Source organism: Pinus tabuliformis, chromosome 1_1 (assembly GCF_031772625.1).
Source record: "Pinus tabuliformis cultivar Carrire ecotype Pingquan chromosome 1_1, CPIR1, whole genome shotgun sequence".
Taxonomy (NCBI): Eukaryota; Viridiplantae; Streptophyta; class Pinopsida; order Pinales; family Pinaceae; genus Pinus; species Pinus tabuliformis.
The window spans coordinates 564,059,118-564,131,206 of record NC_142297.1 but is presented as its reverse complement, the minus strand read 5'-3'; the positions used below and the strand labels follow the sequence as shown (position 1 = coordinate 564,131,206).

The following is a 72,089-nucleotide window of genomic DNA, read 5'->3' as shown; positions in this document are numbered from 1 at the left end:
AGTTTCCTTCTTTGTTGTCTTTACTACCTCTTGTTGAATGAGGGGAGGGACCTAAGTTTTTCTTTAACACTTTTGAAAAGGACAGAGAGGAGGAAGCACTATAATCTTCAATCTTTTGTGACATTGCAATATCACCTTCCTTAATTTTGTCTTTTTAGCAGGTGTTGCTTCTTTTTCCAACCTCGAGTCCTTGTTTTGGGTTTGTTGATAGATTGTCTAAAAGGCCTCTTCCAATGACATTTGAGAGCCTAAATCTTTATCATTTTATGCATGTGCACTTCTAACATAGTTACCAATCAAACGAGAAAATGAACTGGTACCCGTTTTTTTGAGGTAGCAAAAAATCACCCAATTTTGAAAAGTGGTGATGCCAGAATACACTTTTTTTTTAGCATATTTTTAGCACTTTAAATTTTCTTATGTACCAAGTATGAACATTTTTTTTTAAACGTTATTGATTTTCATCTTGATTTTGAAAAGTGTTGAAGCATCATCAACACATTTTTTTAAATAGTTTATTTTTGACACTATAATTTTTTTTTTTTTTTTTTTTTTTTTTTTTTTTTTTTTTTTTTTTTTTTTTTATGTATCAAGTATGAACACCTTTTTTAAATGTTAGTGATTTTCATCTTGATTTTGAAAAGGGTTGATGCAGCATCAACCCTTTTTGTTTAGAGGGCTTATTTTTTACACTTTAAATTTTCTAATGTATTAAGTGTGGATATATTTTTTAAATGTTTGTGATTTTCATGTTGGTAATAAAACATTAAAAAAAAATAAAAAACATGACAAAAAAACTCAAATAATAAAAAAATATATAAAAAAACACAAAAAAATGTAAAAATAAAACAAAATTAAATTTTAAAATTAAAAAAATTAAACGAAAAATAAATAAATAAAAATATTAAAAACTAAATAAGAAAAAGGAAAATATTTCAAAAAAGCATAAAATGTAAAGAAAAAAATTGAATATTAAACAACAAAAAATAAAATACATCCTCAACGATTTTTTAAGTTAAAAAAAGAAAAAAATTAAAATTATAAAATTAAAAAAAAAAAAAAAAAAAAAAAAAATCAAAACAAAAAAATGAAAAATACAAAATACAAAAAATTAAAAAAAAAATAAAAAAAAAAATATTTAAGTTAAAAAAAAAAAAAACAAATCAAAACCAAACAATTAAAAAAAAAAAAATTAAAACAATTTTTTGTTTAAAACAAAAGTTAAAAAATAAAAAATAATAAAAAAAAATTTCCCTGCAACCTGCCTCCTGCTCGCACCTGCAGCCATCCCCCGTCGATGGGTGGCGTGAATTTTTTGATTTTTGATTTTGATTTTCTATTTTATTTTATTTTTAATTTTTTAATTTTATTTGAATTTTAATTGTTTTGTTTTGATTTTTTTATTTTGATTTTTTATTTATTTTTAAATTCAATTTATTTTTTAGTTATGTATTTTTTAAAATGTTTTTTATTGAAAAAAAACTATTTTTATTTTGTTAAATTATGTTTTTTTTTACTTATTTTATGATATTTAAAAAAAAAAATCAACTTTTAAATTTTTATTCTTTTTGTCTAATTTTTTATATGTATAAGTTAATTTTATGTATTTTTTTACATTTTTTAAGGTTTTTTTGTCCTTTTTTTATAGTTGATTTTTTTGTCATGTTTTTAAGTTTTTTTATGCTTTATTTCTTGTTATTATGTAATTTTTTTTTTTGGTTTTTTTTTTTTAACTGTTTTTAATTTTTTATAATATTATAGTTTCTTTTTTCTTATTTTTTTATTGATTTTTTTTTAATATTTAAAATTTGCTTTCTTTTTATTATTTTTGTGTTTTTTTCATTGTTTTTTCTTTTTATTAATATTAAAAAAAAATTCTTTTGTATTATTTTTTGTGTTTTTTTTTGTATATTGTTTTTTTTTTTCAATATTTGAATTTTTGTTTTCTTTTGTATTTTCATTTTTATTTCTTTATACATTTATTTTTTTATTTTGGTTTTTATTTTCATTTTTTTTCTACAGGGTCTGTGTCGATGCTCGTCTAACAACTCGATCCTATTATGGCCATTTTGATAGTTGATTTTAAAATTTTCGTTATAATGAATCGTGTCTGCCTGCACAATGTATCAATTTCATGGTTGGTCTTTAAGTTTTCATTACAACGGGTCGAGTTCACCTACATCGCGTGTCAATTTGATGGTTGATTTATAAATTTTTGTTGCAATATATCAAGTTGTCTTAGGCTAAGATTTTAAAATCGATATAGATTTAGCATTTAAAATTTAAATTACTCTTGGGTGTTCATTTTTTAAGTTTTTTGTCATAATTTTTTTTCATAATGTCATGCTTGAAATATTTTGAAAACTTGAGATTTTTTTGTAGTCATAATCTTTGGTTTTAATTGCATGGTTGAAAAATTGTCAAAATTTTAATGTTTTTCTATGTCATGATATTTTATCTTTAATGCTATGGTCGAAAACAATTACAATTTCAAGGTTTTTTAGAGTCAAGATATTTTATCTTTAACAACATGAATGGAAATAGTTGGAATTATCAGGATTCGAGACATGATATTTTATCTTTAACATCATGTCCGAGAATTGTTGGAATTTTACAGTTTTTCAAAGTCTGGGTATTTTCTCTTTAACTCCATTGCTAAAAAGTGTCAAAATTGTAACCTGTTTTTTTTTTGTTATTCGAGAAATAATAATTTTTTTAAGGGTGTTTTTTCATCCATTTAAAAAAAATGGTTTTTACTTCCGTTTAAAAAAAATGTTGAAAATTTACCCTAAAAAAAAACATGAAAAAACAATCCAAAAATAAAAATTGTTTATTGGGGTTTTTGGGCTCGAGTACCCGTTTCGAGGTAATAGTCTGTTTCATCGGTAACTATGTTTTCTAACATCTCTATTAGTGTGGTGGCTAGATTTCTTATATGGTTTTTCATGGATTACCTTTTCACCCTCTGATTTTTCATCTGTAAATCCATAAACTGAAGATCCCTGGTGGTTCTTGGTGTTTCTAGGGGAATGAAATACTTCTTCGTCTTCTAATGCAACCTCTTCCTCCAGGACTAAATTTTATTGAGTTGGAATATATATGAGGGGAGGCATGTCATTTTGATACTCATAACTCGCACGTTGGAAGTTGACTAGTTAGATCTCTTGGAGCAGTGGATCGGGGATTACCCCTTCTTCATCTGCCTGATTATGGGCATCAAATTGTTTCCCTATCAAACCTTTTTTCTTGCTAGAGGATACTTCTTCAACTTTGGCAGTCGATTTCCTTGGAGGGGGAGGGCCTGTAGGTCCCAATCCTTTTCGTTCTTGTTTTATTATGGTTTGATTTTTCTTGACGCACTCTTTCTTCTTTTTGGTTGCTGCCATTGTTCTCTTCCTCATTATTTTTCTTTATTTCTTTAGCCTTTTTACATCTTTGGGAAAAATTCCCATATTCATAACAATTATTACATTTAAATGGTAGTTGACCATAATCCATTTCCTGATAATGAGTCCAATTATCTAGTTTGAGATTTATTGCCATTGGTAGTCCCTTATCAAGATTCACTTCTACAAACATACTAGAATAATATTGCATACCTTCTCGTGTGGTTTTACCTAATTGATATGACGGCCTATAGCATTTCCAATGTTCCTAAAGGTTTCTACATTCCAATTGTGAAGGGGAAGACATGTCAATTTTACCCAAATAGGAACAGTTGATGGAAAATCATTTTCTAGGTTGACATCTCGACTCCATCAATTTAGATACAAACCCTGAACCCCCATAAAATATAGCTCACTTCAAAAAATTACATCTTGATTTGCTTTCTTTTCAAAGAGGAATGAGAAAACCCCCTTCCCACAAAAGTAAACAAAAAGTTGCCCTTCAATCATGGGCCTCCAGTTTTTATCCACCCATAGATTCAAAGTGTACGGTGAGGGCCATAAGCCCATAAAATATCCAAATAGGCCTCTCTTCACTAGCCCAAGGGCCATTACACAGTATTTATTGGCATGAACCATAAAATTTAGGACATCATCCAATTCCATCACAAATCGGGGCTAGATTGGAGCATTGGAACCTCATACCACCAACAATCAATGCATTGAAAGCATTAATATTGAGATAAGCTGGAGGAGGTAGAGGGTCAGGCCCTCTAGAACCTGAAACTGTCAATGAAGCTACTAGGGTTTCTTCAGTTCTTTCCTTGATGGCTTGTCAAGTATTTTTTTTCAATTAAGAAAAAAAGGAGGACATGGGGGTGGGATTTGATCCACTTATGTATGCACAGGCCATGAAACCATTTAATATGGCCTCTCTCGATGCAACTACAAATTAAAACACTAGCTCAAGGTTCCCCCATGGCTCTAAGGAAGTGCTCATGGGAATCAAACCTTACCCAATGGTGAAAAACTCCTCACTTTCCACCATTGGATCCAACTCCTTTGGGCTTAATTTTAAAAAGGAGGACATGGGGGTGGACTTTGATACTCTTATGTGTGCATGGATTATGAAACCATTTAATACGGTATTTATGGGTGAAACCACACGTTTGACCACTACCTTAAGGTTCCCCTATGGCTCCAGGGAAGCCCTCATGGGAACTGAACCTTACCCAATGGTGAAATTTAAAAAGGAGGATGTGGGGTTGAGATTTGATCCACTTATGTGTGCACGGGTCATGAAACCATTTAATATGGTATTTGTGGTTGTAATCACATGTTTTAACACTACCTCAAGGTGACCCCATGGCTCCAGAGAATCCCTCATAGGAATTGAACCTTTCCCAATGGTGAAATTAAAAATGAGGCCATGGGGGTGGGATTTCATCCACTTATGTGTGCATGGGTCATGAAACCATTTAATATAGTCTCATTGGGTGAAATTACATGTTTTTCCACTACCTCAAGATTCCCCCATGGCTCCATGGAAGCCCTTAAGAGAATTGACATTTTCCAATGGTGAAAAACTCCCCACTTTCCACCACTGGATCCAACCCCTTTGGAAAAATTATGAAAGGAGGACATGGGGTGGGATTTGATCCACTTATGTGTGCACATGTCATAAAACCATTTAATATGGTCTCTTTGGGTGCAATCACAAGTTCAACCACTTCTTCAAGGTGTTGCCATGGCTAGAGGGAAGCCCTCATGGGAAATGAACCTTGCCCAATAGTGAAATAAAAAAAGGAGGATATGGGGGTGAGCTTTGATCCACTTATGTGTACATGTCTCATGAAACAATTTAATGTGGTCTCTCTGGGTGCAACCACACATTTTACCACTACCTCAAGATTCCCCTATGGCTCCAAGGAATTCCTCATGGGAATTGAACCTTGCCCAATGGTGAAATTAAAAAGGAGGATGTGGGGGTGGGCTTTGATCCACTCATGTGTGCATGGGTCACGATACCTTTTAATATGGTCTCTTTGGGTGCAACCACGTGTTCGACCAATACCTCAGGGTGTCCCCATGGCTCCAAGGAATCCCTCATGGGAATTGAACCTTGTCCAATGGTGAAAAAATCTCCACTTTCCACCATTGGATCCAAACCCTTTGGGAAAAATTTGAAAGGATGGGGATGGGTTTTGATCCACTTATGTGTGCATGGGTCATAAAATTGTTTAATATGGTATCTCTGCATGCAACCACACATTCTACCACTACCTCAAGCTACCACCATGGCTGCAGGGAATCCCTCATGGGAATTGAACCTTTCCCAATGGTGAAAAACTCCTCTCTTTCCACCATTGGATCCAACTCCTTTGGGTTTAGTAAAATAAAGGAGGACATGGGGTTTGGATTTGATCCACTTATGTATGCATGAGTCATGAAACCATTTAATATGGTCTCTCTAGATGGAATCAAATGCTCGACCACTATCTCAAGGTGACACCGTGGCTACAGGGATAAATCTCTCTCTCTCTCTCTCACACACGTTAACTTTTTGAATTTTGTTTTATAAATAATTTTTTAATTTCGTATTGTTACTTTAAACATTACAATTATAAAACCAAATATATTACTAGCATGGATAAATTTATACATTAATATATAATTGATGAAATGGAATATGAAAAATAGAAAGTTTTTGTTTTATAACGAAGTTAAGTGATGTGCTTAGATTTAATATATTAATATGTAATTGATGAAATGGAATATGAAAAACGAAGGGTTTTTATTTTAGGTTGATGTTATGTGATGTGCTCGAGTGATTTTGGGAAAATGTATTTCATCTTTCGTGTAGTCTAACTAATAGGTGAAATGGCCTTTCTGGGTATTTTTCTAGTTAATTTTAACCAAAATCCCATGGATAATTTTAAAAGCTTGAGTTTAAATTGTTTAATATGTAGAATTCAAGTTCACTAAGGTTTTTTAGGCTGCTAACTCCATTTATGCATTTAAAAATGTATTTTAAATAATAAAAAATCACAATTTTGTTTGAAATTGTATTGTTAAACTCCGGCGAAAAATGACATTTCTTCATAAGTTAGATTGTGCCTTTCATATTTTAAAATTGATTAATATTGTTATAAATAAATGATTATAAGATTAATAAAATATTTTATTTTTATAGATTTGTTTTTATTTGACATATTATTTATTCACATTTAAATTTTATATTATGTTTATTATTTAAATATAAAATTAAAATTCTAAATTTAATTAAAAAAATTAATACTTATCGTAAAATTCTATGTTAATTGATATTAATTTTATTTTTAAATTAAATGTATATATAGTCAAATTGTTTAGTACCTAAAATATCATAATATAACCATATTCATATTGTTTTAAAAACTAAAAGATGAAATAATATACATTTATATGTTAAAAAACATAAATACATTAATAACTACTATACAAATCATGTCAAAGGACAATAACTCGAGTGGTAGCGAGAGATTTAATTCACCTTCCACGTAAGTTCTATTCTTCAAAGACATGTTAGCTTGTGTGGCAAAAATTTGAACATGTTGAAAATTGTGACAAGTAATTCTTATAAGCTCAAAGGGGCAGGAAAATTTGAATATCTTGATATTGAGGTGAATAGTGGCATACGTTGTGATTTGATCCTAGGTCTTGCCCGAAACAATCCTTCGAAGTTACCGATTCACTAGTTACTATTAAAAAAAACAACTATACTAATTAAAGAATAAATACATTAATCAATTATCTTAATTAAAGTATAAGCACATGTATTTAATTTGTGTCCTTTGATTTTTAAGAATTAAGTAAGATTAAGCCTACATAGTCAATTGAAATAAACAATTTTAATTTTGATCTTCTTTTGAAAATGAAAGAAAAGATATCACATAATATATTTTAGTTGGGTTTATCACTATGCAGATATTGAGATACTTATGCATAAAGATCGAACAACTTTACCCATTAAGTATAGAAGAAGTAAGTGGTTTTTAAGCTTTAAAAAAATTACCATTAAGTACCATTAAAGAACAACGTGTTAGACCAAAGATTACACTGTGGATTGGCAAGGGTGGGGGGGTTGAATCAATGCAACAACAAGCTTATGATTTTAACACTTTTAATCAATAATTAACCATGTATTAATGTACATAACGATTAGCATCACATTCATGAAGAAGCCATCATCATATCATCACAAGGGCACACAAGCTTTTGTGTGGAGACCCTTACGATAGGAAACAACAAATTCTTCTTCTTCTTCTTCTTCTTTAATACATTACATAGATTTGCAGGCACCTATCTGCTAGAGGCAACCACCCCTAAGATATGAAAGAAACTACTTGTGGTAGGCTACAACCTAATTGAGGTACCAACCTCAAAAATGTGCAAGAAACCACTTGCAATAGGCTACAACCTAATTGAGGCACAAACCTCAAAAATGTGCAAGCAACCACTTGCAATAGGCTACAACCTAATTGAGGCACCAACCTCAAAAATGTGCAAACAACCACTTTCAATAGGCTACAACCTGATTGAGGCACCAACCTCATAAATGAGCAAGCTTTGAGTTGTTGTAGGTTTCAATCTGATTGAGGCACCAAACTTAGTGGAGGTACCCACCTCCCTCATCAACTCCGTGTGGACCACTGTTCATAACATTTCAAACTAGATCCACCTGCTCTTCAATCAATAAAAGTCTTAAAATTGATCATATTGTTGTTGTTATAATGTTTTCATATCCTATCTGTAACCTATTACCACCTACACATCAACTTCGTTACATAAAACCATTCTTGGAACTTGTTATGGCCATATACACAATATTCAATACAACTTGCTCATGAATCCCAAAACACATAATTATTGGTTCTGAACATCAAAAATGCATCATCAATATTTTTCATGCCTATATGATTGTTAAAAACTGAACCCTGATCATCGCGCCTCTTCTAGAATCCAATTTAGCCTTAAAAGGAGCCCAAAAACCCTAAAAAAAATATAGACCCATATAAAATTGTACAAAACTATACAAAGATTAATCATTCGATAGAATGGCATAATCCAGGCTCATTCTACAAAAAACATTTTACAAACTCTACAAAATGTCTAATTGTTCGATGGAATGATCAAATCAAGTTTGCCAATAACCACATATATATATAAAAAAAAATTGATCGAGTTTGACTAAACTCGAACCCATAACCTTCAACAAACAAACCAAGCCATATGGCCAACTAAACTACGTGGTGAGTTGTTACCTATATATATATACACACACACACACACATACACACACATGGTGTCCAAAACCATAGCTCACTCATGCATCAATCTGTCGTGGCTCACCCAAATTCGAATCAATAACCATACATTCTATGTAGAAACACAACCACATGAGGGCTTGTCCCTTCCACCAATAACATTGAAACAACTTTGCAAATATATCAGCGTCACAACACTTGACCCTAGAACCTATGATTAAAGTTGTATATGTGTTGAATTTAATGTGTCTCATATTGAACCTGGGTCATATATATTTATATGAGGGTGTGGTCCTGAGCTCATGAGAGTCAACCAATGATTTCACTTGTAGACCAAGGCTTTTATCATACAAGGTTGACATGCAACATAGCCTCGTTCTTAACCTTTGCACCTTGGTCATTTGGGCCTTGCCCTTAGGTGACCATATGACCATGTTCGATGTGACCTTGTTATTAACCATTGTTCCTCAATCCTTTGGGCCTTTCCCTTAGGTGACCATATGACCATGCCATATGACTGTGTCTTTAGGGGTCCATGGTCGACCACATGATGATGTTGACATGATGTCATCATTCTACATGGTAGCTTGTGAGGGGTGCCATGCGTCACCCATTTTCGACTGTTTGACCAACTAAAAACTTCCATTTGTCCTTACCACATGGAAGTCCCTAGAGATTCCATGCCATGTTTCTATCACCATCCTGATGATATGTTAAGCCCTATCAACACCACATCATCCTCATTTCCATGCCATTTCCTCTATCTAATTGATCTCTGCCACATCATCTTTGTTTCCACATCATAGTTGGCTCTGCAGGAGGGACACATCACTACCATGTCATCCAATCAATAGTTGTGACATGTCAATATGGGAGAGGCTCATTAGGAAGGTTAAAGTTCGAGCAACTTGACACATCTTCTGTCATTCATTTATTTATCTGACCATTTGATCTGTCTGATTTGAGTAGATATGCTCAAATGTTAAATGTGTTAATTCTCATGCAATTTGGTTGTTGTTTTCCATAGATTTGATCATTGAACCATAGATCCACCCATAAGATGTGAATTTTTTAATAAATTTGGTGTTTGTGGGTTTGACCCGATAGTTTAGGCCCTTAACTAATGTTTATCTTAAAATGACCATAACTTCTCGTTTGGGAGGAGTTTTTTAGAGTGTGATATACCATTAGAAAGGTCTTGATGACCTCCCATTTCCACTCTGGAATCGCAATCAGCTGTATCAGTCCACATGGATGCTTACACTCTACCTTCACCTACCAATAATCCAAGCACCTAGCCACAAATTCTGCTATGTCTCTCTTCAAATTAGGCCAATAATAGAATTTCTTCACTATTGTCAGTGTCTTTTGATATCCTGGGCGACCTGAATATGGTTTCACATGAAAATCTCTCAATATCACCTTCTTGATCTCACTATTGTCTAACACATATATCCTTCATCTAAATCTAACCAATCCGTCTGCTGTGAGACGATAGTCCTCATCTCGTGCCCTTGCACATGTACCTTTACTACTACCGGTGCATGTACCTGTATCATCAACTATACTTGTACCTATACCATCAACTGTACATGTACCTATACATGTACCACTACCTGTACCTATACTTGTACCATCACCTGTACCTGTACCACCACCTATACTCTACTGCATCATGTGCACAATCTCCATATACCTATCATCCTGCTGACCTACCTACAAGATCTTATCCTATAAGTCTGTTCCATATGAGCTTATAGCTGCTAAGTGATTTACCTATATTCACTTGCTAAGAGCATCTGCCACCATGTTCTCTTTACCTCTGATATATCTGATCTCAAAATCGAACTCGTTGATCGTGGCCAACCACCGGGCCTTCCTACCATCCAGGTTCGGTTGGTCAAATAGATACTGCAAACCGTCGTGATCACTCGTCAACACAAACCTTCGGCCCAAAAGATAGTGCCTCCAAATCTTCAATGCATGTATGATCGCTTCCAACTCAAGATCATGAGTGAGGTAGTTATGCTCGTGCTCATTCAGTTTTTGTGAATCATAGCATACCACCTGTCCATCTTGCATAAGGACTCCACCAAATCCTCCCTTGCAAGCATCTACACATACTACAAACTCCTGGTCTGAATCTGCAATCTTTAACACTGGTGCATGCAACATAGTTACCGATCAAACGGGAACTATTACCTCAAAATGGGTACTCGAGCCCAAAAATCCCAAAAAAACATGAAAAAACACCTTGAAATTGAAAAGTGTTGATGCTAGAATAAAGTAGTTTTTTTGTTTTACCTCAAAATGGGTACTCGAGCCCAAAAATCCCAAAAAACATGAAAAAACACCTTCAAAATGAAAAGTGTTGATGCTAGAATAAAGTAGGTTTTTTTTTTTTTCGCAGAGTAAATTTTCAATATTTTTAAAAAATAACAGTAAAACACAATAAAAGCCATTTTGTTTGGTGCAAAAAACACCTTGAAATCGAAAGGTGTTGATGCCGGAATAACGTTGTTGTTTTTTTTTGTTTTTTGTTTTGTTTTGTTTTTTTGTTTTTTTTTTTTTTTGGTTTTTTTTTTTTTTTTTTTTTCCTTTAGCAGGGTACATTTTCAACACTTTTTAGGAATGGCGTTAAAAGTAAAATATTGTAACTCTGAAAAACTTTAAATTTCCAATGATTTTCAAGCATGACATTAACGATGAAATATCACGTCTTTGAAAACCCTTAAAATTGCAACGATTTTTAAGCATGACATTAAATTTAAAATATCACTTCTTTGAAAAACCGTAAAATTCCAACAATTTTCAAGCATGGTGCTAGGAAAAAATATTTATAATTGTTTTCAGCTATAACGTTAAAGATAAAATATCACAACTTAGAAGAACATTAAAAATCTTGACAATTTTTCAACCATTAAATTAAAACCAAAGATTATGACTACAAAACAATCTTAAATTTTCAAAATATTTTAAGCATGACATTATGGAAAAAATTTATGACTGAAAAAACTTTAAAAATGAACACTTGAATGAAAGAGTTATTATACCAAGAGTAATTTTTTTAAATGCTAAAAGTATTTTGAAATCTTAGCCTAACACAACTTGACACATTACGAAAAAATTTAAAAATCAACTATCAAGTTGACACACAGTGTAGGTGAGCTCAACCCATTGTAATGAAAACTTAAAGACCAACTATGAAATTAAGACATTGTGGGGCAGACTTGATTCATTATAACGAAAAATTTAAAATCAACTATCAAATTGCACATAATGGGATCGGGTTGCTAGACAAGCATCGACACATATCCTACAAAAAAATAATATATATATATATAAGAGTGTGTATGTGTGTGAGAGAGATACATAAGAAAACAAAAATTCAAATATTCAAAAAATAAATAAATAAAAGTAATAAAACATAAAATAAAAAAAAACATGACAAAAAAATGAAATATAAAAAATATATAGAAATTCAAAAATTCAAATATTGGATTAAAAAAAAAACATGACAAAAAAAATCAAATAAAAAAAATATATAATAACGACATTAAAAAAATAATAATAATAAATAAATAAAATCTATAAAATGTAAAAAAAAAAAAACCATACCATGTAAAATTTAGAAAAAGAAAAAAAGAGTAAAATAAAATAAAAACAAAAAAAAAATTACCAAAAATAAAATACAACATTAAAAAAAAATAAAAACCTTTAAAAAAATTCCCCGAGGCCCAATTGGCCAGGGGTGGTAAGGGGACGATTCATGACAAAAATAAATTAAATTTCATATTATATATAAAAACCCAAAAAAAAAACAAGAAAAACCATAAAAATAAAAAAATATATATTCAAAATTAACTTGTAAAAATGAAAAATTTAAATAAAAAAAATAATACAAAAAAATAAACAAATAAAAAATATATATTAATATAAAATATATAAATAAAAATTAAAAAAAGATAATTATTTTAAGTTTAAAAAATCAAAACATCATTTAAAAAAATGTTAAATAATTATCAAAAAAATAAAATAAAAATAAAAACAAAAAAATTCAAAACAATTAAAAAAATAAAATTAAAAATAAAATTAAAAAAATAAATAACTTTTTTTTTTTAATTATATTTTAAAATTTAAATTATAAACAAATTTAAAACTTAAAATATTTAAATTTAAAACTTAAAATAAAAAGTATTTGAATTTAAAAATTATAAAAATTAAAATACAAATTAAAAAAATAAATCAAAACAAACAAACAGACAAAAAACTTAAATTAAAAAAAAAAAAAAAACAAAAAAAAACCAATTACAAAATGCCATTACCCCGCCCCTCTCTCCTCTCGCCTCCCTCACCCACCTCTCCACCCCCACTCAGCCCCCACCACACCCATCTCCCTCACCGCCATCCCCCTCCCCCCCTTATGCCCCTCCCTACCCCGCTCGGGCCCCTAGCTAGCGGCCAAGAGTCCGCAGGCCGATTCTCTTGGCCGCTAGCTGGGGGCCCGAGTGGGGAGGGGAGGGGGGTAAAGGGGGGAAGGGGAATGGGGTGAGGTGGGGGCCGGGTGGGGAGGGGAGGGATGAGGAGAGGAGGTGGGTGAGGGAGGCGAGAGGGGAGGGGATCGAGGGAGGGCCGAGGATGGGAATCGGCCTGCGGATTCTTGGCCGCTGGCTGGGGGCTCGAGTGGGGAGGGGAGAGGGGTAAAGGAGGGAAAGGGAGCGGGGTGAGGTAGGGGCCGGGTGGGGGAGGGAAGGGATGAGGAGAGGAGGTGGGTGAGGGAGGCGAGATGGGAGGGGATCGAGGGAGAGGGCCAAGGATGGGGAGGGAGGCGAGAGAGGGGAGGGTTGAGGGTGAGGAGGGGAGAGGGGAGGACCGAGGGGGGTGAGGGAAGGCGGGGGAGAGGACGGGGGTGACAAGGGGTCAGGAAGGGGAATTTTATTTCAATATGTTTTTTTTTAATTGTTTTTCTTTTCATTTTTCTTATATTGTTTTTTTAATTGTTTGTTTATTTATTTATTTTTTAATTTTTTTAATTGTTTATTTATTTATTTTTTTTTAATTATTTTTTTTAATTGTTTTATTTTTAAATTGTTTTTAATTTTTAAATTGTGTATTTTTAAGTTTTTTTTTTATATTGTTTTTTTTAAATGTTTTTTTCTTAATTTTTTTTAATTTTTTTTATTGTTTTGATTTTTTATATTATATATATATATATATATATATATATATATATATATATATATATATATAGTGTTGTTATCTTTTTATAATTTTTTTTAATGTTATTTCTTTATTTTTATAATTTTAATTTAAAAAAAAAAAAATCTTAAATTTTATTTTTTATTTAAATTATTTAATTTAAATAGTTTTTTATTTTTATTTTTTATTTTAATTAATTGTATTTTTTGAATTAATTTTTTTTTGGTAATTATTTTAATTTAATCTAATTTAATTTAATCTAATTTTATTTAATTTAACTTAATTTTTAATTTTTAATTTTAATTTTAATTTTGATTTTTATTTTTTATTTCTTTAACTTAGAAAAAATGTTTTTATATTTTTTTTGCATAGATCAATTGGGTTTTCTTTAAATTATATATATTTTTTTGAAAAAAAAAATCATTTTTAATTTTTTTTATTATTATTTTTTTAATTTTTTTTTTTTTTTTTCATTAATTTTCTGTTCAATTTTATTTTTATTTTTTTTTTTTTATTTTTATTTTTTTACGAGTTAATTTTGGTGTTTTTTTTTTTACGTTTTTATAGATTTTTTGTTTTTTTCTTTTCCTTTTTTATATTTTTTTGTATTTGATTATTTTTGTCATGTTTTTCTATTTTCTATTTTTGTATATATTTACGTTTTATTACTAACATGTTTTTATTATTTTTATTTTTGTCATCCTTTATGTTTTATTATGTTTAAAGTTTTTTTTTAACATTTTTATAGGTTTTTTGTTTTTGTTTATATATATATATATATATATATATATATATAGATATAGATATATTTTTTATTTGATTTTTTTTGTCATGTTTTTATTATTATTTTTTTGTGTTTTATTACTAACATGAAAATCACTAACAAAAAAAATGTTCACACTTGATACATAAAAAAAAATTAAAGTGTCAAAAATAAGCCCTCTAAAAAAATGTGTTGATGCTGCATCAACACTTTTCAAAATCAATATGAAAATCACTAACATTCAAAAAATGTGTTGATGCTGCATCAACACTTTTCAAAATCAGCATGAAAATCACTAACATCGAAAAAAATGTTCATACTTGATACATAAAAAAATTTGAAGTGCCAAAATATACTAAAAAAAAATTGTATTCTGGCATCACCACTTTTCAAAATCGGGTGATTGTTTGTTACCTCAAAAAATCGAGCACCAGTTCACTTTCTCGTTCGATCGGTAACTATGTCATGTGTCAACAACTGCTTGAGCTGCTCAAAAATAGCCTGACACTTCTCTGTCCATTTAAATTTCTTACCTTTTCTCTGCAATGATGCGATAGGATAAGAAATCCGCGATAAGTTACCGATGAACCTCCAGTAATAACCTTGCCAACCCCATGAAGGATCTCACCTCATCTACATTTCTAGGAGTCACCCACTCCATGATAGCTCTTATCTTATCTGGATCTACTACTATGCCATCCTTGGAAACCACATGTCCCAAGTAGTGTACCTCAGTCTGAAAGAAACTGCACTTGCTGAGCTTAGCATACAATTGATTCTCTCTCAATACCCTTAACACTGCTGCTAAATTCTCGACATGCTCTTCCTCATTTTTAGAATATACCAATATGTCATCAATGAACACAAAAACAAACTTATCCAAATATGGTTGCAACACACTATTCATCAAGAACATAAATGTAGTTGGAGCATTAGTCAAACTAAATGGAACTACAACAAACTCATAATGCCCATACCTGGTACAGAAAGTTATCTTGTAAATGTCCTCCTCTTTAATGCGTACTTGATGATATCTGGATCTCAAATCAATCTTTGAGAACACTGCTGCTCTCTCCAACTAATCCAACAAGTCATCAATCCTCGGTAATGGATACCTGTTCTTAATGGTCCCTTTGTTCAACTGCTTGTAGTCAATGCACAATCTGAGAGTACCATCCTTCTTCTTCACAAACAATACTGGTGCGCCCCAAGGTGATACACTTGGCCTAATGTATCCCTTGTCCAACATTTCCTTCAACTGCAGCTTTAACTCTACCAACTCAGGTGTACTCATCCTGTAAGGTGCCTTTGATGCAAGAGTTGCTGCTGGCACCAACTCAATAGAAAAGTCTACCTCCCCCATGATGTGGCAACTCCGAAATGTCCTTAGGAAATACATCTTGAAACTGTTGTAGAACTGGGTACTTGCTCAAAACATATGCATCCTCAACCTCCTTACCGTTGTCACTAGAAATTTCCACTCCAAATAACACACACCATTTCCTGTGACTATGTTTTGCCTCCATAGCTACCACCATCCTAACTGATGTCGCTTTCTTCTTACCCCACAAAACTCTTGGTTCTCTATTTTCATCCAAACACTCAATAGCTTTGTCATAAGAATCCACCTTGGTTCTATGAAGGTACAACCAATCCATGCCCAACAACATACTGTATGAACCCAACGTTATACATTCAAATGTGTTGTGGTAGGCATACCATTCAAATCAAGTGCACAAGCTCTTACCCAATGGTGAACTCATCTCTTTGTACCTGTAGCCAACTGCACTAGCCAAGACTCTGCATGCACTTCCTTATTCAAACAACATTTATTCACCAGGTCAGGACTAACACAACTATAATTAGATTGAGGGTCAATCAAAACAAAAACAACTTGATCACAAAGCTTACTGTCCATCTCAATAATAGATGCATGATGGTTTGTTTGTCTATTATCTAATGCTGCATAGATAGGAGGAACACTCTGATTAGGTGCTCAGTATTTAGCTCAAAATTAAAAGTTCTTAGATTGGCTCAAAAATTGTATGGCTGCATCCGTCTCGTCAAGACGATCACAACGCAATTCGTTTCGTCGAAAACAGAGTCCGGATGAAGGAGAAAATGCCTGCTGTTCGTTTTCCTAAACAACTAAAAAAATTGCAGAATGGGATAGAATGATGACATGGCAGTCCAGTCAGCAAGGGGAATCTTCTTCAGTTTTCACCCAATGGGGTTGTGACAAGTGTCACCTCCGTATTTCCCAGTTTGGCTCAGAGAAGGTGAAATTGCCTAGTTGGCTCCAAGGTGGAATTATGAGTTTATGATTAATATTATGTGGAAATTGTATTTTTTTTAATATATATATATATATTAATTACAATCCCGCATATATTATAAACTTTATAAATTTCCACATTTCCAAACCAAATCAAATCAAAGTCAACGAAATTTTTCGGGTGGCTCAGTTAAAGTATTTATGGTAATATATTTAATATTCGCAAAATTATGTGAAGAGCAAAGGGAGGGGGAATGGAACCCACGACCTCCCACACCCCACTCCATGTGGATTACCAATAGACCACTGGTTGCACAATTGAAAGGAGGGCCGCCGCACGTGGTTTTACACTGCAGGTTGATGCCGACGACGGAGTGGTGGGAGCCAGCCCCCACCCCATGTGACCTCAAACACGTGACCAAGGGCCATCGCTAGCATTAAGCGCGATTAGCGCCATAATCAAGATTAACAGTTAATTAATCCATTGATTAAGTTGGTAGAATTTATGGCGGAGCCACCAAATCCGGAACTGGCACCAAACTTGATGGACTTAACTGGAGTCTCTCCAGATTTAGTGGAGGTTTTCTAGGAAAAATTGGTTTTGCCATAACTGAGGCAATTCTTAGCCAAATTTTGAAAATGAATAGTCATTTTTGGCTATTTGACATGCTAGGAACCCATTGGAGTAGGTTTCATAGGTAGAAGAGGTCATCTACAGATTTGTTTGGTCACTTGAAGATTTTTGAAGCCTAGGGCCACTAGGTGTTGGAGGCCATTCCTAAAGTAGCTGGTAACCAAAATGAGTAAACAAATAGTCATTTATAATAGATTTGAATGTTTTAAACTCATTGGAACATGTTCCAAGAGAATTAGATGCATGTAACAGTAATTTGATCACTATTGAAGATAATACAAAGGCCCACACTATGAAGTTGGACCAATGAGATGTAGCCCAGGAGGGGTGAACTCCTTCAACAAAAAATTGTGTATTGAGCTCTGTTATTTGTGCTTGCTGTGTTTTTATATTCTTATGTTCAGACATTTAAATTCATGCTTTTAAGTTCATGAAAAACACTAAATTTCATCAAGTTAGATGAATTGACAATCACATGCTCATGGATAAACTCTTTATGGATAAGCAAACCAAAGCAAAGGAAATTTTATATTTGGAAATGATACTAGCACAACATTAACTAGCAATAAATTTCATATCAAGTGGTATCAGAGCATAAGGTTTCTTGCTTGATTTGCTTGAAGGGTTTAATAGTTGCAATTGTTGTTATGATTACAAGGTTGAAGTTGCAGAGAGGAGAAGGGAAGCTACTGAGAGCTAGTCCTAAGATTAGGAAAAGAAGGAAGAAGGCTGAGAAAGCATCATCCTCACCCAAAGGACCACTCAAGGCAGCACCTGAATCACCTCAAGTTCCATCGCCATCAGTTGAGATAGAAGAGGCACAAATTGCATAAGAGGCCGAAGTCCTTGAAGAGGTACAATCAGTACGAATTTCTGAGCCTGAATCCATAGCCATTATGTTTGGAGAAAGAAAGCATGATGGTCCCTCTTCAGAAGAGGAATAATTTAAGAAATCACTTTTGACTGAGATGGTTAAAGTCGTCTATGAAGATAGGAACACTAGAATGGTTGGAGAGAGTTCTAAACCTCCACATGGAGAAGGAAGCTCAGAGGACAAAAAAGATGAGAAGAAGGATTCCAAAGGGAATGGTGGAAAGCCACCTCCATCTCCACCATCTTCATCATTTTCCTCATCATTTTCACCATCTCACACAACATCATCTTCCACTACTACCACTGCCCGTGCTCATTCCAAAACCCCAAAACGAAAAACTCCATTACTGAAATTGGAAAATTCGAACTTCCCATGTATAATGGAGAAGTGAATGCATAAAAGTTGGACAATTGGATTCGAAAGTTGGAGGTATACTGTAGAATTCAAAACCTTCAAGAGGATGACATAAAGATCCAGTTGGCTTCACTGAGGCTAGAAGGAGTTGCACTAGTTTGGTGGGAAGCAAGGACTCAAGAGGAAATTTGAATCCATTGTAAGATATCCATTTCTTGGGTTGAATTTGTTTTTGCAATTAAAAGAGAGTTTTATCCATTAGCCTATATGCAAAAATCCAGTATAAGTTGGCAGAATATTAGGCAGCTTAAAGGTCAAATAGTCCAAGATTATACACAGGAGTTTAGGAAAAGGTCTTTATTGTTGGGAGTAAACTTGAATTCACAAGACACACTCTTGAAATATATTTGAGGTTTGCATTCCTATTTGCAGCATACTATCCTGATGTTTAACCCAAGCAACTTAGATGAAGTATGGGTGCAAGCCACACATCTTGAGGCAAGGGGAAAACAAAACTTAGAGGAGAAAGGTGAAAGTGAGGGTAAGGGAAAAGAGAAGGGAGGAAAATGAAAGGGAAAAAGGAATGCAAGTATCAAAAAAGAGAAGGGAGGAAAATGGAAGGGAGAAAAGAATGCAAATATCAAAAAAGAGAAGGAAAAGCTCACATGCAAAAACTGTTCAAAGATTGGCCATGATGAAGACCACTGTTGGCAACTTCATCTAGAATTAAAACCAGATAGATTGAAAGCCAAAGAGATGGGAAAAACTATTGCTATAGCAAAGACTTAAGGTTAGATTTAGGAGATGAGACAAAAATTACAGCTATGGGTTTGAAAGGTCAACATGTTGAAAGTACTAGTTCCTCAAATAGTCACAACAACACTCCAAATGAAGACAAAAGGGAGGAGTTGTTCACTGTCAAAGTAATCTCCAATCATACCAAGATTGATGCACTCTTTGATAGTGGATCACAAGAAAACCTAATTTCAGAAGACTTTGTTAAAGAGCTTAAACTTGAAATTGTACCACGTCATAAACCATACCCTTTGGGTTGGATAGTTAAGGATGCCAATTTACTGGTTTCAAGGAAATGCATTTTTAGATTTACTATTACTGCAAACTTTGTAGATAAAGTCAAGTTAGACGTAGTTCCACTTGACATTTCTGGAATTATCTTGGGAAGTCCATATTTGTATGACAATAAATCAATGTTTCATCGATATGATCACAAATATCATTTGATTAAATATGGGGTGAAGTATATTGTGAGAGCTCATCACAAGAAACTGAACATTTATTTAGTTAATGCAGGGAAAATGAAGAGGCTAGTGAATGCAAGTCAGAACTTAACATTGTTGATGATCAAACAAAGAGATGTTTTGAATCATACTTTTCATAAAGATGCTTATATTTGTAATGAGTTGTTTTAGAATGATAACAAGTTGCCTTTGAAAGAATATGAAAGACATTTGCAGCAGCCAACATTGGTGTTAAGCGATGCTGAAAGCAAGGTGTCGGTGCAAGAAGTTGCAAAGGTCAAAGAGAAGAGGAGAAAGAAGCTTGGCAAAGAAGGCATGGGTTTTATAAATGTTCATTGCTGGTTTCCAAAAGGCACATTACGATGGCGAAGAAACTTGGGCAAGGGTCGACTCAAGTACAAGGCAAAAACAACAAAAAATCGCCATAGAGACAAAGTGCAAGGTGAGAAAGATTCCAAGTTTCCTTTGATTGTTGACCAAGGTAGGAACAAGATGTTTTCTGCAAAATTAGATTGTTGTTCTGCAAATTTAGAAATATTACAGCATGACGGTGTCAAGGACAACAATAGATGGTCGTTGAAATCAAGGAAAATTTTGACTTTTTATGAAAAACTCCAAATAATGAAATTACGAAAATTTCAATGGATAAAGACTAGAAGGATGAGGGAACAGTCCCCTCATCAACATAATCAATGATCAAGATAGATTTTGGGGTCCAAAAGGCTTCTAGTGGGGAGGAATGGTCAGGTGCTCAGTATTTTGCTCAAAATTCAAAATTCTCATATTGGCTCGAAAACTATGTAATTTTGTTCGTCTTGTCAAGACGATCGCAACGCAATTTGTTTCGTAAAAAATGGATTCTGGATGAAGGATAAAAGGCCTTCTATTCATTTTCCTTAACAACTAAAAAAATTGCAGAATGGGACCAAATGATGACATGGCAGTCCAGTGAACAGTCCAGTTAGCAAGGGGAATCTTTAGTTTTCGCCCAATGGGGTTAATGCACAATTGAAAGGAGGGCCGCCGCACGTGGTTTTACACTGCAGGTTGATGCCTACGGTAGGGTGGTGGGAGCCAGCCCCCACCCCATGTGACCTTAAACACGTGACCAAGGGCCAGCGCCAGCATTAAGCGCGATTAGTGCTAAAATCAAGATTAGCAGTTAATTAATCCGTTGATTAAGTTGGCGGAATTTATGGCTGAGCCACCAAATCCAGAACTGCAACCAAACTTGGCAGACTTCACTGGAGTCTCTCTAGATTTAGCAGAGGTTTTCTAGGAAAAAATGGTTTTGCCATAACTGAGGAAATTCTCAGCCAAATTTCGAAAATGAATAGTCATTTTTGGCTAATTGGTAGGCTAGGAATTCATTGGAGCAGGTTTCAGAGCTAGAAGAGGTCATATACAGGTGTTTTTGGTCACTTGAATACTTTTGAAGCCTGGGGCCACCAGGTGTTAGAGGTCATTCCCAGAGCAGCTGGTAACCAAATTGAGTAAAAAATAGTCGTTTATGATAGATTTGAATGTTTTAAACTCATTGGGAAAATTTCCAAGAGAAATGGATGCATGTAACAACAATTTTAGCACTATTGAAGCTAATACAAAAGCCCACACTATGAAGTTGGACCAAGGAGATGTAGCCAAGGAGGGGTGAACTCCTTCAATAAAAAATTGTGTATTGAGCTTTGTGATTTGTGCTTGCTGTGTTTTTATATTCTTCTGTTCAGCCATTTAAATCCATGCTTTTAAGTTCATGCAAAACACTAATTTTCACCAAGTTAGATGAATTGACAATCACATGCTCATGGATAAACTCTTCATGGATAAGAAAACCAAAGCAAAGAAAAATTTATATCTGGAAATGATACTAGCACAACATTAACTAGCAATCAATTTCGATCAAACTCTGACCAACATCCCCAACAGTCTATACCTCCTGTGCACTGTATATCTGAAGCCTACCACCCTGATTCTATGGAAAATCTCTCCTATGGTGATCTTCGCCACAAGTCCAACACTCTATAAGCTTCCAACCTGCATCCCTATTCTGTTCCTCAAATCGAAATCCTTGTCCTCTGTTTGATGCATTAAACTTCTTAGATGGCACTACTATCTCTTTATTACCTATACCTTGAGGACTTGCTCACTTCTTGTCCCATTTTCCTTTGTTCTTTACATTACCTTTCTAGTCCACCTTAGTCTTAGATCTGCATTTCGATTGTTCATAGCAATGCTTTAGCTTTCGGATGGCCTCTTCGAATGATCTAGGCTCATTGAACTCAATCCTGTCTTTGAATGCAATCAACAATCCACTAATGAATCTCTGAATCTTGGCCTTCTCCTACTTGAGGTAAAGCACATACCTCAGTAGCTCCAAGAACCTGCTAGTGTACTCCTCATCTGTCATCGATCCCATCTTTAGCTCATAGAACTCTTTTTCCCTGTCATCAAAGTATCTCTCTGATAGGTACTTCTTGAATAGTCTCTCGAACTCACTCCAATTCAAGTCCTCCTCATGAATACATATGAAATTCTTCACGTCTTCCCACCAAATGTCTACTTTACCTTTGAGACTGAATGTAGCTATTCTGGCTTTCATGTTCTTTGATTAATCATGTAACTTGAAGAACTTCCTCATACCAAGCAACCATGCGTCTACATGTTGTGATTTTTTCATCTCTTCATCAGAGGTAGGTGACTTCGCTTTCTTAAACTCGTACGACAAATATCCTCTGTCACTCCTGTAAGGATGATAATGATGACGATCATAGTGCCTATCTAAACTAGAATTAGAACTAGAATAGTGCCTGTGTCCATCCCCTCTCCTATCCGGAGTGTCCAATGACCTGCCATCTCTCACTGTGTCATCTCTATCTGACCTATGACCACCACGAGACCTACTACCATATGCCCCATTAGTTCCGTTCTCCTGCTCATGGATGACTTGAAGTGGTCCCTGTCGGTGCAAATCTGGAAAACTCTGAAGTATCACTACATTTACCTCTACTTATTTCTCCTGTGCCTGTATGATTTTGTCATTGTCTACCTTACAACTCCTTATTTCTGCCTTTAAGCTTCTCAATGTGTCTTCCAAATCAGAAGAGTTCCCAACACCATGCTACTCATTTGATCCATAGGGAGACTCTCGGGAACTGTAATCTACCATCTTGCTAGTCATATTTGATATTTCTTTCTACAAGTTATACGTGTCAGTTAAGCCAAATCACAATAAACTAGCATACCTTAGTATATTTCGCAGAGGATATCTCGTCTGCAAGATCAACAAATCAACGTGATACATGTCTAACATAATCATGACATCATATAGAAACATAACACATAAGCATATAACCATGTGCCCATCATTCTAGCTAGAGTTCAGTCATCAATGCATGACCATATCAACTACACATACCATGACCTCATGCATGACAACAACCACCAAATCATTGTACACTTGACCACATGTGAACATTAACATGCATAAGAAATGCATAATCAACCACACACATAACGACACATTCAACAACATACCATCAACTTTCCATGGCAACATCACTACAACCATGACTCATACCATACAAACGCAACAAGCATACGGTCTTGCAACACAAGAGACACACATGCAACCGACATGAATGCATGACCAAAACACAACCCATCCAGTCTGAGGGGTGAAAAAAGAGAGAGAGCTCCAAAATTGAATTGACAAAAGTTTGTGAACTAATCCTCAAAAGCCTTTTTATTAATGACGCCTCTATTTTCTTCATTTTCCATTATTTTCCTTCATTTTCCTCCTCACATGCAACTTGTGACCTTTCACCTCCTTTTTCTCCTAATTTCCATTATTTTCATAAATAAATGTGCTAAAATTCCATTTTGCCTTTTCCAAAGCATTAGTCATTGCCTTTGCCAATTTTCTTAGCCATATTAACCGAAATGAACATCCACACTAGGATGTATTGCTCAACATTAAGCTTGGAATAAGTGTCCCATCAACCGTGGTTATTATTTTTCCTTTATTAACTTTTATTACATGGAATTTTCACCAGGGATGTTATAGTTTGGATCCTATGAGGCATGATTTGCTCATTAATGAGCTTTCCTTCAATGTTTGTCTATGAGGCAGGGACATCCAATCCTCCTGGAGCCATACAATCCATCTTCAAGCCGACAGTGCGAAAAGAGTGTGCCGACTTCATACCACATGCACTAGGTAATACACCATGTCATGGGAATTTATGATGCATCGAGAGGCGAAGGATAATTTATTCATGCAAATCGTCTTCTTGCCGTGCATATGGTTGATTTTTCCAACTGTTTTACTCTGCTTCCTTCTCAAGGACTGCCACCTTAGTGGCCATCCACAATTTGCGCATGTCCATTATTATCTCCCTAGCCGAAAAGAATTAACGTCGACGTTTGTGCGCTGCAATTGAAATCAATGTTAGCCGGTTTTTGGTAGGCACCCCCATTGGGGAAGAAACTATGCTATATATCTAAACATAAAATTTTTGCTTTGGAAATTTAACATTTTCTCTTCCAACTTAGAGTTCCTCTATTGAAGCTCATTGGCCTTCATTTCAACTTGTTTAAACCAACATAGATCCATCTTAAATATGGATCTAACATGAGCTGAGAGGGATCTAATTTCTTCACGTGCAATTTTTTTTATGAGCAAACATTATTTAAATGTTTGTTTGTTTTTTTTTTTTTAATTTTTAATTTTTTTATTTTGGTCCATGTGAGAAAAATTTCAACTTTGATGATGGACGGACAGGGTTACACATCATACTGGGTTGTAGAATGAGCCTTCTTCTTCCTCTTCCTCACTTGTTAAGAAAACACTCTATTTCTCATCCATTTAGAACTATTTTCCCAACTCAAAAAACCATAAACAAAAATCCCCAAAACATCCAAAAAAGATAAAATCATAGTGATCAATCACTGGTACGATTTTATTAAAACACTACATGAAAAAACGTTAATTTGAAACGTGTTTAAATTCACGTGTAATTACACCGAAGGTGTCCCTTTATGGAATTGGCTGGGAAAAACTATTCATCCCAACCAATCTTGGAGCTCTATTTTCGTCTTCCTGTCGAGTGAAAAATTGACACGTGGAAAGGGTTTTACGAACTTGCCAACAATTTTATGTTTAGTTTTTCACATTTATTTGGTGAGCGACTTCCACAATTATTCATCTACATTGCCCATGATTGGCGAGCGGTTTCCACAATTAGTCATCTCCATTGTCCGCCTCATGGACCACCAGTGGCTCGGGCAGTGCGTGCCATGAATTTCATTGTGCGAGTTCCTGTAACTTGAATTCTTTGGAAACCTTGCAATATTTTTCTGTGGTTGCAGGAACGTGCTCCTCAAGTTAGTAGAGATAATGCTCCATATTGTTTTTGGCTCTGATTGTGGCAGCGAAGCCCTCCTTGGGGTTATGCCAGAGTGGCAGTTCTCCATCCAGAACCCTACGATCGTCTTGAAGGAGATGGTTACGTCTTGCGGCACTAGCTTTGATTTTTTAATCCAGTCAAACCCAATGTCATGCCTCGTCATTCCATAATTATAATTCATGGAACAATTCAATAGCCATTGATTATTCCATTAGTTGAAATTGCTAGATCTAGAGACCAAATAAGGAGTTGTGATTAGTAACTGTAGAGTTGTGTGAAATTGCATACTGGCTTAACTGAAGAGGCCCACGCTTATGGTAGATCTTCCCACTCTCACACGGCCACATGTTCGAAGAATCACAGTAAATTGAGAGGGTTTATCTCATTGATGTAACACAATCCTGACAATGAAAACAATCCTGCCAATGAAAATGATTAGTTCATATTAACGTCAATCATGGATGAGTAAATGAGAGAGATATATCAAATAGATAGATTCAGGGGGTATTATGCCTAACAAAATAGATAAATTAATGAGCAGATTATACACCTACAGTTTCGTGCATTATATTAGCAAAGAAGGTGAAGGAGGCAGCAAGTGAGGTCTCCTTTTTTGTCATCGTTGGAACCAATGATGCCAAATACATAATATGCATCGACAACTGCGATAAAGGTTGTGTAAGTGTAGAATATTTTTCCCTCACAGGAGCTGGTAGTGGAGGAAAGGCTATTTCAGATTTGTCGAGCCTGAGAGGCCATTTTTCTTCCTTTGGCTCATTCGATCCTCTAGCAAGATCCCAACCCTACAATCAATTTCATTTCCTACACTTCCAATTTCATTTTTCCAGTTCGTCTTGCATTCACATATTTGCTAGAGAAATTCTCAGCTCCCCCCAGCTTATAGACCACACTGAGGCACTCCTCGACAACAACCAAATCGCTGGTATGTAACATCCCAGTTATTAAATTCCATATTGGGCGAGCATTTATACAGTCTCAGATCTTTGATGCCATGGGAGTCTAACCTCAGAAAGGACAGAGACTTTTTAAATATGGGGGTGTTGAAACCATAGAGAGTCGTGGTGGTTTCTTCAGAGATGAAGTTGTAAAGTTTTGGTGCCCTTAACTCTGGCGCCACAATGAAGTTGGCCTGATGATACCCAGTTTCTCGGCTTCGAGATCGCTCGGGAATGTTATGCTACTCACCGAATTCTTGCAGGTGTGCGAGATGACATAGATGTCCTTGACACTTGCGTCGTAGAAGGTGGGAGTCCAGTAAGGTAGAGGGTCGGGAAATTTGGCATACAGAGCGAATCCTACGACTTCCATTACAAGACTGTAAGGGCCCTCAGATTCGTCCTTGTCTGAAACGCAGCTCACCATTTTCTTCACCCTCCTAATGTTCCCCACTAAGAGACTGTCGGTCGGGTGATCGAAACTCTCCCATACCGTTTTATTATTTTAGTCATAGAGCACCAGGTTGCCGTTGTTCTGGAGTTTGATTCCCACAATGCCCTTGTTGGAAGTGTCTATGGATCAAACCACGCGGTCGTCTGCGTCGGAGAGGAGGAGGTTCTTATCAGTGGCGTAATTGGCATTCTCTCAGACGAGATCGTTCCTCTTAGCAATCCAAACAAACCTCATGGTTTCTGATTTTCCATAGTAGCTCATCTGAATGGCGAGGCTGTAGGCATTGGGCGTGGTGTTGAAGAAACAATCTAATATTTGAGCATTGTATTTGACAATCTAATCTCCCAACTCCCGTGAGTTCACAAAAGAGAAGGCTCCATTCACACCATAAACTTTAAAGACCTTGAATTTTAGGCTTTAATATTTAAAGACTTTAAGTTTTAGCATTTAATGATAAAAATTTCAACCTCGATGGTAAATAAAAAAAATACATACTAAAATTTATAATAGGGAAAAATATAAGTGGTAAATAAAAAAATGGACAAATGCAATGTCTAACAAGGACAAATACAATGTCAAACAATTTTTATTATATGTAAATTGTTTGGTAGATTCTCTTTTCATTTTTTTCCCAACAAACCTGTTTTTTTATCTTGCATTTTCAATCTTTATATATATATATATATATATATATATATATTCCTTTTCAAAATAATTTTTATTAGTATTATATTTTATTAATTTTTACTTTCTAAATTAAAATTAAGTTTGTTATTTTTTTAATGTTTTTTAATAATAATAATAATAATGATGATAATGATAATTTAATTTTAAGATTATCGTTAAATTAGATATTAAATTGATATATGAGCATTTAAAGTTTATAAAGTTCTATATATTTTAATCCTCTTTGTATTTGAACCTATAAAATTTTACCAAAGAAACACACTCTTAAATATTTTTTAAATATACTAAGTTTCTCTCATTTATATTTATACTTTGTTAATATGAATTTGAAATTTATAATTTCTCTATTCCACATACAAAACAAATATATGTAAAATAAACAATTCAATAATATGAAAATTTTCCAAACTATAAATGCATATCATATACTTAGTAGATATTCCTTCATATCAAGAGTGATGAGTGTTTACTTATTATTTCAAATTAAAAATGGGGAAAATGTTTACTCACTCACTATTAAATAAAAGTAAAGCATCATAAAAAAATTATTAACAATATTAACATTAAAACGATGAAAAAATTATCACATCAATTAAATAACTCACTTTCATTTAAATTAAATATTTTCATTTAAAAGAATATATTATAATTATTTTATTTTTTAAATATAATTATTTTTTAAGTTATTTATAAAAGTTTCCCATTAATCAAATTCACTTTTAATTAGCATTATTTAAAAAAAATAGATTTAAATCTTTATATTAATAAAAACTTAATAACCTTATGTTTTACAATTATATCACGTATTTAAATTACTAAGAAATAAGAAGTAAATATGCATCACTGTAATATGATATTGAAAATAAAACACTACACAATATGACATTGAAAATAAAATATAAATAAGCGGGATCATGCAACAAGTCGATTATAGAAATCATAATTTTTTTACAAGAAAATAGCTCCTATTTTATTAAAAGATAATGAGTTATCTTCATCGTGGAACTAAGAAAGGTACATGGGTTTTACATAGGTTGATTACGAGTCGTGTATTCTTGATGCTAGCATATTAATAAATATGATAAGATTTACAATAAATTATATAATTTTAAAGATTTCCTTTAGGTGCTTAGGGGATTTTTAGGTAGAATGGTATAAAATGTTTATTTGAAAAATTAAATGGGCTTAATTTTGATTTTTTAAAACCAATTTACAGCTAGATCATAACTTAACCAATTTTTTTATACCACAGAAAATATCTAAATTTTTTGTCAAGTTCCTATCGAAATGCTTCGACTATTCTTAAGATAACTCCCACACAAAATTGCTTTAACTAATTATGATGAAGTCCACCTTAAAGATAACTCCCACACAAAATTTCTTTAACTAATTATGATAAATTCCCACCTTAAATCAACCGAGGATTCTTAAGATAACTCCTACAAAAAATTTCTTTAACTAATTATGATAAAGTCTCACCTTTAATCGTGTTCAACCTAAGAGGGGGACGTCACTAGTTATTTTGGGACTGGTCACTAGTTATTCTGGGACTCGCACGAGCTGTGCAAAGACAAAAGTACTTTCGGAAATATGAGAAAGAAAGAAAACAATCAATTATTTTAACGTCCATGAGATTAAAGATAACCTATGTGACAAACCCCTCACTGAATATATTATCCCAAGAGCTAGTTGCCAAAATATCTGCATAACTTTCTGTGTTGTCTTTAAAGGCCTCATATTCTAAAATGAAATGTTTTCTTGTTTCCACTTTCAGGAAGAGAAAAAAATACATACTCTTTCCTCCCAAGGTTCTTTTTTTGAAAGCCTTGTTTCACCACAGAGTTGATGAGAATTAGTCCTTAGCTAAGCAATAAGAATATTGGCCCCTATGTACGCTTTTTGTTGATGATTATGAGTGGGATTAAACTCTTCAATATAGTATTTTTTCTTTCTCCCTAGCTCCTTATCCCAAGTACGCTTGTGGAACTTATCCATAAATTGTGATTTTATGTTGTTTTAAATATATTTTTAATTATAAATAAATTTAATTTAAAAACATGTTCTATTATTTAGTCAAATTGTAATTTTATGTTTTTTAAAATGTTTTTTTTATGTATAAATAAATTCAACTCACTTATAACATTAAAATTATGTAAATTTAATAAATACAATTATTAAAGAAAAAAACAAAAACTAAAAGGTAGAAGATTTAAAGAACAACGTTTTGGTTTAGATCCATTTTAACCACAAATTTACCAAGCATAGGATCCATTCTCTTGATATGTGAACCTCTTTTAGAGTGCAAAACTTGAAAAAAAGTATGCACTTCAAGAGATTTAATCCTCTTCAAAATGGATCTATATTGGTTCTATATATGCATATAGCATGTATAACTTTTCATTATTAAAACTGTATTTTTGAATGCATAAATGGAGACAATGTCTCCAAACTTTATTTGGACACTTGGATTGTGTAAACTACACCACATAAATTTGCAATTCCAACAAATCTTTGCTAAACAAAATTTTAATTTTAATTTTAATTTAAAAGTGGAATTAATGGCTCCCAATTAATTTAAATTTTTAAAAAAGAGATAGCTAAAATTCTAAAACAAACCCCCCTTCTTTAGTCTATTACAGAATATCTTGGAATTTGAAGGTCACTTGAGTGAAAGAAACTCTTTATTTAATCACATTATCAACACATACTGACTTAGTCATCTACTTTGTGTAATTACATTTTTTGTGGGGCAGTGCCCACCAGGACCTATGGTAATGTTTCTCCTCATTGCCCTGCATGTTATAGCTTGGATATAATATGTACATAAGATTTTGACATAGTGGTATGATTGGGAAAAAATGATTTAGTGAGAAATGGTTGTTCAAGCATCAAACAACATTGGCATAATTGTGACACTGAACAACATCTATCAAACAACATCGGCACAAGTGTGAAACTCTTGCAAGCCTAAACACGTTTCCTCCCCTCCATCCTCCACTCTTTAAATTGGTATCTTTTTTTATTGCAACATTTTTGCAATAACATCATAGACATATTCTATTTCTTTAATGTATCTTTGCACTTTTAAAAATAATTATTAATTTATGCTATAATTTAAAATGGTGTGACTTTGTATAATGTGTAAAACAATCTATAAATATAAATATTATTATGTAGACGAGAAAACTACACTATCACTAAAGCCATATTTTTCGGAGATACCTTTGAAAAAGAAAATCATCAATAAAAATCTGGAGATCACTAGAAGAAATCGAAATGATAAGTTGAATGCTTATGGGATTATTTAAAGATCGCTTTCAACAATGAGAAAAATGGCAAAATATATATGGTAACTCAATGTCCATCATGACGTTCAGCGTTATTCATACTTTACATCCTCCTCGTCTTTTGAAGGTAAAATTTATTTAGAAATTTTCTATTTAAATATATATATATTTTTAAATTTTATAAAGGTGGTAAAAGGAATTTAGTTTAAATGGTATAGTTTTGTTCAAGTTTTTGAAAATATGTTGGTTTTTTTGGTATTTATAGAATGTTGGTTTTATTTAGTGAAATAGTAGATTTTTGCAGTATTCATGAAATATTGGTTTTATTAGTAAATATATAAGTTTTATTAGTGGAAATCTCGTTAACTTTTCTAAAAAAAAAAAAAAAAATAGTATCAAAAATTCTTTGAAATTTGTTTTTATGATAAAAATAAATTTTGCATAAACAAAAACTTTTGATGCATTAAAAAATTTTGAAACTTAATAACTATAACCAAAATTTCCCAAAATTTACATATTTTTTATTTAAATTTATAAGCTCTCTCATTTCAATTTATAATTTAAAATAATTCATCAGTCAAGTCCATCAATATAATAATTGTCGCATGTCAAAAAATAATTAATATAGTATCGTGGTTAATATTTACCATTACTCTGAAAATTAAAATTAAACTGTATCACGGTATAAAAAAAATAAACAAATAAATTTAAATTAAACTGATAGTCTTTAAAAGTCCGCAGCCGACGACCCTAACTAAACCGTCCCACGTTACACGCACATGTAACCTACTCAAAGAATTCTTTAGCAAGTGGCCGACCAAGGTGGGGCCGGAAGTGCAGGCCTGCGTGACGTTCCGGACTCTAGCGTCTGACTGAGTGAAGGATGTTGGCTTAATCCCTTTCACTTTGGGGTAGATGAGGATTACAGAAACTTTTTAACTGTCGGCCACATGAATTTAATTATTATTCCAATTTAGCCATATCTCCGGGGTCCACTCTTAGCTGTGCCCAGACCGACTGACGGGATCGAAATCTTATCTTTTGGACTTTGGGCTCCTCTTTAAATCTCGGGATCCTTCCTCTAATCATCTTTTTCTTTTTGACTTTGGGGCACATGATAGTGATTTCACGCGGATGGCATCTAATAATCTTATCTTTTTCTTTGGTTGGTTTTCCCACTGACGGGATCAAAATCTTATCTTTTTGACCTGGGATGTTAACATTTGTTGTATCAGCGATAGAAAAATTAATTGGCGACCATTTGTTGATCAGTGAGGAAGAGAACAGCATTTCACTTGTCAATCTGACCCAGCGTTTTCCTTCATCTTTATCGTCGCTCGTCAATCTGCCATCTTATTTCTCTGTGGATCACTGCACTGCATTCATAATAATGGCTCTCACAGTCGCTTCCGCCTCCCCCTTCATCTGTAACATGATATTATCAATAATGGCTCTCACAGTGGCTTTCGCCTTCCCCTCCATGTTTAATATCACATTAATTCTGTGTATCGTTGCATCCATAATAATAATGGCTCTCACACTCGCTTCCGCGTCCACTTCCAGCTCTGCATCTGCCCCTAGCAATTCCGCGTCCACTTCCAGCTCTGCATCTGCGCCTTGCAATTCCGCGTCCACTTCCAGCTCTGCATCTGCCCCTAGCAATTCCGCGTCCACTTCCAGCTCTGCATCTGCGCCTAGCAATTCCGCGTCCACTTCCAGCTCTGCATATGCGCCTAGCAATTCCGCGTCCACTTCCAGCTCTGCATCTGCGCCTAGCAATTCCGCGTCCACTTCCAGCTCTGCATCTGCGCCTAGCAATTCCGCGTCCACTTCCAGCTCTGCATCTGCCCCTAGCAATTGCAGGTATGATGTTTTTTTAAATCATTACGGCGATGATGTTAAAAATAACTTCGCCAGCCATCTATACCGACGGCTTCATTCCCACGGATTGCAAGTGTTTCTCGACCAGCCGGAAATGGAGCGCGGAGAAAAAATAGTTCCTCAAATAGAAGGAGCTATAGCAACCGCATCCGTCCAAGTCGCTATTTTCTCCCCTGGATACGCAAAGTCAAGATGGTGTCTTGACGAACTCGTCAGCATGTTGAGGTCCAACGCCACCGTCATTCCAGTTTTTTTCAAAGTTGAACCTTCTGAAGTACGATGGACAGATGCCGGAGCAAAGGGGTTGTATGCTGAAGCAATTGCTCAGCATGAAAAGAACAAAAGATACCCTCCGGAAAGAATTGCGCTTTGGAGGGACGTACTGAAGAGAGCTTCACACATAAGCGGTTACGAGCTGAAGAGATGTCAAGGGTTGGTACTATTCTCTCATTCTCTGTATTAGCATAACTGTACTGATAAACAAAGCAAAGCTTCAAATACTAATGCAGTTCTTACTCTCTTGCCAATAACCAGTGACGAAGGCGAGCTCGTCGACGAGGTAGCGCGACAGGTGCTGAAAAAGGCTAGACTGGCACCATTGCATGTAGCAACACATCCAATTGGATTGGATGAAGAGCTACAAGACTTTGAAAGGACGGTGTTATTGGAGAAGCAGCAAAACAGAGGGCCACCCATTATTTTGATTACGGGTTCTGGTGGGGTGGGGAAAACCACCCTGGTAAAAGCGTTTTTTAACAAATACAGATCAGATTACGAGCGGTGCTGTTTTTTGGCTGAGGTAAGGGACTCTGCAGTGAGAAACAATTTAACTTCCCTGCAAGGTCAACTCTGTAAGGACTTAAGTGGAGAGACTTTGGAAATGCGCAACATTCCTGAAGGTATAGGCAAGTTAGAGCAATATTGCTCCCGTTCTCAATCTCTCGTCATTTTAGATGACGTGGATAGTAATGACCAGTTGGATGCACTGTTATCACCCGTGAAGGACCTCCTTCCTTATGGTAGTTTAATTTTAGTTACGTCTCGTGATAAGAGTGTTCTTAGTAAATATGCAGGGATAGAAGAGTTCTCCATTTACCATATGAAAGGCCTGGGTCGTGATCATTCTCAACAGCTTTTTTGCTGGCATTCCTTTAACCGCCCTCATCCTGCTGAGGGTTACGAAGAATTAGTTGGAAGGTTTTTGGATGTTTGCAACGGATTGCCATTATCTCTCAAAGTGATTGGGTCGCTACTTCGCTTTGAAAGCCGTGAGGTTTGGGAAGCCCGGCTGCGCAAACTAACCCAAGTGCTTCCCCTGGAAATACAAAATACACTTATGATTAGCTATGACAGTCTTGATGACCAGGAAAAGGAAATATTCATAGATAGTGCCTGTTTTTTTATTGGAATAAAGGCAGAGACAGCCATAAGAGTATGGTTCGGATCTGGCTGGGAAGGATCTTTGGGACTTCGGACTCTACAAAACAAATGTCTTGTGGAGGTAGACAGTGAAGGCTGTATAAAACTTCACGATCACCTGAGAGACCTGGGCAGAAATTTGGCGGACAAAGGGCCTCTAGGGTGTGGGTTTCGTATGTGGGGCGCAACAGACAACTGTTTCCGTAATGTGCGGCCCCAATCAACTGTAGGTGTTTCAATCTCTAGACATGATGTTGTGTTCTCAATTTTTATTTTTATTTTTTGCTTTTAAGTTTTGTGTTCTCACATTGTTAGAGAATCGTGTCAGGGCATAGAAGTGTTCAAATTTACGCTTAGAGAATCGTGTCATTGCATACAAGTGTTGTTTCTAACTCACTTTGCTTTACCAATTTAGGTGCGAGGAATAAGCATGGTTCCACAATGGTCAGACGAATCGTTCCAAAGTCTTGGAGAGTTGAGCAATGACATCGATGTTGATGTGAACGGGTTGCAGCTGCTCAGAGCTCCGGTTGATTGTTTGGAAAGCTTATTCAATAGGATGAGGCAGCCAAAACTTGTATGGCTTCGCTGTGAGATATATTTAACTAGGTCCCTACCGACGTGGATTTTATCACGGTCCTCGCTACCCTCCTGGATCCCATTAAAGGATCTAAGAGTCTTAGAAGTGGTGGAGCTGTGGAAAACAACCCCGTACAGCTTTACCATAAACCCGAAACCACCGGTATTGGGAACTTTGTGGCCCGAAAATAAGGTACGTTTAGTTTTTTTTGGTGGTTTATTTCTGGGTTGTCTATTTTAATACAAGTGTAATATTTTAATAGAAGTGTAATATGCTGCAGCAAGTGTTTTATTTTATTTTATTTTTATTTTTAAATAAGTTAAAAACTTCCAAAATCACATGTATATAAAGTATCATACATAACAATCATAAATTTTAATTTAAGATATTATAATTTTTTCAATTTTTTTATTTTATTTTGTTTAAATAAGTTAAAAACTTCTAAAATCATTTGTATATAAAGTATGTTACATAAAAATCATAAATTTTAATTTAAGATATAATTTTTTCCCAATTTAAAATATTATAATTTTTCTTATCCTTAAATTGTTATATATTAATTGTATAAAATATGTTACGAGATAATTATAAATTATAGTTTGAAGTATCTATTATATCTATGTTATATAGTAATCATAAACTTCAATTTAAGATAGTCTTGGGATTTATAACTCTTGTTATGGTTAAATTGTTATATATTAACTATACATTATATTTTACATTGTAAAAGGTAGACTTAGGAATTTATAACTTTTCTAATCAATATTGAGTAATGATTGAATTGAGACTTTTGTAATCCATATCAAATTTTTGAGACAAGGTTTTTGGGGATAATCACATCAAAATTCATTTGTCTACGCGTTTGGAACCACACTTGTTGAAGTCGACAAATGAATTTTGATGCGCCGAAAACCTTGTCTCAAAAATATTGAATAAATTAAAAATATGAAGTTTTTGATTCACTCATTAAGATTTAGATTAATTTAAATTGTTATAAAGACCTCCAAAACCATGTAAAAGTGGAAACTTGTTCATTACCTTTGTATATATTATGAAAAGTTTAGGTTGAATAATGCTAGGTCTAAACTAGCTAAAATACTGTAAGGGTGAAGCCTATTCATTACCTTTGTATATATTATGAAAAGTTTAGGTTGAATAATGCCAAGTGTGAACTAACTAAAATACTATAAGGGTGAAGCTTATTCATTACCTTTGTATATATTATGAAAAGTTTAGGTTGAATAATGCCATGTCTGAACTAGCTAAAATACTATAAGGGTGAGTCAAGTATGCACTTTGCAAAGATTTCATTGGTACAACTTCCAAGCTAGAGTTAGACTAATAGGGTCGAGACAAGTATGCACTTTGTAAAGATTTCATTGGCATAATTTCTAATTAAGTATGAAGATAATGTGAAATATATATATTTTTAGCTATTTAATTTATGTATGTAATTGATTACAATTTTATTTCATTTGAATTTGAATTGTTAAATATTTTTAAACCATTCGATAAGAGTGAAAATTTACTCCAATTTCATTAACACAAAACCTTATTATGAAATAATAAATAGATTTTAAGTAATTGAAATAGATTTACAAATAAATATATGTAATTTAAATATCCAAATTAACATTTATCTAATAATCTATTTGTTAACAAACATTCCTCCTTCTCAAGTAAGTAATTTTGGTAGAATCCACAAATATTAAGATTTTGATAATATAATTTTGTCATTTTGCAAACTCTAAATAGATTCCCTCATTTTCCTTATAAAACAAATATTTAGGGTATTATATAATCAAAATCTATAACAATCCATAAAAAATTCCTACAAAATTTATAAATAAAGCCAAAAGAAAATTAGTATTCTTTTAAAAGCGTCCTCCACTTCCTCTTCACATCATTAAGTAGTAATGCGACTAGGCTAAAAATAGATTCTTGAACCATGTCTCTTGAGAGTGAGGCTATCAAGTCATTAATATGCCGGGTAGTATATATCTACTGTTGAATTAGATAATGTACATGTTTTGATCTAACAGTGGGCATATACTACCCCAATCTACTGTTGAATTAGATAATGTACATGTTTTGATCTAACAGTGGGCATATACTACCCCACTTCTTCTTCGAATCATTAAATAGTAATGAGACCAGGTTAAAAATAGATTCTTAAACCATGTCCCTTGAGGGAACGGTTAAAAATAGATTCTTAAACCATGTCCCTTGAGGGCGAGGCTTATTTATTTATGAGGTATATAAATATCTTATTTATAAAACTATCCAGTCATTAATATACATATTTTAATGCAAGGATGAACATATATTACCCCATATTTATAAGTCAAAAAAATTAGAAATATTAATTACCTCTCTTAAAAACATTGAATGAAAAAATACAATTGAAAATTTATTCATTACTATTTATTTGTAAGATAAAGGCTTGGACAAGAAAATATGACCAACCGCTTATTCATTAAGATTTACAAGGTGTGGCATTATATATGGAAGTGATGTGGGTCAACATTAAATGACGTACTGTTGAATAGACTCGGGAATATTGTATATTTTAAAAATATATATAACATCGAGTAGAGATAATTCATTTAATCAATTAATTAACTTATTGCATTATATATGTATTACAATTGAAATGCCATTGGGAGTTAAAATAATTTTTTAAAATTTTTATTTTTTTTTAATTTTTTTTTATGTTGAGAAATGCATATAAAATTAGGCATTTCATTGTCATTGCTAATTTAAAAATTAGAATATATATATATATAATTGTTATTGGGCAATTTAAAAACTAGAAAATATATATATTAATTATTAAATATTTCAAAATTAAAGTCATACCGGATTTGACAAATTGATTGCAATATAACTTGTTTTTGGTAGGAGCATGCCAGGTTGATAGGCATCTATATGGTTTTTAGCTTGATAGTAGTAGGGTTTTGAATTTTAATCGAATTCTTTAATTATTATGGATATGTAGATAGTAAAGTAATTATTATGTGGATGTTAAAGATATAATTGGATAATTATTTAATGTAATCAAGTAATATTTAGTGATAGATTGTTGGATAAAGGGTTAAAGAGTTGAGATTTATTTCAATTGTAATTATATAGTAATTGAAGAGAGAGATTGATTGATTTTAATGATATCCACGAGTTTGAAAATCCCAAGGGACCAAGAGAATAACAACTCTAGCTCATCTTCATACTCCTTTCAATGTTGGATTTTCTGTGATGGATTTTGACTAAAAGGTTAGCAATCTGGTTGATCTTATCCTCTTCAAATGGATGGTGTATGTTGTCTACCTTTAAACTGTTTTCATGCTAAATGCAGATATCCTTGTAGGTTGTACATTCCATCACAAAATGTCATTTAGTCTCCACCACACCATTATTGTAAAACATGCTAATTCTCTTTTCCCAAACTTCTTTGGGTATCATCCACCTACAAGCCTCACATCTCAAGTGATGTGATCCAACCTTAGCTTTGCAACTAACAACCTTGCATTTCCTTTAATAGATGCCCCTAAATATGCCTTCTTACCATGGTCACAAGTTGGGTTAATCTTTTTGATGTGATGTGCTTTTTTATTCTCATTGTGTTGGGTCCATATGGCAGCCCTAAATTTTTCAAACACTAAATTTATCCATAAAAAGAAATAGGTTGTTTCACCTTGTTTGTTTGAAATTTTCTCTATAAAAAGTCTAAGGGTGACACAATGATGAAAGGGAGAGCGCCTAGGTCCAAAACCCACTTTCCCTTTTGTCTCTTTTCTCTCATTTTGATGGGGTTGACCATAATAGTGTAGTAGTTATAAGGGTTATTGATATCTCCATTCTTAAAGAGAAGAATGACCATATCGGTAGTCCATTGTCTCAGGAATATGTTTTGGATAACCTCATTGAAAATTCCTTTTATGTGAGTGGCAAGAAGATGGACACCGCATTTTGGAAAGACAACTTGAAGCCCATCTACGTCCTCTGCTTTGTTGCTTGCTAAATTCTTTATTCCTTGCTTGATATCATCCATTGTGAAGAGTTCCATTCATGTGTTTACTATGGGAGGAGTGTCTTTTCTCATGTACTTGCTCAAAGAAAAGCCTCACATACTCTAACCATTGAACATTTGTAATATTATTTTTAGTTTGCTTTATCCTTTGTTGTAGTTCTCTCCAAAATCCTAGGGGGTTATGTTTTCCAAGAGAGATTAACTCATTTCTTCTTGCACTTACATTTTTTTGGTTATACTAAGTTTTTGGTTTTTAGTTTTCTTTATTGAATGTTTTCTCTTTTAGCGATCTCTTGGCTTCCTTGCATTCTTGATCATACCATGGATTTGATGGAAAAGTACTTGTAGCCCTCTTCTTGGTATGAGGCCTTTTGCATGCACTTAAGGCCTTGTGGATTGTTGGGATCAACAGATTACTATGAACATGACCAGTCACATCCTTGGTTGTCATGTCCACCATGCTATACTCTATAACCGAGCAACACTAAATATTTCCCTATTTTCTTGATTCATGAGGACTTTATCTTGGAAAGAGCTTTCTTTTGATTGCCAAGAATTTGATTATTATGTGGACTAGTAGGAGCAAAGTCTAGTTTAACAAATAGGGATGCATGATCATATTTCATTTCAATAGGACAATCCCTAATGTCAAACAAGTAAAAGTGGATTACTTAATCTATCGCACTTTGACTATTGTAAGGTTTGCATGCAATACCCCCTTAAGTTGGGCCACCCTTTCATTCCATTGCAAATAACCATGCCAAACAAACTACATAGTCCCATGTCATATCCCCAGACTATTGTAAATATTTTTATTTACCTCGGTTAAAAGAAGGACATAAATGAAAGGATGATGATTATTATCTGTTGCATGAATTAATTAATTAATATTTATTTTATTTCAGAAATGGAATTGTGGAATAATTTCCCAGTAACAGGGATGATATGTAACTTCTAAGGAGTTAAGACATTTAAAGAAAAATAATAAAGAAACGGTTGCAAACCCTAACCACCTTTCCCCTCCCTAATCGTGGAATGGATTCCAGGAAAAGGGAGAAGGGGGGAAAAAGGAAAGCATTGTGCTGTAGAGGACAGGCAGTGGGGAAAAGGGATAGCTTACCAAGTCTGGTGAGGATCAGATGGTAAGAGCGCAGAGTGCTGCAACTAGCAAAGACAATTGTCTTTGAGTAAGCTAGGGGGGAGACTGGTCTTGGAAGACAATCTCATGGTCGGGTGGAGGACTAGCTACAGTGAAGCAGGTTGACCATATCAAGAAAACAAGAAGCGGAAGTGCAGTTGCGGAGGACAACACAGGTATGAGGTTCTACCTTAATTCAAGAAAAAGAGTAGTTAATTCCTGTATGTGGCAGTGTTTTAGAATTGAGTGTAAGAGTACACGATAGGGTGATGAGAAGCTTATTTAATTTCTTTTAAAAAATTATTAATGACAGAGGACAGTGAGTAAAGAAAAGACCCATACCCTGTAGCGTAACCACATATGTGGAATAAAACTATTTCTCATACTCGAGATGTAATCAAACTGGTAGACTTGAGTGTCGACTGTATGTAGTAGGGAAAACAAAAAAAATAGTTTTGCTGTAAAGGAATTTATCCTATAAGATAACCAAAAGTTTAGAACCCGAATACAAGATAAGAAGGAAATTTCCTCAGGCTGACATCGAAAACTATAACAAATGTTCAAGGGAACTCTAAGTAGCCATATAAGGGTTATATGATGCAGCATAGACTAGCTTGAAATAGAGCGAGTGTCGCGCCGGTATTTTCCAAGTAGAAACAAATTCTTAGGTTGAAATCATGATTTCTGTAATTGTCATAAGTATTCAAAGTGGGATAACCCTCATGCCAAGCTACGAAGATGTTTTTATTTATAAACTAGGAACTCCCTTTATTTAAAGAAGGAGAAACTAGGAAAACCTACAGGCTTCCGTGACAGTGTTGGTAAATACTGTAATGATGAGCTAAGTTAGTAGTGTGGCGGCAGGAGACCGCCCTTACCAAGACCAGCAGAGGGAAGACCCTAGGAAGCTAGCAGTTGAGAGAGGAGGAGTCGTAGTTTGGGGTGGGGTTACAAACTCATCGTCCTAGCCTTGTCACATCATGCTGAGCACAAAACCACGTAGCCTCAGAAAAGAATAGGAAGGATTACAGGACGTGGGGAAGAGCTTGACTCAGGCCAGTACAAAGGAGGAAAGAAAAACAAGATTACATGCAAACCAAAACATAGAATGAATATTTAACACCATAAAGCTGTGCGTACAATCATCTCATTAAAAGAGAGAAAAACTTGAAAATAAGATGTGCGGAAAACCTCAAGCCCATAGATTAAAGAGATTGAAATTTCCTGTACAAGGAGGCCGTGGAGCGGAATTCCCCTGTCAGGTTAAAAACAATAGGATAACTCTGCTAACAGAAATAATACATCTTTCTCATAAAATTGCGGTCCTGTAGAACTAAACAACTCATGTATTGCGCAGAAAACTGTATATACAAACATAGGGGCGGAGAGAGAACTGTAGTCGACCCCAAAATCTAGTGATTAATTTACATAAGAAGCTACAGTACAAACTGGAGCTCGGGTAGGGCAGATTACCCTCCAAATCCCTTGCTTAAAAAGTTATAAAAGACTCAAAGCCTTCGAGGCAGAACAAAAGATCTTTGGAGTAGCATGCAGAGCCACAGTCCGAGAGTTTCCATACCTGGAGTTCCGTTCTGGGCAAAGATGGGGTTACTCTTTAGTCCTGGCAAGGCCGCCAAGTAGCCATCCATGCCTATGCATACGCAAACATATAACAAAAATTAAACATGAGAACAAGCTATGCTGCCTACAACAGCAACCATTCAGGGAAATTTAAGCTCGGTTTCCTTGTTGAGGAACTTACCCGCTACGGCCAACCAGTATGTGTGTAGCACCGTCTCAAGGTTGCAGGCTGCTTCCATAACAAGTCTACCTGCGAGTGTAAGCCCGGTGTCATCGAGAGCCATTCTTGAGCCATGAAACAAAGGAACGCAAAGTTTAAGCGGTGTAAGGCGACCATACCTTTGTGCGTCATTACCTGGGGTATTGATGATCGATCCACTAGTGTCCGGGCAGGATCTGTAAGCTGGTTCTCGGTTCTAAGCGCACAGGCAGAGCTGAATGGAACCTTAGAGAGAAAGCAACAGCGAAACAAATGAGCCAACTTCGAAAGCGCCGGCAGTATAGCTTGGCAGGCCACGAAAAACATATTGCCCCTTCACCATTGGATTGAGTGATGCGATCCCCATCATCGAGGCAGCGGGATTTACCATGCAAGGCAGTGGAATGGACAAGCCTGCCGGCCACGTACAGCACGAGACCAGACAGAAATTAATTAACTTGATAAATTGGATAAGGTGTATCACATGATAGCGAAAGAAAAACCATAAATAGTTCATTAACCGAATGCCGCGTGGATTACACGCATGAGACTTTATATAAACCAAGATATAACAGTACATCAGCTCTTAAGCCATAGGACACGTGGAGTGAGTAAAGCCAATCTCTTAGTTATCCTTGGGTAGGGGAGATTACATAAAGGTAAAGTTAATTAAAAAAAATTCCTGCGTGGAGACGTTACAAGTGGTATCAGAGCCTAGGGACAAAAACTGTGACCTTTGGGCACTGAAGGACAAAAAAAAAAAACACACGTTGTATTTACAACTTATTTCGTTCCTAATGTGTGCATAAGCAAACAGATAATGTGATAACCCTTTCACTGACATTGGTTTGTGGTAAGAACAGGAACAACAGAGGACTGACAACATGAGGAGAACAGATAGTGTGTCCCATAGGTTTGGGGCGGGGCAAGGGCCTGCAACGGGTTCTGGAAACAATCTCGAGTTATGGGTTCAGCTGGGTGAGGAAGCACACAATACCAATATGGTGATTTTGGAAACAATACAAGAACTGAAAAATGAGATGGCCCGGTTACAGGAAGATAATGCAAGGTTAACTATGGAGCAGGAGAGGATCATCAAAAGCTTATCCGACAGGCAGAATCAATAGTCATCGAATCCCAGTGCTGAGTAGCAAAGAATGTCAGGAGAACGGAATCCTCACACAGAGCCCGAAGAATCAGAAGGAAGGGAGGAGGAACACTCGGATAATGCCTCCGAACAGCAGACATCCAAAAGGCAACGGATAGAGTTGCAAGGGGAATTCCGTAAAATCAGGCCACCATACTTTGACGGAGAACATGAGGAAGCAACGGAGGCCTAGTTGATCAATATGAACAAATACTTCCAGCTGTATGAGTACGACCACAACCTCAAGGCACGGTTGGCCATTTTGCAATTACAGGGAAAGGCCACTTTGTGGTGGGAGGAGGTTAAGATGGTAAAAGGGGTAAGCGAACAAAATATCACCTGGGAGAAATTTCAAAGATATTTTACCTGACCGAGTGCTTCTACGATGAGAAGGCAAGAGAATTCCATGACCTGTGGTTGGGGCAGCAGACTATGGACGAATTTATTACTCGCTTTACCTCCCTACTCCGTTATGTGCCCTATATACGGGAAGAAAAAGCTAAAGTACAGAGGTTTGTTAGCAGCTTACCGATGAGTATGAGGGAAATGATTGAATTTGACAACCCAAAGACGATGGACAAGGCTATCCACAAGGCTCGAATTTGTTATCAACAAAGCAAACAGAAAGGAGATGTCCTGGTAAGAAGTGGGTCGATAAGAAAGGCAGCAAATTGGTTGGAAGCACCAAGGGTAATCGCGATGGAGTTAGCAAAGGACTCGCCAAGGGCAAATCAGCAGAAACTCACAAAAAAATTCGCTTCGATTACAGCCCCCCAGTGAGTCCAGAACCAATGATCGAACCGGGAAAATAGACAATGAAGGGACAACAAGGCCCCCAGTGCAATGTTGGGGCTATGGTGGGCCCCATTATGTGAAAAACTGCCCCCAGCGAAAAGGAGCTGAACAGGTCTCTCAGGTTTATGAAGCCTCTACAGTTGGCGATGTAGGATGAACTCTGCCAAAGATTAATGCTGCTTTGGAAGATCGCCAGGTGAAGTACCAGCCGACCATGGTGGAATTTGAAGGTAAACTCTTAGACCTTGCTGTAACTGTTTTAATTGACCCTGGTGCAACGTTAAGTTACATTAGTCCTAGAATTGTGGAACATTGTAAGTTACAGCCTGTTAAGTTTAAGACCCCTTGGCTAGTTCAGTTGGCAACAGGGGCAAAAAGGCAGGTAATGTCTAAGGTTAAAAACTGCCCAATAGAAATAGCAGGACAACCCATGACAGCAGATTTAAATGTGCTCCCCCTTGGCTCGTATGATATACTGATTGGTATGGACTGGCTAGAAAAACACTGGTCCATAATTAATTGTAAGACCAAGACTATCAGTTATAAGGATGAGCTGGGAATAGAGCAAGAGGTGCAGGGGATTAAGCAGCCAGTGTAGATTCGGCCCATAACTGCCTCACAGTTAGCAAAATGCATCAGGAAGGGGTGTCAAATTTATGCCATCTAAGTGGGGTACGCCAACTCGAAAGACAAAATAACCACATTGGAGAATATTCATGTGATACAGGAATTTGCTGATGTATTTCCGGAAGAGATACCTGGATTGCCACCCAAAAGGGACATAGATTTTACCATAGAACTGGTGCCAGGGGCAGCCCCAGTTTCTCGAGCACCCTACAGAATGAGTGTACCAGAATTAACAGAGCTGAAGATGCAATTACAGGAGCTGTTGGACAAAAAATACATTCGCCCCAGTGTGTCCCCTTGGGGAGCCCCGGTATTGTTCGTTAAGAAAAAAGACGGGACTCTCCGCATGTGTATGGACTATCGTCAGTTAAACAAATTGACAATAAAAAACAAGTACCCTCTGCCCCGAATCGATGAACTGTTCGACCAGGTGAAAGGAGAAACAATTTTCTCAAAGATTGATTTGTGATCAGGGTATCACCAAATCCGGTTTAAAGAAGAAGACATAGCTAAGACAACTTTTAGAACTCGGTATGGCCACTATGATTTTGTGGTGTTACCCTTCAGGTTGACTAACGCTCCCGCCACCTTCATGTGTTTGATGAATAGTGTGTTTCATCGGTATTTGGATAAGTTTGTGCTGATCTTTATTGACGATATATTGATTTACTCTCGGACTAAAGAGGAGCATTAGGAGCACCTCAGGTTAGTATTGCAAACCCTATGAAAACACCAATTGTTTGCTAAGTTCAGTAAATGTGAATTCTTTAAGGAGAATATAAAGTATTTAGGCGACATCATCACTAAAGAGGGGATTGCTGTGGATCCTGAAAAGATAAGGACTATTATGGAATGGCCAGTACCCAAAGATGTGGCGGATATCCGATCTTTCATGGGGCTGGCAGGTTATTACCGACAGTTTGTAGAGGGATTCTCAAGAGTTGCTTATCCAATCACATCCTTGCAGAAAAAAGGGAGAACCTTTGGGTGGACTCCTGAATGTCAAAAAAGTTTCGAACAACTTAAGTACCTACTCACCACGGCGCCTATTCTAAGCATAGACGACCCCAGTAAGGAGTATGTGGTGTGTACTAACGCAAGTAAGGAAGGGGTAGGAGGTGTGTTAATGCAGGAAGGAAAGGTGATAGCGTATGAATCAAGAAAGTTAAAAGAGCATGAGCAGAAATATTCTGCTTACGATCTAGAGCTGGCTGCTGTGATTCATGCCCTGAAAATGTGGCGACATTACCTCATGGGGAAAAAATTCCTGTTATTAACAGACCACCACAGTCTGACCAATTATTTCAATCAGCCCACTCTAAATGCGAGACAAGCACGGTGGGTGGATTTTCTGAGTAGTTTTGATTTTGAGATTAAACATTTAAAGGGGAAGGAGAATCGGGTGGCTGATGCATTGAGTCGGAAGTTGCAATGCTTATATGAGATTTCTTGTAGTGAAGGGAAAAGCCCCTTCGGGGAGATGATCCAAAAGGTAGCCGAACAAGATGTTGTTTATCAACAAATAAAACAACAAGTGCAGCTACCGAACAGCAAAGAAAAACAGCCGGATTATGCTTTAGATGCTGCTGGAAAGTTGTACTATAAGGGTAGGTTGTACGTACCCAATCAAAACAGCATTAAAAACCTGATATTGGATGAGTATCATAGGAGTCATTATGCCGGACACCCAGGATATCAAAAGATGGTCACCGCACTCCAGAAAGGATATTATTGGCCGGGAATGAAGAAAGATGTGGCTGGATACTTGGCTCGATGTTTAGAATGTCAACAAATTAAAGTAGAACACCAACATCCTGCGGGTTTGTTACAACCAATACCCATTCCAGAATGGAAGTGGGAAACCATCACTATGGATTTTATAACAGGTTTGCCAAAATCAAAGAAGAACAATGACTCCATCATGGTTGTGGTGGACAAACTAAGCAAGTCAGCACATTTTATACCAGTGCAATCTACGTACAGAGCTGTGCAGATCACTCATGTATTCATGCAAAATATATTTAAGCTGCATGGGTTACCCAAGACAATAATTTCAGACCGTGATGTAAAATTTACATCGGTCTTTTGGAGGACATTGTTTGAAGAATTGGGAACTCAGCTGAACTTCAGCATGGCTTATCACCCTCAAACCGACGGACAAACTGACGGGTGAATCAAGTGGTGGAAGATATGTTGAGGGCTTTTGTGATGCAGCAACCAAACAAGTGGGAAGACTATCTTCATTTGGTTGAGTTCGCATACAATAATGGCTACCACACATCATTGCGGATGAGCCCTTTTGAAGTATTGTATGGGCGAAAGTGTCGCACCCCCTCAAGCTGGAGTGGACCAGAAGACAGATTGAGATTAGGCCCTGAAATGCTTAAGGAAATGGAGGAACTGGTGAAAAAGGTGCGCTCTAATTTGAAGGCAGCTCAGGATAGGCAAAAGAACTTCGCTGACTAGAAAAGGAGGTTTAAGGAATATCAGGTCGGTGACCATGTGTATGTGAGAATTCGAGCAAAAAAGAGCACACTACAGTGGAGCGGGTGCTCTAAGTTGGCACCTCGATATTGTGGACCATTTCAAATCTTAGCAAGAATTGGACCTGTGGCGTACCAGCTCGCTCTGCCTAGTCACATACGAGTTCACAATGTCTTTCATATCTCCGTGTTAAAAAATTATGTTTATGATCCTAAACATGTAATTAATTGGCAGGAGATACAAGTGAGAATTATCTCCTAAAGATCAATCTAAATGTTTTCTCTTAAAAGAAAAACTAACTTAGGGTGTTTCATGTTGCAGGTAGAACCAGAAGGAGAAATCCGGGTCGAACCACTGAGCATCCTCGACCAGAGAGAAGTCACGCTACGGAAGCGGGATATTACCCAAGTTAAGGTGCAGTGGCAGCACTTCGGGCCTAATGAGGCCATTTGGGAGGACGAAGAATTTATGAAACAGATCTCAGGGGGGGAGATGTCATATCCCCAGACTATTGTAAATATTTTTATTTACCTCGGTTAAAAGAAGGACATAAATGAAAGAATGATGATTATTATTTGTTGCATGAATTAATTAATTAATATTTATTTTATTTCAAAAAAGGAATTGTGGAATAATTTCTCAGTAAAAGGGATGATATGTAACTCCTAAGGAGCTAAGACATTTAAAGAAAAGTAATAAAGAAACGGTTGCAAACCCTAACCACCTTTCCCCTCCCTAACCGTGAAATGGATTCCAGGAAAAGGGAGAAGGGGGAAAAAGGAAGGCACTGTGCTGTAGAGGACAGGCAGTGGGCAAAAGGGATAGCTTACCAAGTTTGATGAGGATCATATGGTAAGAGCGCAGAGCGCTGCAACTAGCAAAGACAGTTGTCTTTGAGTAAGCTAGGAGGGAGACTGGTCTTGGAAGACAGTCTCATGGTTGGGCAGAGGACTAGCTACAATGAAGCAGGTTGACCATATCAAGAAAGCAAGAAGCGGAAGTGCAGTTGCGGAGGACAACACAGGTATGAGGTTCTGCCTTAATTCAAGAAAAAGAGTAGTTAATTCTTGTATGTGGCAGTGTTTTAGAATTGAGTGTAAGAGTACACGATAGGGTGATGAGAAGTTTATTTAATTTCTTTTAAAAAAATTATTAACGACAGAGGGCAGTGAGTAAAGAAAAGACCCATACCCTATAGCGTAACCACATCTGTGGAATAAAACTATTTCTCAGACTCGAGATGTAATCAAACTGGTAGACTGGAGTGTCGACTGTATGTAGTAGGGCAAACCAAAAAAAATAGTTTTGCTGTAAAGGAATTCATCCTATAAGATAACCAAAAGTTTAGAACCTGAATACAAGATAAGAAGGAAATTTCCTCAGGCTGACAGTGAAAACTATAACAAATGTTCAAGGGAACCCTAAGCAGTTGTATAAGGGTAATATGATGCAACATAGACTAGCCTGAAATAGAGTGAGTGCCGCGCCGGTATTTTCCAAGTAGTATCAAATTGTTAGGTTGAAATCATGATTTCTGTGATTGTCATAAGTATTCAAAGTGAGATAATCCTCATGCTAAGCTACGAAGATGCTGTTATTTATAAACCAAGAACTCCCTTTATTTAAAGAAGGAGAAACTAGGAAACCCCTACAGGCTTCCGTGACAGTGTTGGTAAATACTGTAATGATGAGCTAAGTTAGTAGTGTGGCGGCAGGAGACCGCCCTTACACCAAGACCAGCAGAGGGAAGACCCTAGGAAGCTGGCAATTGAGAGAGGAGGAGCCGTAAGTTTGGGTGGGGTTACAAACTCACCGTCCTAGCCTCGTCACATCATGCTGAGCACGGAACCACGTAGCCTCGGAAAAGAATAGGAAGGATTACAGGACGTGGGGAAGAGCTTGACTCAGGCCAGTACAAAGGAGGAAAGAAAAACAAGATTACATGCAAACCAAAACATAGAATGAATATTTAACGCCATAAAGCTGTGCGTACAATCATCTCATTAAAAGAGAGCAAAACTTGAAGATAAGCTGTGCGGAAAACTTGAAGATCATAGATTAAAGAGATTGAAAGTTCCTGTACAAAGAGGCCGTGGAGCGGAATTCCCCTGTCAGGTTAAAAACAATAGGATAACTCTGCTAACAAAAATAATACATCTTTCTCATAAAATTGCGGTCCTGTAGAACTAAACAACTCATGTATTGCACAGAAAACTGTATATACAAACATAGGGACGGACAGAGAACTGTAGTCGACCCCAAAATCTAGTGATTAATTTACATAAGATGTTACAGTACAAACTGGAGCTTGGGTAGGGCAGATTACCCTCCAAATCCCTTGCTCAATAAGTTATAAAAGTCTCAGAGCCTTCGAGGCAGAACAAAAGATCTCTGGAGTAGCATGCAGAGCCACAACCGGAGAGTTTCCATACCTGGAGTTCCGTTCTGGGCAGAGATGGGGTTACTCTTTAGTCATGGCAAGGCCGCCAAGTAAAGGTAGCCATCCATGCCTATGCATACGCAAACATATAACAAAAATTAAACCTCAGAACAAGCTATGCTGCCTACAACAGCAACCATTCAGGGAAATTTAAGCTCGGTTTCCTTGTTGAGGAACTTACCCGCTACGGCCAACCAGTATGTGTGTAGCACCGTCTCAAGGTTGCAGGCTGCTTCCATAACAAGTCTACCTGCGAGTGTAAGCCCAGTGTCATCGAGAGCCATTCTTGAGCCATGAAACAAAGGAACGCAAAGTTTAAGTGGTGTAAGGCGACCATACCTCTGTGCGTCGTTACCTGGGGCATTGATGATCGATCCACTAGTGTCCGGGCAGGATCTGTAAGCCGGTTCTCGGTTCTGAGTGCACAGGCGGAGCCGAACGGAACCTCGGAGAGAAAGCAACAGCGAAACAAATGAGCCAACTCCGAAAGCGCTGGCAGTGTAGCTTGGCAGGCCGTGAAAAACATATTGCCCCTTCACCGTTGGATTGAGTGATGCGATCCCCACCATCGAGGCAGTGGGATTTACCATGCAAGGCAGTGGAATGGACAAGCCTGCCGGCCACGTACAACACGGGACCGGACAAAAATTAATTAGCTTGAGAAATCAGATAAGGTGTATCACATAATAGCGAAAGAAAAATCATAAATGGTTCATTAACTAAATGTCGCGTGGATTACATGCATGAGACTTTATATAAACCAAGATATAACAGTACATCAGCTCTTAAGCCATAGGACACGTGGAGTGAGTAAAGCCAATCTCTTAGTTATCCTTGGGTAGGGGAGATTACATAAAGGTAAAGTTAATTAAAAGAAAATTTCCTGCGTGGAGACATTACATCCCAGTAATTCTGTTGGGCCACCCTTTCATTCCATTGCAAATAACCGTGCCAACCAAACTACAGAGTCCCAGTAATTCTGTTGGAAAGAGTGCCACGCCCCCATTTCCATCCTGTGAATCTCTTTCTCATGATTGACCTTCACCCTCTTCCAACCATAAGGTATTGTTTTCTTCTCTATTTTCATTGCTCAACTAGAGAGATTGGTTGTTAGTTGTTTTTGCATTAAAGTCACCCATTAACATTATTCATCCAAAAAAACTAAATAAAGAGATATCTCCTCTCAACCAGGGAAAATGGTTTTTTTTTTTGAAAAATAACAAGCAAACATCCTAAAAGTAACCTCTTCTATTATTTATAGCCAAATGTGTTGTTTGTTTGGGTCTTCTTTTTCAATTTTTACAGTTCCAACCAAATGTATTGTTTGTTTGAGTCTTCTTTTTCCACTTTTACAATTCGAGGAAAAAATATGATTCCCATGTCTTTTGAGTATTTCCTTTCCTTTATTCCAAACTAAAATGTTTTTGTAATTCTCCAAATCTGGACCTTTACATTAATCATGATCATGTTTTTTTTACAAGAATGATAATATCTTTCCCCTTTGAGAAAACAACCTGTTTTTTATATTTTTTAATTACAAAAGTTTTGAACTATCTGCGACACGTACAACAGGAGACCAATGATGATCATCCACAACTAGCAGCTAATCGTATCTCGTAAGCATCTATCAGGGAGGGTGGACCACTGTAATGAGCGAAAACAGAGGACAAATAGAAATGCATAAGGCGAATTGATACCCTCTTCTCAACTTATTTATGTTTTTAAGATTTTTCATTTTATTTAAAAAAATATTTTTATATCTGGTTTGCTTTTGTGATAAAGGTCATGTCTATAAATATTTAATTTAATTAAATAAATTATTGACTTGTGTTTCTTATTAAAATATTTTTTTATTTTTATTTTTCATTTTAATTCAATCTTGTTTTATTCTAATTAAATAAATCACATTTTTATTTTTATTATTAAATTCTTTTTTAAATAAATTGATTGCTTATTTTTGTTATTAAATTATCTTTTATTTTTATTTTTCATTTTAATTCAATCTTGTTTTTTTCTAATTAAATAAATCACATTTTTTTTTTTTATTAAATTATTTTTTTATTGCTTTATAATTTGTCTATGTTGCATGGGATCTGTGTCCTAAAAAAATACTCATGTACCTGTGTCCCCGAGTTCAGGGACTTTTGACTTTTGGACCCTTAGAAACACCCCCAAACTGTTGGGGATTCCATTGGGGATTTGGGGGGATTTGGGGATGTTTTTGATAGATTTCAAGGGTTTTCTGGGCAGATTTCAGAGATGCTTTGGGAAGGTTTTATGGATAATCCAAGCACAAAGCTTCAATTTTGACAATCATGGACATTGATGATTGAACAATATGATTATTTTTCTCATTCATCTTTTTTGGAATGCATTGAATCTAAATTTTTTGTACAAGTTGCAGCTCAAAACATGGGTTTAACATGGGGAATGCATTGAATCTAAATTTTTTGTACAAGTTGCAGCTCAAAACATGGGTTTTGTATGATGGGTTTCATTTTGGATTTCTAGTGATTTAGATATTAGATTTTCAATGGTAAAATTACAAAAAACACCCTTCATGTCAAGAAAACAGAAAATACAATGATCCTTGTGGTTATTTTTCTTGTTCTTTCTTAAGATCATCTCAGCTTTTACATATTGTATGTGGGTTTTGAAGTTCAGTGCTTCTTTCATCCCAAACTCAACCATTGTGAAAACAATCACATAATTGTGAATTGGATTGAGTACTAAATGTTTAAATAAATTCATATTCCATCCCAAACTCAACCATTGTGAAAACAATCACATAATTGTGAATTGGATTGAGTACTAAATGTTTAAATAAATTCATATTCAATCCCCTTCTTAATCTCAAATATGAATTTAATATGATTAGAAAATCAAATTATTTTATTGTGGTTTTCAACACAGCGATAAAAGTTTGCAAAACCTATTGAAAATGGAATGCCTTTTGTGTTTAAAATAGTCATCATTAACAAGAAATATGAGGAAAAAGATTAATATAAAGACAGTTCTCCTTGATATATTGTTCGTTGACCTTATTACAAATTTAAAGTAGTTACAGTGAACTTTCGTAAAGCTCATATCTAGTGGCTAATAATGATTTTAGAAATTTTGGTAATTTGAGATATATATAGGCTTTTTTTTTTTTAATTATTTTTATAATTTTTAGTAGGTATATAAATTTTTAGTAGCAATTTAAATAACCATTTTAATTTCAAGGTTTAGTTTCAGTTGAGGGAGTTGAATATAAATATTTAAATCATATAATGATTTTAAAAATCTTGGTAGTTTGAGATGTATATAAGAATTTTTTTTAATTATTTTTATCAGTTTTTATTAGCTATATAAATTTTTAGTAGCAGTTTACTGTTTAAATAATCATTTTAATTTCAACGTTTATTGCAGGCACAACTTCCTCTTCAGTTGAGGGAGTTGAATATTAGTGTGCAACTTTGGCAGCTACCAAAGTCAATAGGGTCGTTGAAGTACCTGGAAAAAATTGAACTGCACGACTTCCAAGGAACATTGCCCGAGGGATTCTTTTATCTTCGCTCATTGAAATACTTAAAACTCAGGGCCCGAAACCGAAGCATGAACCAGTTGCCAGAGTCTTTTGGGAACTTGAAAAGCCTCCTGCATCTTGACCTGTCTGACAGCGAGTATTTGCAAATGCTGCCGTCTTCCCTTCGTAATTTAACTCAGCTCCAACATATGAACCTGTCTGGGTGCGAGGGTTTGCAAATGTTGCCGCCTTCCCTTGGAGATTTAAGGGAGCTCCAACATATGAACCTGTCTGGGTGCAAGGGTTTGCAAATGTTGCCGCCTTCCCTTGGAGATTTAAGGGAGCTCCAACATATGAACCTGTCGGGGTGCACGAGCTTGAAAACGCTGCCAGAGTCCTTCATGAACTTAATTCGACTCAAATATCTCGATTTGAGTGACTGCCACGCCTTGACTCTCTCTGGCGAAATATTTGGGAATATCGGCACGCTCATACGGTTGAATTTTAGTTATTGTCACAAACTTGAAGAATTGCCCCACCAAGTCACACATCAGCAGTACCTCAAAGAACTAATTTTGGATGGTTCCAATTTAAAAGAATTGCCGAGTACCATTGGAAACCTGGGCAACTTGGAAATTCTGTCTTTCTCTGGCACTGTGTTGGAAACCTTGCCGCATTCATTCGGTAAGCTAAAGAACTTGAAGGAATTGAGACTTTGCGTCGGGAAATTGGATAATTTTCTCGACTTCGCTGGCCAGTTGAAACAGTTGACATTCTTTTCATTACGTCATTCTCCGATTAGTGAAGTGCCATTTGCCAGTGTGGACCTGGTTCAAGCTGGAGGCCGTAGATTGTTGGACAATTGCATGCTTCGACTTAAATCCTTGGACCTGTCGTGGACAAGAATAACTGAAATCTCGTTTGGTGGAGGTGTTTGCCCAGCCCTTGAACGGCTCCATCTCGTGGACTGTAAGAATCTAGTGAAGGTTGGAGCATTGCCTACATCACTAACATCACTGGATCTGAGGCTTTGTGGTGCATTAAGGAATATTACGGGGCTTCGTGACCTTAAAGAGCTTCGAGTTCTGGACATGGGCTTCTGTAGAGAAGTAGAGGAGCTGTCAATTCTGGGTGTGTGGGAGTTGAACAATCTTGAAGAAGAGGTTCAAGGAGCCCGCAGATTGTCGGACTCTTCTATTCACAACTGTATGCCTAGACTCAACCGCTTAGACCTGGCGGGGACGAGAATAACTGAAATATCATTTGGTGAAGGTGTTTGCCCAGTCCTTCAGCATCTCGATCTCAGGGGTTGTAAGAATCTAGTGGAGGTTGGAGCATTGCCGACATCACTGAAGTCGCTGTACTTGAGGAATTGTGGTGCATTAAAGAGAATAACGGGTCTTAGTGGCCTTGAACAGTTGGAATGGCTGGAGATTTCTGGTTGTGGATCAATAGAGGAGCTGCCAGGTCTGGAAACGTTGATATCACTGAAGGAGCTGGAGATAGATAAATCTATGGAGACAATACGGGCGTTGGCTGAGGCGGCAAATCACAGGGTGAAAATCGGGTATTTTTGAGCAGCATGTTTTTCTTTAACAAGCTACATTTTACAGACAGTTCCCAATCTGTATGTTCTTTAGCGGCTCGATTTCACATATTGTCAGAATCTAGTGGAGGCTGGAGCAATGCCGACATCACTAACATCACTGAACTTGCATTTTTGTCGTGCATTAAGGAATATTACCGCAAAGCTTCGTGGCCTTGCAAAGCTTCGAAATCTGCACATGGAGGGGTGTCAACTTAAACAATTTTCCTAAGGTTTTCTCAGTTGTGGAAAAAAGTTTAAGCTGATATAATTAACTTAATAATTTTTTTTTATAATAAATCATCGCATTACATGTTTAATCTGTGTAAAATTAAATTATTTTCACTATTTTCTATATAATGATTTGGGATCTCATATGGAGAATTAAATTATGAGTTTTGATTGAAATTTTCTTGGAAACTTTCACATGTTTAATCTTTGTAAAATTAAATTATGGGTTTTGATTCAAACTTTTTTTTTGCAATTGGAAACTTTCACATGTTTAATTTTTGTAAAATTAAATTATAGGTTTGGATTCTAATTTTCTTTTGCAATTAGAAACTTTTCACTATTTTCTATATAATGATTAGGGATCTCACATCTAAAATTAAATTATAGGTTTTGATTTAATATTTTTTATGTTTAATCTTTATAAAATTAAATTATAGGTTTGGATTCCAATTTTCTTTTGCAATTAAAAACTCTTCACTATTTTCTATATAATGATTTGGGATCTCACATATAGAATTAAATTATAGGTTTTGATTTAAACTTTCTTTTGCAATTGAAAATTTTTCACTATTTTCTATGTAATGATTTGGGGTTTTAAGATTTTTTTATATTATATTTTAATTTTAATTTTTCACTATTTTCTATATAATGATTTGGGGTTTTAAGATTTTTTTATATTATACTTTAATTTAAATTTTTTAAGATTTTAAATTTTCTGGTGGTTTGTTTAGTTTTTGTAAAATTAAATTATAGGTCTGGATTACAATTTTCTTTTGCAATGAGAAACTTTTCACTATTTTTTTTTAATGTTAGTAGAATTAAATTATAGGTTTTGATTCAAATTTTCTTTTACAATTAAAAACTTTTCACTATTTTCTATGTAATGATTTGGGGTTTTAAGAATTTTTATATAATACTTTAATTTAATTTGTTAAGTTTTTTAAATTTGCTAGTGGTTTGTGGTTTATAAGTTAATTTAAATAATCAATTTACTAATTGGATGTTTTTTCCCTAGTTTTTGTTAACAGTGTTTTTGGTTTATAAGTTCATTTAAATAATCAATTTACTAATTGGATGTTTTTCCCCTAGTTTTTGTTAATAGTGTTTTTCTATTTAAATATGATTAGCTCAAATTTATCAAATTTATTATATAAATTAATTATTTGTCTATTCAAATTTATTCAGCGATAACAACTTATTAAACAATATTGTTGTGTTTACTTACTTATAACTAATTTGATGAAAAATAATAATTTGGAATTATGTTTGGCTCACATTTGAATGTTTACATTGAGGTTGTTGTATAGATGATTAATTCTGTTTCCTCTACATTTCAAGGTTTTGATGTTGTATAGAAGATTACCTAATTATAAGTTGTGATATTGTGTTTGAAGGTTAATTTAATGTTTTGTTGAATTGAGTATCTGTTTTATATTTTTAATCTATTTTATGTTATTGCATATTTATAATTGCTACTTAAAATCTATGTAAATATACATTTTCCTCTTAAGCTAATTGCCATTATTAGCAAGCACAAAGACTTGTTTAACTTTGTAATTTCTTATTTTAATTATGGGATAAATTAAACTTTTTACATTTCACACTAACCTTATCTCTTTATAGTTGTGAGATAAATTAAATTTTTACATTTCAAACTAACCCTATCACTAATTTCAAGGGGTTTGTTATTTTTTTAGTATTATTTTGTTAAGAGATTTTAGATATTTTTTTTTGTTATGAGACTCTACATATTTCAATCACATAGATGGCCAGTCAAAGGAAAAAAAAAACTTATCATGTAGAGTGTCTAAATAGCAAAGTCATGCATATATCTAAATTCGAAGGTACACCTAACGTTTTTGTGGAAAATCATGGCGATAATGAATTGTAGAAAAAAATCAATATTCTTTTTTTAAAAAGGAAAGTTTTGTAATGCGCTCTCACATATTTATCTTGGTTGTTAATAAATGGCTAGAAATTTTTTGTTTGCTAAATGTTTTTATGGTTGTTAATAAATGGTTAGAAATTTTTGGTTTGTTAAATGTTTTTATGTATTCTGTATTGATATGTGAGTTTGTTTGTTTGTTTTTTCTTTGATGTAAGCATTGAAGTGTTTTCGCAGTGCATGTATTAGATATTATTTTTAGGATTCCACTGTTTTAAGTAAGTCATTCATCTATGACCATTTATTTTCATGAGAGTCTATGATCATTTCTATGAGAGATGTTTTTATGTATTGATATTTGAGATTTTTTGTTTAATAATTTTTAGCTAAGTATTGAGGGGTTTTCACAGTGCATGTATTAGATATCATTTTTGGGATTCAATTGCTTTAAGTAATTCATTCATCTACGACCATTTATTTCCATGAGAGTCTATGACCATTTCCATTTCCATGTTTTTGGGATTCAATTACTTTAAGTAAGTCATTCATCTATGACCATTTATTTCCATGAGAGTCTATGACCATTTCCATAAGAGATAGTCGTCACTGACTAATTTCTCATGATTTTTGAATAGTTGATTGAAACTAGTGAAATGAATCACATAGTGTCAATCATCACTTATGGGGCTAAGTATTGAGGGGTTTTCCCAGTGCATGTATTAGATATCATTTTTGGGATTCAACTGCTTTAAGTAATTCATTCATCTATGACCATTTATTTCCATGAGAGTCTATGACCATTTCCATTTCCATGTTTTTGGGATTCAACTACTTTAAGTAAGTCATTCATCTATGACCATTTATTTCCATGAGAGTCTATGACCATTTCCATGAGAGGTAGTCGTATCTGACTAATTTCTCATGATTTTTGAATAGTCTATTGAAACTGGGGAAACTAATCACATAGCATCAATCATCACTTATGGGGCTTGCACCCGGTATGCTCACGGGGGTGAAGAAGTGGGATTGAAACTAGTGAAATGAATCACATAGCGTCAATCATCACTTATGGGGCTTGCACCTGGTAACCAGGACTTCCCAGGAGGTCACCCATCCCAGAACGCCTCTGGCTCAAGCGCGCTTAACTGTGGAGTTTTCCCCCACAATCAAGACCACTTGGTTTGCTACCCCATTTGCAAAACCTTAGCAAGTATTGTGCCTCATGAACCATTCAACTAGAGTTCCCTTCACTCTTTTGAATTTAAGTATTGAGGGGTTTTCGCAGTGCATATATTAGATATCATTTTTGGGATTCGATTACGTTAAGTAAGTCATTCATCTATGACCATTTCCACGAGAGGTAGTCGTAAGTGACTAATTTTTCATGATTTTTGAATAATCCAATTAGCACTCATTGCATTCGGTGATGCTCACAGGGTGAAGAAGTGGTATTGAAACTAGTGAAATGAATCACATAGCGTCAATCATCACTTTCGGGGCTTGAACCTGGTAACCAGGACTTCTTGGGACGGGGCTTGTACCCGGTAACCAGGACTTCTCGAGAGGTCACCTATTCCAGAACGCCTCTGGCTCAAGTGCGCTTAACTATGGAGTTTTCCCCACAATCAAGCCCACTTAGCTTGCTACCCCATTTGCAAAACTTTAGCAAATATTGTGCCTCATGAACCATTCAAGTAGAGTTCCCTTCACTCTTTTGAATTTAAGTATTGAGGGGTTTTCACGGTGCATATATTAGATATCATTTTTGGGATTCAACTGTGTTAAGTAAGTCATTCATCTATGACCATTTCCATGAGAGGTAGTCATAACTCACTAATTTCTCATGATTTTTGAATAGTCCACTTAGCACTCATTGCATCGGATGATGCTCACACGAGTGAAGAAGTGGGATTGAAACTAGTGAAATGAATCACATAGCGTCAATCATCACTTCTCGGGCTTGCACTCGGTAACCAGGACTTCTTAGGAGGTCACCCATCCCAGAACGCCTCTGGCTCAAGCATGCTTAACTGTGGAGTTTTCCCCACAATCAAGCTGACTTAGCTTGTTGCCCCATTTGCAAAACATTAGCAAGTATTGTGCCTCATGAACCATTCAAGTAGAGTTCCCTTCACTCTTTTGAATTTAAGTATTGAGGGGTTTTCACGGTGCATATATTAGATATCATTTTTGGGATTCAACTGGGTTAAGTAAGTCATTCATCTATGACCATTTCCATGAGAGGTAGTCGTAAATGACTAATTTCTCATATTTTTGAATAGTCCACTTAACACTCATTGCATCAGGTGATGTTCACAGGGGTGAAGAAGTGGGATTGAAACTAGTGAAATGAATCACATAACATCAATCATCACTTTCGGGGTTTGCACCGGGTAACCAAGGCTTCCCGGGAGGTCATCCATCCCAGAATGCCTCTGGCTCAAGCGCGCTTAACTGTGGAGTTTTCCCCACAATCACGTGCTTAACTGTGATTATCACCTGATGCAATGAGTGCTAAGTGGACTATTCAAAAATCATGAGAAATTAGTCAGTTACGACTACCTCTCATGGAAATGGTCATAGATGAATGACTTAATGTAGTTGAATCCCAAAAATGATATCCAATATATGCACTGCAAAAACCCCTCAATACGTAAATTCAAAATAGTGAAGGGAACTTTACTTGAATGGTTCATGAGGCACAATACTTACTAAGGTTTTGCAAATGGGGTAGCAAACTAAGTGGGCTTGATTGTGGGGAAAAATTCACAGTTAAGCGCGCTTGAGCCAAAGGCGTTGTGGGATGGGTGACCTCCCATGAAGTCCTAGTTACTGGGTGCAAGCCCCAGACGTGATGATTGATGCTATGTGATTCATTTCACTAGTTTCAATCCCACTTCTTCACCCCTGTGAGCATCACCTGATGCACTGAGTGCTAAGTGGACTATTAAAAAATAACGAGAAATTGGTTTGTTACGACTACCTCTCATGGAAATGGTCATATATGAATGACTTACTTAACATAGTTGAATCCCAAAAATGATATCTAATATATGCACTGCGAAAACCCCTCAATACTTAAATTCAAAAGAGTGAAGGGTACTCTCCTTGAATGGTTCATGAGGCACAATACTTGCTAAGGTTTTGCAAATGTGGTAGCAAGCTAAGTGGGCTTGATTGTGGGGAAAACTCCACAGTTAAACATGCTTGAGCCGAAGGCGTTTCGGGATGGGTGACCTCTTAGGAAGTCCTGGTTACCGGGTGCAAGCCCGGGAAGTGATGATTGACGCTATGTGATTCATTTCACTAGTTTCAATCCCACTTCTTCACCCCTGTGAGCATCACCCGATGCAATGAGTGCTAAGTGGACTATTCAAAAGTCATGAGAAATTAGTTAGTTATGACTACCAATCATGGAAATGGTCATAGATGAATGACTTACTTAACGCAGTTGAATCCCAAAAATGATATCTAATTTTTAGCTGATTTGTATGATTAGAAAATATACAATTTTTAAATAACTTATTAGTCTTTTTAATTAAAAAGAGTATTGACATTTTTTTTATTATATTTGAAATATCAAAAGAATTAAAGTTCATATTTATGTGATAATGGGTTAATTTTGTTTATTTTGTCTAAAGCATTAGAGAAATTGAAGCTTATATTTGTGTGATAGGTGGTTGATTCCAATCACCACCATTATAAATTTTGTGTAACTACCCCACTCTCTAAAATCACACATGGAACTTTAATTACTTGAATAACCTTACATAACATGACCTTGTCAATTGAATTGCCCAAGTTTACATTGCATAGGGACAAAATGAATAACACTAACAAATTTGTTGATAACAAATTTTACTCTCACTTGTCTTATGATAAAATGATATATTAATTTTATTTGAGATTTATAATGTTATGTAATTTTTTTTTCCTCGTAAATTGATTCATTAGTTTTATCTGAGATATATAATTCATTAGTTTTATTTGAGATTTATAATGTTAATGTAATTTTTTTAACTGGTTACATTCCAAAATTAGAATTTTATTAAAAGTATATTTTACTAAAAATATTAGTTTTTTCAGGAAAGATTAGGGAATTTATAAATGTTGAATATGATAATGGGCACAATTTGTATTTTATGTTTTTGACTTTAGGGTGGTTTGATGTTAGGGTGATAGCATGGAGTTGGGTTATACTTTTTGGTGAAATGAGGGTATGTTTTGGTGAAAAAAGGATGCTTAATCGAGCAATTTTAAGTGCTCGATCAAGAAATTATCAAGTGCTTGATCCAATTTTTAAGCGCTCGATCGAGCAATTTTAAGTGCTCAATCGAGCTGTTGAGGCGCTTAAAAATAATTTGATCAAGCATTTAAACAAACTCTCGATCGAGCTGTTTTATAACCCAAGTTAAAGTCCCAATTGAGAGTTATGGCTTGATCGAGATATATTTTTCAATCAGGCCTATGAATCGATTGAGCGCTTTGGCTTGATTGAGTGTTATTTCTTATTAAAAATCCAAGTCGCGACTTGCGCAAGTCATTTTTTTCAGACTGCGAGATGAAACGGAGTTCGATGGAAGATTTCTAAGCTCGATTGATATGGATAACTCAATCTAGCTTCCCATCAACTTTGTCAACTGTAGAAATTACAATGTAGATTCGCAACTGCTCATGAAGTTTTAATCAAAATCACAAGAAAAAAATCTACTTTACTTCTCTGCAGAAGTTATTCACAATTTAGAACAAAAATCTAAGATATGCAATAAGAAATTTCACACATGAAAATAGTATTTTTCCCATGGAAAATAAATTTCTAAAAACACCAATTCTTGCTTGCATTAATCTGATGAATAGAGATGTATTACAATTGCTTTGCTCAACTAAGCACAACCTACAAGTGCATAATGTGTCTCTTTGCTCACTGAGAAGCTCTGGCCCAGACTTAGTCAATGTTAGCCTTTGCTTGAGCCCCTATTTGCTTGCACAATTCTTGAGGAAATAAACTCCTATTAATTAGGAATTTCCTCCAAAATGCTCAAGTAATTCCTCAGGGTTGATCACCTAACGTCGTGCAACACCTGTACACTCAACTAGTTTACAACTAGTTAACTGCCTTGAAAACTCCACCACAACTGGGCAACTCGTATTCTTTTCATGCATGAGCTAATTATTAGTTGATTGATCAGTTAACTAGATTATCTCTGAGTTAGAATGATGTCCCACTACTTAACATGCCACCAACTAGTTCTATTAACAATTATAATTAGTTTAACTGATTACAACTAAAATTAACTCAACCTAGGCTCCTAAAATTTAGGAATCACTACATACAACTAAACTTCATGCCCCTAAGTCAAACTAACTGAACTAAATGAGTGACAAGAGCCATGTCACCTCAGTTAAATCCAATTTGTCTGCTGACGTGGAATTTCGAATTTTCTCAATTTAATCTAGGCAAAATCAAATTGAGAATTTATCACTGCCTTTTTTAACACTCCCTCTCAGCAAGAAAGGGATTATCAACCACCCCTATCATGCACCTATGGAATGTACTACATGCAACACCTCTCACTGTTGTTGCTGCTACTGCAACATCAACAACTAAGAAGCATAAAAAAAACACTTAATCAACTGTGTCTACAAATATCTACTGAGAAAATTGTGTTGTTGTTAACTCTATTACTAAGCCTCTTGCTCTGCTCTCAACACTCCTCTATTCTCCTTAGTGTCTAACTGACATTGATCCTCCTGCTACTAAATATTGTGGTCCCCTGTAGCAAGGTAATGATCCATGACGAGAACACCTCAATGGACCTTGCCCAAATTTATGCAATTTTGAGACTAGGGCTTCACATCACACCACCTCACACCTGGAGGTATGGTTGCATGTGCTCCTTCTTCCCACTTAGCTCGAACTTTCCCTCCATCGAAGGTATCTGGTTAAGTGGATGTCTCCACTCTACCTCCTATCTGTCTCTTCATTTGTGGCCACTCCACAACTTCTTGAGGCTCCTTGTGAGGCTTCATTTTGAGAGGTAAATCATGCTCCCTCTCAATCACCATATCTCTAATCCCTGCCTTGCTCCTCAAGGACGTTCATGCATCTTCTATCTCAAGTGCATACATGTTCTTGACTCGAACCTCGATCTGCTTCACTTGTTCTGTGGCTATGTGTCTCAAGAATGTATTTCCTCTGCTGAAGATCACATCATAACCACGATATTCTAAAACTTCAGCAGAGATAAGATTTTTCTTTAGGCCTGGAATGAGCATGACATCCTTGAGCCCGAGGGGGGAGTTCGACTCCCTTTGAAAGGTTACTGTACCATTCTCGGTTGCGCTATACCTTCCGTCATCCCCAAACTCAATATTCATCTAGAGATCTTTCTCCTCCAAGTCAATGGAAAACTATCTACACCCAGTCATGTGGAACAAGGCACCCGAATCTAAGTACCACACACTCCCCATCACACTGCTGGCCATGCATGTGATAAGGGTGAAATCTATCTCAAACAACGAATCCAAAGCTTCACCTGCTGCTGCTACTGAAAACTCCGTATTGCTAGACTTTTTTTGTGGATACTTAGTAGCATATTGCCCAAATTCATGACAATTGAAGCATTTAATTTTGGACAAGTCTTTCTTCTTTCCCTCTTGGCTGGATTTAGCCTTACATTGGGACTTCTTTCACTTGGCTTTCATTCCTTTTTTGACTAGAGAAAATTCCTCTTCCTCTTCCTTGGATGAGGTCCCATCTCTGATATTCCCCCTAATTTCCTCTTGTACCAAATCAAACCATAAGCATTCCCAATTTGGTAGCTTCTCCCTCCCATTCATCGAATCTTGATAACTATGCCAAATCTTGGGAAGGCCCAAAAGGGCTAGGCTTACCAAATTGATCCAGACTTATACATGAATGAAATAGAATATAGATATAAAAATAAACACAAAGATGCAGCAGAAATAAAACTTTGTTTCATTAATATCAAAGAACTAAAATATGTTTACATACAAAATGGAAATAAACTAGCCCGAGTGATGGTAGCTTATCTCTGAGAAGAGATGTGGCAGCTACATGCCTCTGAACTGTGTCACAATGAGGTTCAAAGACTTATTTATTATTGAGAAAAAATGGAAAACCCTAAACATCCAAAAACTTAACCCTAGGAGAATAATCACCAAAATTGTGGGCCACGTTGGGGTAAATTGGTACATCAACTCTCTGGGGTCGTAACTTTGGCATACGATCTCCATTTGACGTGCACAATACCTCATTAGAAAGATCTATCTGAAGAATACAACTTTCGATTGTAAACATTAAGTGATAAAACATATTTTCCCGTTTTCCAAAAAAATGTCATTTAGGGCCTCAAAAAGGCTCTCGAAGTTCAAGACCCGAAAAACTACCAAAAATAGTAAATTGTGCTATAATCAAGGAAATTGAAAAGCTAAAAGAAACAATGATGGGGGTTAACGTGGAATAGGTGGGTGGCCACCAATATCCACCTGGATCAGTCCTACCCCCTTAGGAAGCAATGATTCCCATTGCGTTGAGTGCCTCCATGAGATGGGGAAACTTCTGTTGAACTTGGTCCCTAGTGAACAACTTGCCTTGGTGCAGGAGTTGGCCAACTTTGACAATCCGATATAGTTGGATCTTCTATTTTAGATTTTTCTTGATATCTGTGTCCATGATTTGATCAGTTGTGGCATGTTTCATGCAGTTGGGGTTTAGCTTTGTTTGGTGTGAATTGTTCTACAATGTCTTATTTGTCCAGTAATGGTGGAAAGATGGCCAAAGACAGTACACATTAAACACTAGGTGTAGGCCAAGGAATGGGAGAATGCTAAACTCAAAAGAATTGTCTCCCACAACCTTGGTGATGGTGAAAGGCCCATATTGGAGTGGTATGAGGTTTTGATGGGCTCCAGTAAGGCGTTCTTTCGGAAAATGCAACCAAACTTTGTCGCCCACCTAAAACTTGCGTGGTACCTAATGTTGATCATGTCTCTACTTGTACTTAGCATTGGAATTATCCAAGATGTCGTGAACCTACTGGAAGATGTGCTGGATGTGTTCAATAAATTTGGTTGCTTTATCAGCCTTGGATAGTACATGTGTGAATTATGTCTATGTAGTCACTTCAGGCATGACAACATCAATCAGACACAATGTTTGAAATCCTAGACCCACTTGAAAGGCACTATGACCAATCGAGCTATGGATAGCTCTGTTATAACTGTGTTGCACATGGGGATGGCTCTCATCCCAGGTTCGTGGATGCTCAGAGTTTTACATGTAGAGTATGTGCACTATCATCCTGTTGATGACCTCTGTTTGGCCATCAACCTGGGGATGGAATGTAGTCGACTTGGTGAGTTTGGTGTCCAATAGTGTCCAGAGGTTTGACCAGAATGTGCTTAGGAACCTGTTATCCCAATATGATATAATGGTCCATGGTATCCCAAATGTACCCACACTCGTTCAAAGAAGAGTTTGGCAATGTCATCTACTTTGATACTCTTCTTACAGACCTCCAATATAGTCATCTTAGAAAATATGTCTATGACCACAAATACATATTCATTACCATGCTTGGTAGAAGGGAGACTAGACATATAGTCCATGGAGATGGATTTCCAAGGCTGGTTGGGAGTAGGCAAAGGAGTGTACATGCCTTGCTTCTTGATGGTTGGCTTGGCGATGGTGTAAGAAGTGCATGATCTGATATATTTACTAACATCTTGTCAGAGTTTTAGCCAATAAAAGTAATTTTTTAGTACAACCACAATTTTCTCCACACCAAAGTGTCTTGCGACTCGACTGTAGTGAGTCTCCCAAATCAACTTGGCACGCTTGCTTGAAGGAACACAAAGTTGGCCTAGGTAGCATAATAATGCATCCTGGAGGTGGAAATCAGGAACTTGCTTGCCATATACTAGCATCTGGTATGTGGAGGTGAACTTTGGATCAGTTTTGTATAGTTTCATCCATTTAGAGGTCTCATGGCCATAAGAGTTGAGAACAATGATCAGTGCCGCAACTGGGGGTCAATTGAGGCAGTATGCAACATGATTGGTGCTGCCATTTTTGTATTTAATTTTCAAGTGGAATTGTTGCAGATATGTAGACTGCTTCTCATGGCGATCATTTTGAAACTTCCCTTGTGTCTGTATAAACTAGAGAGGTCAGTGATCAGTGTGGATGACCGTCTCCTTCCCCAAAATGTAAGCTTCCATTGTCAGAAAGCCTGAACGATTGAATACCTCTCTTTATCATAGGTGGGGTGTTTATTTTTGAGTAGATTGGGAGGTACTCCAAGTCCTAGGGTTCATGGGTTGGAGGGAAAAACACCACAAGAGTCACTTGTGAGCTTGGAACCCAACGTTGAGGTTTTTCACCCATCGTGATTTGGGCCAAAACCATGAATAATTTGAGCATGAGAAAATTTTACGTGATATAGGACGACGTGGTGAATCCAACGCTTTGAAGATCACTCAAATTAGAACTCTAGAACTTAAGAAATGAATTTTTGAAGTTGTCAATAATTTTTTGGATAGTCAAGTCATGTAGGCTTAAGGAGAATTCATCCAATAGACATGACTCTTCACTAATTCGAGTAGCCATTGTATTTGGTATAAATATAAGGTGATGTGAGTGTTATTTATTCATCCAAATGTGCATCCATTCTTTTGATATACATGTCTGAGGCAATGTTGATTTTGGAGGACACGACGTGGAGGTTAAGGGCAATTCTAGGCTTTTTTTACCTTCATTACAAGTCCAAAATAATCATAGAGGGAGACACATTACTTAAGGGCAGTTTTGGGTGCTGTATAGGCCTAATATTTGTAGTATCTGTTATCACTCCAGGAAGCTCTCCTAGGTTGTAGCTCGGAGATGCCTGGTAACATATAATCTTCAATATTGTTCTCGAAACTATTAGAATGGATGAAGGTTTGGATCAAGCCAGATAACCATTTCAACTCTATTTTCACTCTAGACATGCATGAACACCCTCAACTTGACAATACTTTAGGCCACTAATGCTCAATGGTTTATAGATTCAATGGATAGATGGAGAATACTGACTGTATCGGCAGATGCATACATAAACATATATGAATGGCTAGCTACAGGAAGTAAATGAAGCTTGCAAATCTAATTTATCAATGCAGAGATAAGATGATAGTTATCTAGCATTAGACATAGAAGAAAACGTGAATAACCTATTCAATTGCAAATCCCATTTATCAACGCAGAGATAAGATGACAGTTATCTGGCATTAGACAAAGAAGAAAACATGAATAGACTATCCAAGTGCAAGCTTAGAATAGAAGAGAAATGGATATTGAACATGTAACAACAAAAGAAGCTTGTATTACTGGAATGAAGATGAGACGCTGCAAGGAACAGAGTACAAACAGTCTCCAGAAGTTGAACCTTTGTTACTTTGATCTTACAAATATTTATAGGCCTGTTTACAATGCTCTCGAGCCTTCGAGGCTCGAGAGGTCTTAATCTATCCCTCTGTCTTGTTAACCGTTTGATGCCCTGACTAGGCAAGCATGGCTCAGAGATTTCTTCTTCTAACAGAAGTGTAACCACATTCAGGTATTTTGCTACGCTGGCAGGGAGTTCTCTCATGCCAGAGATGCCCTATAATCTCTTATGTTGTTTTGGATGAGTTGCGCTGTCTGTTCCATGATCGTTTGTTTGTTTTGGCCATGTTGCACTGTTGATGCTCCATGATTTCTTTCTAGCCTCTATCTCTCGGCAACTATTTCCCGACCTCTGTTATGTGGTGGAATGGGTCTTAGGGCCTGTGTAATCCCTTTAAAATGTGAACAGTGACTACTTTTTGTTTAATACAGAAACACACTGCAACTGTAAAATCCCGCCCATCTCAATTTATTTCAGACTTCAAAAGTCCTTAGATATGGCCTATTCATCTATGGGGTCCGCCCTTAGGGTCGTTATCGCAAGTCGCACATGGCATGTTCCCTTGCTTCCCTTCGTATTCTGGATATGTTAAAAAACACTGAAAACCATGAAAAATCAGCTTTGGTGGACCTGAAATATTATCTATTTCATTTATGAACCCCTTCGGGTCCAGGTTTTATCGCATCGTCGCCGCCCCTTTGTATTTCGTTAAATAACGAAAATGCACAAAATACATTAAAAATGGCCTTTCCTGCGGACCTGAAATATTATGAAATAATACTTATAATGTCGTCAGGTCTGGTTCATCGGGTCGCACACATATATGTGTAAAGGCCCCGGTCCATGGTGTTGCCCCGATTGCGATCCGCCGATGCGATTGATCGCAATCGCATATCGCTAGTGCCTCGGGCCCATGCTAGCGCGCTTTGTATTTTCCGATAGCTATCTTGTGACACGATGTGGGCCGTTGATCGTCAACGTTTCATTGTCGATCATTGTCGCAAGTTACATACTGTCTGTGCTGATACCTGCCAATTGCCTCCACTGATTGCGACCCACCGACCAGATCTGGACTGTTAATCGGCCAGATCGAACGACTGCTGTGCATTTCTCAGTTTAAGCCTCCAATATGTGGGTTTTCACTGTTTTCTAAGTGTTTTTGCCTCACGATAGTGCTTTTCCACCCTTCCAAGGGCTCTTGGCATGCGATGGTTTTGATCTTTGAATGATCCTTAAGAAGATTTTGAAGACTTCAAGAGCATATTTGGATCCATTGGCATGATTTTGTTGGCTTATGGAGACTTTAAAGAGGATATTTGGATCCATTTTTGGGCCATTTGCCATCAAGGTTAACACTGGCTCCTTTTGGGGATGAAAGCCTCCCTGTGAGGTTTCAAGAACTACAAAACAATGCCTTTCCTGTAAAAACAAGATCAAATCTTCTTCCTAGTGTTCCATTGGACATGGAGTCTATTTTGCAACAAAATAAAAACTGAAAAACATATTTACAATACTAAGGCTTTAAAGCCTTGTTTAGTCAATTTAACGTCTTAAATTGTTCTACATAAATTATCAATCCTGGTATCGTAAACTGATGAAGTGTGGTGCACCATATGTGCTTAGTTAACCTTTTTCTTACTTCGTTGTTTTATAGTTTTTTTTTTTTTGGGTTTTGTTCTTGTTGATCACCTAAAGTATCTAATGCAAATGGAAATCCTATTCTAAGGTCTTAAGAATACTTTTAAAGGTCAAGTATGGATGTAGATTTCAAGACAAGGTCTATGTCCCTAATGGTAACTTCCAAAACTTAGCACTTTGAAAGATCTTAAAACATGTTATTGATGGAATTAGTACTTAAACAAAAGTGTAAGTATGCAGCTACTTTAATCAAGCAAAAGATGAAATACTGATCATGAAATCACTATCCCTGCTGTTGTCTAAATACAAGAGAAATGAATTAAGCTACTGCACTCAAAGAAATCCAAAAATTGCAAGTAAAGTAAAGCTAAAATCAAATTACATCAACTCATATTCTGACCCCTCGCCATTAGTCTTGCTATGGCTTTCGGAGGTAATCATAAACAACTTGAGAAATCTGATATCTAATTTGCAGAAAGGTAAACTAATATCAAATTACACACTCATACTTCAATCCCTCGCCATTAGTCTCATTATGGCTTTCGGAGGTAACTGAAAATGAGATGAGCATTTAATATCTAATTTGCAGAAAGGTAAACTAATATCAAATTACACACTCATACTTCAATCCCTCGCCATTAGTCTCGCTATGGCTTTCGGAGGTAACTGAAAATGACATGAGCAATTTAATATCTAATTTGCAGAAAGGTAAACTAATATCAAATTACACACTCATACTTCAATCCCTCGCCATTAGTCTCGCTATGGCTTTCGGAGGTAACTGAAAATGACATGAGCAATTTAATATCTAAACTAACTAACAAAGCAAATGAATAAGACTGAAATCAAAACATAACTGAAATTGAAAAGCTAAAAAAACAAAGTCAGCAGAGAGGCAAATCTCATGTCACTATTTGATGCAAAAAAAAACATGTAAAGAAAAACTAATCTACAATCAACCGGTTGAACACATTTGCATGAATTAAAATTGCATGAATGAAAAATCTAATCTATCAAACTTGAAAGCAATCAAATGACATAATGAAATCAAAGCAAAATTACAAAATGAAATCTACTCTACCTTACATTCTAATATGCTCCATGACATCTACTTCACATCTCCTTCCATGTTGAGAACATCAAAGCTTTATTCAAATTCTTCAAAATTACAAAGTACAACAAAGCTCTCCAAAGCTTTCAAAAGCCATCAAGGAAGAACTACAAACTCCAAGCTAAAGAACTAAAAAATGAAGGAGAGAGGTCTCCTATTTATACAAAAAGATGAGAAACTATCTCATTAATGAGAGTCCATGAATCTCTCCCTCTACCTCTAGAGTCCTAATGAAAATAGGGACTGATAAGACACATGTCTTCTTAGAGTTACAATACAATTAGGAGATGTGACACATATCCTCATGATTCCATGATTCTTTCCACTCAAATTCGAATTTGGCCTTAGAATGCCACATAAGGGTCTTCTAGAAGCCTCCTTTCAACCTACACATGTCACCAATCTCAACCCATTTGTTAGGAATAAGCATATGCACATTATTTTCTAATTTTTAACCACAAATTCACTTAAAAGGCTTAGAATTAATAAAGTTTGGAAAAACATAAATGTGACCCAATGATAATGAAAGTGGGATGAATGTGGTGACATAGTAGTGAAATGGAGGTGATATAATAGACATAATAGTGAAAGTGTAATGGAAATGAATGACATTTTCAAGACTCAACATACCCCCCAACTGAAGCTATTGCATGTCCTCATGCAATATATATTACATTAACTCTTTTTGATCCTTGAGCTTTGGCTTAACTTTGCATGATATCATTTGATAACTTCATATTTCTGCAAAGTGTTTTACTTGAATTACAACATGGTTGGTTCTTGCGTTACAACCAATTTTTGTTGTTGTTGTTGTATTCTATTTTGATCTTTGAACTTTGCATAATGATATTTTGATTATTGTTGCAAAGTATATCTTTATTGGATTGCATGATGGTTGGTTCTTGTGTGACAACCATGATTTTGTTTGTATCCAATTTATCCTTTAGGCACTTTTTCAGAAGCCATTGTATGCTCATAATAACAATGTAATAGTTAATATATGTTGGAAGTATGTGGGCTCTTGAGTATGGTATGGACATGACAAGATATGAATATGAATGTATTCCCCCCCCCCCCCCCCAACTGATGGTATTGGCAATTTTATGAAATGAGGAAGAGAAATGTTTTTCCCAACAATTATCATTCTAGCTTTTTATGGAATTATATGGCCAAAAGTTAGAAAATGACGTACCTTAAATTACCCTTTGGAATGGATGAGTTGTATGTGTGGTGGCTACAAAATTCTGATCATATTCTTCTTCAAGTGGTTGAACAAGAGGAGACATGGATAAAGAGTTAAGATGACTTTTTATTGCTTCTACTATAACTTGCTGAATTTGCTCCAAAATGCTGAAAATAATAGTCTTCATGTCTTCAAAACTTATTGGCACAATTCCTACTATGTGAAAAGAAGTTTTGATGTCGAACATAGCAGGAAATTGTTGACTTAGTGACCATTAATGGATGCCACTAGTCAACAGGAGAACTCTCACCATTGATGACAATGAGAGTCAAGATGCCCAAACACATCTTGCTAGGTACGAATGAATTTGCCGATGTCGAGTCACCTAGAAGATCTAACGAACAAGGGACATTAATGTATTCCCATTGTTTGTCAGCATGAGGACTTGCCATTAAGGCATGCAAGCCTCAAGGTGTTTTTACAAAGAACTTAGACTCAAAGGACTATGGATTCAATAATTTGCATTGAAGCATGGCTTATTTGCGAAATGAAAATGACAGGAAATGGAAGATGGCAATGGAGAATAGAAATGGCAATGGGCAATAAGCATGTGAATGAGCCTCTTGCTTTTATTTGTGGGTTATGAACGGACAAAAAGAGATGGAAAATGTATGTGAATGCAAATGGAGAATATGGAGGAAAATGAGATGAATGGTTTATTATGAGGTATGGATGTCATGGAGACAATAGTATCTGAAAGTTTTTCAAGTGTTTGGATCTGATTTTGTATCAGCATATTTTCTCTTTGTCGCTGATCATTCTCTTATGAAACAAATTGGTCTCTTAGAGAGACACCATTCTCTTGTAGTCATTTGTCCTTCCTCTTGGAATCTGCAAAAAAAACTAATACTTCTTCTGCAATGGAATGTAAGATTATCAAAGGAGAGAGATGGCTAATCTCTCTAGTTATGATATTTACCCACAAAACTAAGAATTTGTATTAATGAAATAAGTTCTCAAAGGAAAAATCAAAAGAATTTATACCTGATTTGGAATTAGTGCCCCAAGTTGATGTTGCTTCTTTTCAGCAATTTATTTCATTATTTTCCATTTCAAACTCTAATGATGGATTTCTCATTGTGTAGATCTTGTTGAGATCTTTCCAATGGTACTTAAATCATCAAAATCTGATTTCCTATGAAAAAGTTAGGCTGATTTGAACAATGAGATTTTTTTTTCAATTTGCGGAGTTGGACTTCAGCTGCAGAATGTGCATGGTTTCTATAGCTAAAAATCTTGAATACAAATTTAGCCATTCATCTTTCATCATCAGTCCAAAATTA

General features: G+C 35.6%; 2 protein-coding genes and 1 long non-coding RNA gene across 3 annotated transcripts; 1 reads left to right on the top strand and 2 right to left on the bottom strand.

Annotated features, from left to right (window-relative positions):
• Positions 1 to 31,516: 31,516 nt before the first annotated feature.
• LOC149214398 (uncharacterized) lies at positions 31,517 to 32,763 on the bottom strand. Its single transcript, XR_016250916.1, has 2 exons — positions 32,651 to 32,763; positions 31,517 to 32,416 (listed from the first exon to the last, which is right to left on the bottom strand). It is a non-coding gene; the product is annotated as an uncharacterized LOC149214398 (long non-coding RNA).
• Positions 32,499 to 54,533, top strand: LOC149214396 (protein VARIATION IN COMPOUND TRIGGERED ROOT growth response-like). Its single transcript, XM_089392296.1, has 4 exons — positions 32,499 to 33,152; positions 33,255 to 34,365; positions 34,555 to 34,911; positions 52,569 to 54,533. The coding sequence occupies exons 1-4, from the start codon at positions 32,815 to 32,817 to the stop codon at positions 54,240 to 54,242; spliced, it is 3,480 nt and encodes a 1,159-aa protein (XP_089248422.1). The 5' UTR covers positions 32,499 to 32,814; the 3' UTR covers positions 54,243 to 54,533.
• On the bottom strand, positions 41,132 to 50,344 carry LOC149214397 (uncharacterized). Its single transcript, XM_089390900.1, has 3 exons — positions 49,339 to 50,344; positions 41,647 to 41,715; positions 41,132 to 41,535 (listed from the first exon to the last, which is right to left on the bottom strand). The coding sequence occupies exons 1-3, from the start codon at positions 49,745 to 49,747 to the stop codon at positions 41,393 to 41,395; spliced, it is 621 nt and encodes a 206-aa protein (XP_089247026.1). The 5' UTR covers positions 49,748 to 50,344; the 3' UTR covers positions 41,132 to 41,392.
• Positions 54,534 to 72,089: the final 17,556 nt, after the last annotated feature.

Bases quoted from the DNA above. Each gene is read 5' to 3' on its own strand.
- LOC149214396 (XM_089392296.1), top strand. From the start codon at position 32,815: ATGGAGCGCGGAGAAAAAATAGTTCCTCAAATAGAAGGAGCTATAGCA. The intron at 34,366-34,554 runs GTAGGTGTTTCA...TTACCAATTTAG, and splicing joins ATGTGCGGCCCCAATCAACT to GTGCGAGGAATAAGCATGGT. The intron at 34,912-52,568 runs GTACGTTTAGTT...CGTTTATTGCAG, and splicing joins CTTTGTGGCCCGAAAATAAG to GCACAACTTCCTCTTCAGTT.
- LOC149214397 (XM_089390900.1), bottom strand. From the start codon at position 49,747: ATGGTAAATCCCACTGCCTCGATGGTGGGGATCGCATCACTCAATCCA. The intron at 41,716-49,338 runs GTAAGTTCCTCA...TTACACTCGCAG, and splicing joins ATACTGGTTGGCCGTAGCGG to GTAGACTTGTTATGGAAGCA. The intron at 41,536-41,646 runs GTAAGTTCCTCA...GCGTATGCATAG, and splicing joins ATACTGGTTGGCCGTAGCGG to GCATGGATGGCTACTTGGCG.